Consider the following 70,719-nt stretch of genomic DNA (forward strand, 5'->3'; position numbering starts at 1 on the left):
AGCTGGACAATAGAAAAGGCTGATCGCCGAAGAATTGATGCTTTTGAATTATGGTGCTGGAGGAGACTCTTGAGAGTCCCATGGACTGCAAGAAGATCAAACCTATCCGTTCTTAAGGAAATCAGCCCTGAGTGCTCACTGGAAGGACAGATCGTGAAGCTGAGGCTCCAAGACTTTGGCCACCTCATGAGAAGAGAAGACTTCCTGGAAAAGACCCTGATATTGGGAAAGATGGAGGGCACAAGGAGAAGGGGACGACAGAGGACGAGATGGTGGGACAGTGTTCTCGAAGCTACCAGCATGAGTTTGACCAAACTGCGGGAGGCAGTGGAAGACAGGAGGGACTGGCGTGTTCTGGTCCATGGTGTCACAGAGAGTCAGACATCTTAGCAGACAGACCCACTGACCAACTGTGCCACAGGACACTGAAGATAAGCTAACCTCCATATAAGATTTTGCCAAGCAAATCTGTCTCTGTGGCACAAATCTCCCCTTCTTGCTCCTGCAGTTATTTTCCCCACAGGTTTTCCTCTCTCCCTACAGTTTCCCCACAGCTTTTGGGAAACGTGCAAAAGCTGTTTTATTTGCAGAAGAGAACCAGCAGGCAACGGTAGGCTTGACATTCAGCTCCTATGCAGTGATTCTCCCTTGCAAATCTTCCTCTCTGCATTATGTCAAGCCGCAGACTTGTATTTGAGGGAAGATGCCTTCAAAAAAAGGAATAAAACTTTTTGACAGTTCCATATTTAGCCCAAGTGACTCAAGGCTTAATCCTTCTACATAAGAAGCCCCAAACTTAATCATTTTTTAAACACATCTTCTGTCTTTTGACAGGATGAGGGAGTATGAATCTACCATGCCAGTCCTGATCCTTTTCTTCTTTACGCCAGCATAGCTCCTAAATCAGTGGCTGCTAAACCGCAATCCATTTCCCCAGAGATTTTATTTAATTATTTTATTTCTCGGTATGCTTACACTGTTTGCTTGTAAAAAAAAAAGTGCAAAATGTTTTGCAAAAAAGAATAAGACAAACACAATATCAGTAAAAACAGTTAAAAATGACTATTTTAAAACATTCAAAAAAACGTAAAATCAGTGGTAAATTTTAAAAAAGATTAAAACACACACCAATGTTCTACAATAATGATTTTAGCAGGTGCTGAAAAGTGTACAGCCAAGGAACCAGCCTGCTGTTGAAGGAATGGGTTTCCCAAAACCCAAAACTGACTGTGCAGGCAGTTTGAAACGGGCACCAAAATCCCTATTTTTCCTTAGCTAATATCCATTAACTTGAGCTCTGAGTCAATGTATAAACAAGTGCTCAGAGCCCTCTCCTTTATCAGTTTGTGATGGCAAGGATGTCCTTGGCTGTTCCAGTGGAGTAGGGATGACATGTCTAGGTCTTATTTTATGTCCTGACCACACTGACACACAGACCTAGTCTGGGAACAGCGCCAGAGTGTGTTCTTGGAAATGGTGACCTCTTGCTCCAAGATAAGAGTAGGAACAGGAATACCCTTTAATGGTCAGAAGTACAGGAAGGAAAACCCTTTTATGGTTAAGAGTAACCAGAGCAGGAACATCTGTGATGTCAACCTGCGTGGACAAGCTGACGTGCTTGGAATCCTGGGGAGGGTGGGAGAGGGTGCCTGGAGGATATATATACTGCATGAAATCTCTCATTTCTTTGGACTTACTGTGGACTGACCACACAAATGCCTTTCTGCTGCTCTGGAGAGCAGGAATAAAGAACTCTTTCTCTGAACCAACCCTCGGTGTCATTTGACTTCCTTCCTCCTATCTGGGAGCAACGCAGAGCCCACCAATCGGTAAAGTCTAATAAGGCTACACTGTCAATAGGCAGGGAGTTCCAAAGTGTGGGTGCTGCTAAACTAAAAAAAAGAGAAAACATTCCTTCCAGTAGCACCTTAGAGACCAACTAAGTTTGTTATTGGTATGAGCTTTCGTGTGCATGCACACGTACTGTAATGGTTGTGAGGGGTTACTTGTGCGTAACCTTACTTCAGTTCAGTTAGTTTGCTTGCCCCAACCATGCTTAGGGTCGGAGCTCGCCCTCCGTGACCTGTTAGTCACTTGCAGAATCCGAGAGTGGGCGTCTCTTGAACCTCTTCCAGCATAAAAGCTGTTTGACCCCGAGTCTCCTCCTATGTTCTCTGCGCGGAACGCGTCTGCGCAAGTAAGGGGAAGGCAGGGGCGTCCCAGTGCTCTCTCCACTAGTGTCGGGGGAAGGGTCTTGGAGCCCTGGCACCAATTCCTCCATCTCCCCCCCTTCTCCATGTGTGCTACGCTGAAATCCTTCCCCCCTGCTCGTCCCCTCTCCGGCATCGCTGGGTAGCCCTGCCTCCGTCTCTCGCTCTGATGGCAGCTCCCTGACACGTACCAATAACAAACTTAGTTGGTCTCTAAGGTGCAACTGGAAGGATTTTTTTTTCCCCCGACTACGGCAGACCAACACGGCTACCTACCTGTAACTAAAAAAAAAAAAAAGCAGTTTCTTAAAGATGCGGAGAGAATATTATGTGGCACATGTAACAGTGTCAGTTCTGCCCATCAAACTAGCTGAGGCAGGCAGACCCCAAGATTGTGGTGAAAATAATAGGAGGAAATGCTGGCGAACCTTCGGTTTTCTTTTGAGCTTCCAACACATGCTGAAGAGGCAAGCCACCTCCCAGTTTCATTGCATAAGCAACTTACCTCTTCTGCAATATCAGTGGCTGCAGCGCAGTTGTATAAAAAGCAGAGAATCGTTTCTCAGTTGTGTTACCCCACTACCGCCAGCTATGCTAGACTGGAGCCACTAAGGCACTGTACAGTGATTCAGTTCCAGAAAGGAAGCCAAGCACCCTCCGTCATGGGGACTGGGAGCAACTGTGCCCATTAACAAGGGAACAAGCCAGCTGGAACAGTGAGAGAACTTCAGTACCAAGCGGAAAAATAAGACACCATCTGAAATGGCTCTCTGCAAGCTGGAGGGAACAGAAGCAACTGCGGCCAGGAGCTGAAATGAAAACACTGGGCTATGGGCAAAGTATTAGAATGAAGCAGAACCTGCAGAGGGAAAGCTATCGGTGCAGGAATTGATTGCAAGCAAAGGCTGCAGATGTTGGCACCCAGTCTCTGACAGGATAAAGGGAGACAATTTCTCCAGCCTCCAACCCAGTCCCATTGAATGGAACTGAATAGGAACTCTCCCTGGTCTTTAGAACTGCAGTCCCAATGGCCTTGTGGGAACCTCAATCTCTTCGCCTTTACTGCAGCATAATAATAATTATAATAATTTATTATTTATACCCCGCCCATCTGGCTGGGCTTCCCCAGCCACTCTGGGCGGCTTCCAAAAAACATATTAAAATACTGTACTACATCAAACATTAAAAGCTTCCCTAAACAGGGCTGCCTTCAGATGTCTTCTAAAAGTCTGGTAGTTGTGTTTCTCTTTGACATCTGGTGGGAGGGCGTTCCACAGGGTGGGTGCCACTACCGAGAAGGCCCTCTGCCTGGTTCCCTGTAACTTGGCTTCTCGCAGTGAGGGAACCGCCAGAAGGCTCTCGGCGCTGGACCTCAGTGTCCGGGCAGAACGATGGGGGTGGAGACGCTCCTTCAGATATACTGAACCAAGGCCGTTTAGGGCTTTAAAGGTCAGCACCAACACTTTGATCTGTGATATGGGTACAATAATACTGACCTGACTTACAGGGCTGTTGTAATAGGAACAGAAGGAATGTAAATGCAGAGCTGTGGAAAGCCCAGGCAACGTTAACATTCTCTGCACAGTCTCTGATTCCCTAACCTCTCGGACCTCTGAGGCTTCACTGTCCTCCCATTTCCTTTTTTTTTATAGGATATTTATTAAGATTTTTTTAAAGTATTACAATAGAAATGAAAAAAATATATATAGCAAAAATACAAAATAAAAATAGTTAAAAACACACAGATTTTCCATTGCTAGTTTTCCTTTAGCTTGTTTCCCGGACCTCCTCATACCTCCCTTTTTTGTATCCCACTTCAAATTGTTGGTTCAGCAAATCCTTACCATTAAATTTTTACCTGTTTATAACCCTTTTTTGATATTCTCTTAAAGCATTACAGCTGGAAACCACTTAATTTCTATCCAACATCATTCTAACATTCATTAATTTTACAATATTTCTGTAGATAGTCTTTAAATTTCTTCCAATCTTCTTCCACCTACTCTCTTCCCTGGTCCCGGATTCTGCCAGTCATTTCTGCCAATCCCATATAGTCCATCACCTTCGTCTGCCAATCTTCCAAAGTGGGTAGATCTTGTGTCTTCCAATACTTTGCAATAAGTATTCTTGCTGCTGTTGTGGCATACATAAAAAAGTTCTGTCCTTCTTTGACACCAATTGGCCGACAATGCCCAGGAGAAAGGCCTCTGGTTTCTTCAGAAAGGTATATTTAAATACCTTTTTCATTTCATTATAGATCATTTCCCAGAAAGCCTTCACTGTCCTCCCGTTTCCAAGCATATCTTCACAACAATAAGGCTCATCCGCACTGAGGTTCGATGTGCATTTGGAGCAGCTTCTCTTTTTCTCATTCTTTGTGGCATCCACATACCAATTAGATGTGTTTTGGGCAGTCACTGCGGCAAATCAGCTAATTACAAAATACCGTACCCTGTTTGAGGTGAGGCAACCAGAACAGAAGATTTGCTTCTTTTCGTCTGTCCTGAATCTCCCAGCGTTCAGTCTCCTCTGCTTGCATTAAAAGGCAAGGCAACCCCCTCCCAGCCCTTTTGGATTCAGATGCTTTACACACACACACACACACACACACACACACACACACACACACTGCTCATTCACAGTGGTGGCGGTTTCGCTGAGAAGCATACCGGGAGGAGTGCTGAAGCAATGAAGTCACATCAGTTCCCAGCAAAGCCTGAGAGTTCTGCACTGTTTGAGATGGAAAGCAAAGAGAAGCCCTTTTCTGTGGCCCAAGCAAATGTTTTCTGTAAGTGAGAAACATAAAGAGACACTTGACCGCATCATTTCCTTTCCCGACAAGTCCATTGACTGTATCGTCCAGTGCCGGCAAACAATGGAGAATGGGGTCCATAGAAGGGTGCCACAAAGGACTGTTGTTTGCACACAAAGACACACCCACCCACCCCACGAGATAGACAGTGCACTGCAAGTATATGCAGAATAGCAGGGGGAAAGGCTCATCTTAGACACTGTAACTGCAAAATAAAATGTAAATTGCAATAAATGGGAGATCTTCCATACAAACCTGACTCTCATCCTAATAAAGGTAAAAGTAAAAGGACCCCTGACAGTTAAGTCCAGTCGCGAACGACTCTGGGGTTGCGGCGCTCATCTCGCTTTACTGGCCAAGGGATCCGGCGTTTATCTGCAAACAGTTTTTCTGGGTCATGTGGCCAGCATGACTAAGCCGCTTCTGGTGAAGCCAGAGCAGCGCACGGAAACGCTGTTTACCTTCCCGCCAGAGCGGTACTTATTTATTTACTTGCACTTTGATGTGCTTTCAAACTGCTAGGTGGGCAGGAGCTGGGACTGAACAACAGGAGCTCATCCCATCACGGGGCCTCGAACCGCCGACCTTCCAATCGGCAAGTCCAAGCAGCACAGTGGTTTAGACCACAGAGCCAAGGGACATGTACCCCTATAACAATTTAGCCTACATATTCACAGTATCGTGTAGCCCCTAACACGGCCCTGTATGACAGACCGGTATTATTATTAGCCCCATATTGTAGATGGGAAGACTGAGGCTCAACTAAGGCCTCCTAGTGAGTTTGCAGCAAAGGTGCCTGGCAAACTGGGGACTTTCCAGTTTATAGTTCAGTCTCTTGGCTCTTTTTATTTAGATGATGCTTTCTGGGTGTTTTGCACTGCATTCCCTCCATCCTCAGGCAGCCCATCTGCTTGGTAAGGTTGATTCAGGGCTTGCCCACGTTTGAGCATCATTTGCCTGTTCATCCATGCCTTGAAATTGGGAGTACGGCAGACCAAACCTGCACATGCTTGCATTTGTGTATGAGGACCAACTTCTGTCTTTTCCTGGTCATACCAGGAGGCATTCCTCTTTTGTGGGACGCCGGTGGCGCTATGGGTTAAACCACAGAGCCTAGGACTTGCCGATCAGAAGGTCGGCGGTTCGAATCCCCGCGACGGGGTGAGCTCCCGTTGCTCGGTCCCTGCTCCTGCCAACCTAGCAGTTCGAAAGCACGTCAAAGTGCAAGTAGATAAATAGGTACCACTCTGGCGGGAAGGTAAACGGCATTTCCGTGCGCTGCTCTGGTTCATCAGAAGCGGCTTAGTCCTGCTGGCCACATGACCTGGAAGCTGTACGCCGGCTCCCTCGGCCAATAAAGCGAGATGAGCGCCGCAACCCCAGAGTCGTCCACGACTGGACCTAATGGTCAGGGGTCCCTTTACCTTTACCTTTTACTGCAGCCCACACCTGCACATGCTTGCATTTGTGTCCAGGAGGCATTCCTCTTTTTGCGGGGGGGCGGGGGCGGGGGCGGTCACTGCTTTCTAATCTGCCGATTCTATTGCACCCATAAAACACCAGCAGGGAATGCACTTTGTTTTCACAAAACCAAAAATGTGCAAAGACACCCAGCCTGGTAATTGTAAATGTGCTTGTGCAGTGTGCAGTGGCATAGCGTGGGTTGTCAGCACCCGGGGCAAGGCAAGTAATTTGCACCCCCTAACCCGTGGATTTGCGCCCCCTAACCCTAACCCTCAGATGTTGTGCCCGGTGCGGCCAGCCCCCCCTGCACCCCCCACGCTACGCCACTGGCAGTGTGTGAGGGGAAGGGCCATATCTCAGATACGTCCCAGGTCCAATCCCTCTCCAGCGAGGACACTGGGGCTTCCAGCCACTGGTATTCAGAAGCGTTGCTGCTTATGACGCTTGAAGTAGAATTTAGCCTCCATCAGTCATGGTTAGTAGTCATTGGCAGAGCATCCTCTGGCACAGAGCATCCTGGTTTATTGCAGATGCATGAAGGGCAAAACTGTCAAGGTTCGGCTCCACGGTCCTGCTTTCAATTTTGAGGATTCACACTAGGAAAGATTCACTGCGCATTCTCTGGGATTAGGGCTTAAATCCTAGTTTCTGGTGCTGAGCCATGGGTCAGATCAAGCTCGGTCCGTAAACCTCAACGCAATGAGAAATCGGGTAATCTGGTGAGGATCGCTCACCCCGCGGAACGCCCGCGCCCCAGCCAATCAGAAGCTGCCCGCTCACAATCGGATTCCGCATTGTGCGCGGAACTCTCCGCGGGGCGCGTTCTAGTAAGCGAGGCGCTTCTGCTGCAAGCGGAGGGGGAGGCGGGCGAAAGCAGGGGACGCTGCTCTCATTTTCTGCCCTTTGGAAGATCAGCATTTTGCCTTTCGTTGGCCGGCCTCTCTGAAAGGAAGGTAGAGGAGTCCGCCGTCGCGCAAGTTGCGCGGCGGTTCGAAGAAGAAGACGCTTGCGAGATCCTGTCCCGCAGAAGAAGGGAGGCAGCGCTGCGGCTGCTGCCCGGAGGAAAGTGAGGCTTCTACTTAGCCCAGGCTCCGTTATTCCCCTTCCTTCTCTCCCTGTGGCTTGTTCAAATAATTGTTGTCAATCACATCTGAGCCCTCTTTCTCCATCAAGCCTCTCCTAATTTCCCCCCTATTTATGTGATTGATATTCACGGTTCTTTCAAAAGCATCCTAACTAAGGTCCCTGCCCCCAGAAGTTTACAGTTTCTATGCTGCAAAATAAGCAGGCGGGAGGGTGGATCCAAGGGGTCAGTGCAATTGAAATGGGAGACGCATTTATTATTATTATTATTATTATTATTATTAATTTACAGGTATTGCATTTGCTGTATATCCCACTTTTTTCTTCCAGGAGCTCAGGGTGGCACACATGGTTCTGCCCCTCCTCATTTTTTCTATTAAAAAAACAAATTTATTTGTTTTATTAAAAAATAAATTTATTTGTTTTATTTTAAAAAACAACAAATTTATTTGTTTGATTTTTCAGATTAAATTTTATAATCGCATATCTCTCTGCTGGATTTCCCTCCTCCTATTGTTAATCATATCCCCCTGCATCTTTTATGATAATCCAAATCTTTTACATCTCCTTTATGTCCAAAATTCACCATTAAACTACAAATGTTATTCCAACCCTACTAACAATTATTTATTTATTTCTATACCGCTTTGCATTTTTAATAAAAATCTCAAAGCGGTTTACAGCATATTAAACCTCTTCGTTAGGGCTGGTGAGTCTGGGCCTCGCCCACTAGGCCCAGGTGGATTTTAGCTGTTTACAATGGTTTTTAGAATAAATTAGAAATTTCCCCCATTCCTAATTAAAATTTTGGTTTTCCCGATTTCTGGTTCTTCCAGTCATTTTAGCGCTTTTCAGCATAATAAATCCACTTCATCTGCCATTCTCCTCACCCTCCTCATTTAATCCCCACATCCTAGGTTAGGCTGAGAGGCAGGAACTGACCCCCTCACCCTGATCATCAAGTGAGCTTCATTTGAACCCTGGTTTCTCCCAGGTCCTAGCCCAACACTCTAACCACTGCACCACACTGGCATGAGACTCCAACAGTGCTTGGAAGTGTGTGGGCAGTACCTGATGTAAAGGTAAAGGGTAAAGGGACCCCTGACCATTAGGTCCAGTCGTGGCCAACTCTGGGGTTGTGGCGCTCATCTCGCTTTATTGGCCAAGGGAGCCGGTGTACAGCTTCTGGGTCATGTGGCCAGCATGACTAAGCCGCTTCTGGTGAACCAGAGCAGCGCACGGAAATGCCGTTTACCTTCCTGCCGGAGTGGTACCTATTTATCTACTTGCACTTTGACGTGCTTTCGAACTGCTAGGTGGGCAGGAGCAGGGACCGAGCAACGGGAGCTCACCCCATCGCGGGGATTCGAACCGCCAACCTTCTGATCGGCAAGTCCTAGGCTCTGTGGCTTAACCCACAATGCCACCCGAGTTCAGGTGTAAATAGACTAAATGACACACACACCCCGCCCTGCCCTCACCTGCTCCCAAATTCTGGGCTTGGCAAACGTTAGTCAACCTTGCAACTCCTTCATGCCAAGACCTAACGAAATGTCTAGACTGACCCGCTTGGAATGGGTCCGTTTCCACAGAAATTTCAAGAAGGTTTGTGCCCCCACCAGTACGTGCTCTCTTGTCATTTCTATGGAAACCCAAGTCCTGAATGGGTTGGACAAAGCTGAGCCATCTGTTGCACCCCCTCATTATAGAAGGAGAACAGGCTCTGTGATGCCATCAGGCTAATGTTCTCCCGTTAAGCTCAGAGAGCCATCTGGGGTGATTTCGCCTTAAGGGAAGCAGAGGAAAGGGGGCGAGGACCAAATTTGCCAGTACGATGGAGCAATTGCTGGTGGGATCTCGCTTCCGAATGTACATTTGCTGTTCTTTTCAGGGCACGGGTCTTCCTTCAAGAAACATATTACCTTCGCTTTGCTTGACGGAGGCGACTGACATCAACAGGAGAGAGAATGAAGGCATTGACTAAAATGGCGACTGGAACTACCCTGGTAACTGCTCTGGAATGACTCTTGAAGACATCTTGTGTTTAATTACACGGCACATTTATTGATGGGCCCAGGTTGTCACCAACATCTTACACTATATTGAAAAGATGACATTGGTACCAGTGGTTTTTTTCCTCTTTCACTGAGGCCGTTTCCACATGTGGGTTTCGTTTTGTTTTTACTCATAATTGCTGGTCTGGGCTGTGGTTACACGCCTGACACACAATTTCAGATCAGGCAACTTCAGGTTCCAACTCTTAAATGGATTGGTTGCCTTGGGATGCAGGGCCTTTTTTGTCGTAGCCCCAGAGCTCTGAAACTCTCTTCCAAAGGATGTCAGCTGGTTTCCCTCTCTGACAGCAGAAAGGATGGTTCTCCACTGTTGCTGCTGATGTTTTAAAACTGCCCAAATGGGAAGATGCTTTCTTTCTCTGCTGGGATTTTGGAAGCTGGGGCCGGGGAGCCGGACGCTTGTGGGATTCCCAATAGGGCAGGGCACCTGCTATGCTTCAGCCCCATCAAATGGCTTTTGTTGGTGGGAGATATATAGGAATCATCATCATCATCATTTATTATTTATATTCCACCCATCTGGCTGGGTTTCCCCAGCCACTCTGGGCGGCTTCCAGCAAAACACTAAAATACAATAACCTATTAAACATTAAAAGCTTCCCTGAACAGGACTGCCTTCAGATGACTTCTAAAAGTTTGGTAGTTATTTTTCTCTTTGACATCTGGTGGGAGGGCGTTCCACAGGGTGGGTGCCACTACCGAGAAGGCCCTCTGCCTGGTTCCCTGCAACCTTGCTTCTCGCAGGGAGGCAACCGCCAGAAGGCCCTCGGCGCTGGACCTCAGTGTCCGGGCAGAACGATGGGGGAGGAGACGCTCCTTCAGATATACTGGACCGAGGCCGTTCAGGGCTTTAAAGGTCAGCACCAACACTTTGAATTGTGCTCGGAAACTGGGAGCCAGTGTAGGTCTTTCAAGTCGAGTGTTATATGGTCCCGGTGACCACTCCCAGTCACCGGTCTAGCTGCCACATTCTGGATTAGTTGTAGTTTCCGGGTCACCTTCAAAGGTAGCCCCACGTAGAGCGCATTGCAGTAGTCCAAGCGGGAGATAACTAGAGCATGCACCACTCTGGCGAGACAGTCTGTGGGCAGGTAGGGTCTCAGCCTGCGTACCAGATGGAGCTGATAAACAGCTGCCATGGACACAGAATTGACCTGTGCCTCCATGGACAGGGAGGTTTGAGCCTTTTGAGCTTAAACAGACCCCACTCCCCCCTCTTTTCCCCTTCCCTCCTGATCTGCCCTGATCCGCAGCGCCGGAAACAATCCCGCTCCAGGAGCGAGAACTCTGACTACACTGAGAAGGAGAAAGAGATGATGGCTGAGATTGAGCTGAGGAAGCTGCAGCAACAGTTTCGGATCATGGTGGAGAATAGGAAGTCTTTTGGGATCAAGACTCAACGGCAGTTGTTCCAGCAGGAGTAAGTGGGGCAGAGTTTTGCGAGGAGGTGGACATATGAAGGGACGGCCACAGGGACCAGAGGTGGGGAAGCTCAGGCACAGGGGCCAAATGTGGCCCCCGGGTCTCCCTATTTGGCCCTCGGAACTATCCCCAGGAGTATAGCCCTTGCTTTTCAAAGGCAAAGGTGCCAAATCCGTGGGGGTTTTTTGCCCTGACCCCCACCTGTCCTGGCTCCCATCTGACGAAGGACATGGAATTACATCACGGTTTCTGCCAGAAGCTTTAATGACCGCTGCAGATGCACTATTGACAAAAAAAAAAAATCTCTCCTATAGAAAAACTACGGAAACAAAAGGTAAAGGTAAAGGGACCCCTGACCATTTGGTCCTGTCGTGACTGACTCTGGGGTTGCGGCGCTCATCTCGCTTTATTGGCCGAGGGAGCCGGCGTACAGCTTCTGGGTCATGTGACTAAGCCGCTTAGAGCAGCACACGGAAGCGCCGTTTAGCTTCCCGCTGGAGTGGTACCTATTTATCTACTTGCACTTTGACGTGCTTTTGAACTGCTAGGTTGGCAGGAACAGGGACTGAGCAACGGGAGCTCACCCCATCGCGAGGATTCAAACCGCTAACCTTCTGATCAGCAAGTCCTAGGCTCTGTGGTTTAACCCACAGCGCCACCAGCGTCCCACTATGGAAACATTAAGAAGACATTTAACACAAATCCTAAAGAAAAAGCAATCTCAGCATAGTGGCGGCTCATTTTCCCAACAACTCCTTGGGAACTCGCCTCCTTCTTCCCCATAGTGCACATTCCTTAACCACCATTCTGCACCCATTCTGTTTGGGGCTGAAGGAAGGTCTGTGGTACATATTGCCATGTTGACTTAGATCAACATCAAAAGCCCCAGACCCCTTTTCCGGACCAGACCCCCTCTTTCAGATACCCACTGGCATTAAGACGATAGCCTCCCACTATGGATTGGTTCCAGCGTCCAGTATTTGAGGTGCACTGTTCCTGTACATGGAGGCTCTGCTTTCGTTCCTGATGGCCATTGGCTGCCACTGTTTATGGATCCACCCCATCTCCTTTTAAAGCCATGTAGGTTAACTCCACCCCCCTTGCACATGCATCCCGTTGTGCGGAGAAGTATTACCAAACGCATGGCTCAGTTGTGAGCCTCTGTTGGTGCATCTGTGCAGTGTTTGATGTGAGGATGCACACTCTTAACCTCTTTCCGTCCTTTGCCGCAGGAGGCAAATCCACGCCTTGAAACAAGAGCACGACGAGATCAATTTACTTCTGAGCCTCACCAAGTCGCCTCGGAACCTTTTCATCGACGACCGCAACTGCATGGAGCTTAAATTCCTTTTGCAGACCAAGGATGAGTACGACGCCCTCATCAGAGCCACCAAGGCCTTGATCTCGGAACTGGATGACAAGGTGCATGGTGGGAAATGTCGGGAGGGGTGTGAGGTCTGGTGCGCACACCCTGAAATTGGCTTGTATTTTTGGCTTTCTAGTTTGCTGCAAGCAGAAAGCCTAGAGTCATAGTATTATAAAGGTAAAGGGACCCCTGACCATTAGGTCCAGTCGTGGCCGACTCTGGGGTTGCGGCGCTCATCTCACTTTACTGGCCGAGGGAGCCGGCGTACAGCTTCCGGGTCATGTGGCCAGCATGACTAAGCCGCTTCTGGCGAACCAGAGCAGCGCACAGAAACGCCGTTTACCTTCCCGCCGGAGCTGTACCTATTTATCTACTTGCACTTTGACATGCCAGAAGCAGTTTACAGAGCCAGAGTCGGTCACGACTGGACCTAATGGTCAGGGGCCCCTTTACCTTTACCTTAAGTTGGATTTAGAACAGTAAGAAAAGAGAATAAGATAGTTAATAGTTGGAAATTATTTTAGATTAAGAATGATATTGGAGAGCTGTTACATGCAGATAGAATGAAATTCAGAAGGGAGGGATCTGAGGAAGTCAATTAGCAATGTAAGAGAAATTGGGTTTTTAAGGGATATGTGTTTAAATTTCCATCATTTTTTGTTTTTCTTGTTTAGTACTGTATTGTGTTTTCTTTTGTGTGTTTTCTTTTCTTTTTTCTATGTTATATTTATTATACATAATTGTGGAATTTTTTTTGGAAAAAATAAAAACAGATCGGAACAGCAGCAGCAACATTTGACGTGTCTGTATAGACTTGTCTAAACAGAAATGATGGGGGGGGGGAGGCACCAAAAAGTGGGTGTCTATGGGGTGAAGCGACCTCGTGGGTAAACTGGTGCCCCAGCTATTCATATATAGGTCTTCATGGATCTCTTTTGTTTCAGATAACAGAACTGGAGAACAAGATTAAGAAACAGAAAATGCTTGTCATCAAAATGAGGCAGGAGTATGATGGCAGGTGGTTGCAGAAGCAGATTCAGCTCTTGGACAACCGACTCAATCATGTGAGCTGTGGCCCCTCCGCCTCCGCCGGTCCAGACCCCCCTCCTGAGTCCCACACCTTCTGCCTCTGCTGAGAACCAGAGTCTGCCTCCTTGTGCAGGTGGCAATGAAATAATCTCACCCCCTGCGAAAAACCAACATTATAAACCCAGTTAAAAGCAGAGGGAACTGTTTATATTCTGCTCCCAAGCTTCAGGGGAGCATCCTGCAACACACACACACACACACACACACACACACACACACACACACACACTGTGTTGGTCCAGTGGGTTACCCGAGAGGCAAGGTCCAAGTCCGGTCTGTGGTCAAAGGTGCACCGTGGAGGCTGTAGTAACTGAAACTGGGTGCAGGGCAGGGAGTTGGGTGAAGTCAGGAACAGGCTTGCAAGCAGGGAGCCAGGGCAAGTCAGGAGCTCAGGCAGGAAAGCAGGACAGGGTTCAGACAGGAACTAGCAACCAACAATGTTGCTCCCGCAAGTTGGGACTGGGGCTGGCCAGCTTTTATCTGCCCTGAGGAATAGGGCGGCCCCAATCCTCTGGTGACTCGCCTCTCCTGGCCTGGAGGCGAACACTCCTCCTGCGGGAACTTAGTTCCCTCCGCCTCTCTTCCCTGAGCCTCTGCAGCTCAGGAGAGGCTGGAGGGTTACCGGACCCAGAGGCAACCTCAGCTTCCTCTGACGGGGCTGAGAGTGGAGCACCTGCAGGCAATGGGTCCTCCATCACCTCAGGAGCCAGAGCAGACTCAGCTGATGCCTGCACCTGAGGACCCAGCGCAGGTGAGGACCCTTCAGGCTCATGCCCCAGCCCTGGCTCACGTTTTGTAGAAGGACCCATTTATTTATTTTTAAGGGGGGGAATCCCAAGGAGGAGAAAATGTTGTACAATATCCCCAGAAGATCTCAGTGGCACAGGATGCTGAGATTGGAGAGAAAAACCGGGTGGGAGGGATGGGGGACCTCATACTCAGGGGCCAAATGTGGCCCTCCAACGTCCTCTCTGGCCCTCATGTCTCCCCCCAAGCCACATTCCCTCTCTGCAGGTCACAATTCTCGCTACCTCTGCTCCACATCTTCCTGGGATGTGCCCTCGAATTCCAGCCAAAGTAAACGTATTAAAAAACAACACCCAATCTAAAATCATGACTATTACTCTAGACGGCACAGACTTATGCCGGGGTGGTTCAGCAAATCTTTGCAGGAAGAAGGTTTTGCAGTTTGGGACAGTAATAATAATAATAATAATTTTTTATTTATACCCCGCCCATCTGACTGGGTTTCCCAAACTCTGGGCGGCTTCCAACAAAACACTAAAATACAATAACCTATTAAACATTAAAAGCTTCCCTGAATAGTGATGCCTTCAGATGTCTTCTAAAAGTCTGGTAGTTATTTTTCTCTTTGACATCTGGTGGGAGGGCGTTCCGCAGGGCGGGTGCCACTACCGATAAGGCCCTCTGCCTGGTTCCCTGTAACTTGGCTTCTTGCAGCGAGGGAACTGCCAGAAGGCCCTCGGAGCTGGACTTCAGCGTCCAGGCAGAACGATGGAGGTGGAGACGCTCCTTCAGGTAGGGCTTTAAAGGTCAGCACCAACACTTTGAATTGTGCTCGGAAACATACTGGGAGTCAGTGTAGGTCTTTCAAGACCGGTGTTACATGGTCTCGGCGGCCGCTCCCAGTCACCAGTCTAGCTCCCGCATTCTGGATTAGTTGTAGTTTCCGGGTCACCTTCAAAGGTAGCCCCACATAGAGAGCATTGCAGTAGTCCAAGCGAGAGATAACCAGAGCATGCACCACTCTGGCGAGACAGTCTGCGGGCAGGTAGAGTCTTAGCCTGCGTACCAGATGGAGCTGGTAAACAGCTGTCCTGGACACAGAATTGACCTGCACCTCCATGGACAGCTGTGAGTCCAGAATGACTCCCAGGCTGCGCGCCTGGTCCTTCAGGGGCACAGTTACCCCATTCAGGACCAGGGAGTCCTCCACACCCACCCACCCCCTGTCCCCCCAAAACAGTATTTCTGGATTCAACCCCTTCCTCATTTTGCTCTTTCCAGGTGACGGTTTATTTTGACACCATCTTGATCACCAATGCCAAACTCCGCGAGGAGATAGAGAACCTCCAGTGCCGGAAGTCTGTCTTCGATAACATCTACTCCCGGCTTCACAAACAGCTAGAGCAGCAGAGGAAGACGATGGACTTGTCTATTGAGCAATCAACGCAAGCCTATGAGCAAAGGTGACAGCAGCCGGTCCCAGGTTCAAATCCTGCCAGGTTCAAATCCTGGGATCCGCCCCGCCCCCCACCTGAAACCCTGTAGAGATGCTACCAGTCGTTATTGTTGTTTAGTCGTTTAGTCGTGTCCGCCTCTTTGTGACCCCATGGACCAGAGCACGCCAGGCCCTCCTGTCTTCCACTGCCTCCCGCAGTTTGGTCAAACTCATGCTGGTAGCTTCGAGAACACTGTCCCACCATCTCGTCCTCTGTCGTCCCCTTCTCCTTGTGCCCTCCATCTTTCCCAACATCAGGGTCTTTTCCAGGGAGTCTTCTCTTCTCATGAGGTGGCCAAAGTCTTGGAGCCTCAGCTTCAGGATCTGTCCTTCCAGTGACCACTCAGGGCTGATTTCCTTCAGAATGGAGAGGTTTGATCTTCTTGCAGTCCATGGGACTCTCAAGAGTCTCCTCCAGCACCATAATTCAAAAACTAGTCAATGTAGACAACACTGAACCAGATGGGTTAGTGGTGTGACTGTTTAAAGCAGCATCCCTGTGTTCCTTTCCTATTTATGAACATGCGTTTTCCTGCATTGCAGGGGGTTGGACTAGATGAGCTTTGGGGACACCTTTGTGATTCTATGATTTCCCCGTCACCACCACTTCTGCCCGCTTCTAGGGTGGAGGCCCTTGCCAGGATCTCTGCGATGAAGGAGCGGCGCTGCAAGGACATTGCACAGTTCAACATTGAGTTTCGGGAGCTGGAGCGGATCTACAACCACGAGACCAAGCTGAAGGCTTTCATGCTCATCAAGTTGGTTGACCGCTCAGAATTTGAGGAGCAGGCCAAAAAGGAAGAAGGTACTATGCGTTGTTGTAAACAAAAATCTGCCCTTTTTCCCTTTATGGGGTATCCAAGAGCCCATATGGAGTCCTTACGTAGGTTCCCTATTGGTAGGAGAAAATAACAGAGGCCAACCAGAGAATATTGAGAAGCAAAGCAGCTAGTAAGCCTGATCTTTATTGATTTGTTGCCACAGGGTCCTCACTTACTACATGCAGGAGGGAGGAGGAACCCAGGACAACGGTGTGCAAGCCGTTCTAAAGACTTTTGAAATTGCCCACCCTGTAGCTCAAGACCACCCCAAAAAACATCATATATACATCACAGAAGGAGGCGGTCTACAACAGAAATCCTGTTTGCCAGGATACCTGTTAATGGTCACTGATCGCTTTACCTGGGCAGCCTGGCCATTCTTTTGTGATGGTTAATACTTTTAGTTCCTGAATCCAGGTCATGGGCTCACCTTACACAAATACGTCCTTCAGACAAGATTTGTAAGCAAAAAGACAAAGGGAAGGTTTTCCCCATTTCCTCCCTCCTTGCAGATAAATATATTGAGAATAGATTTTGAAGTTTCTGCTGTTAGGGTCTGCTTTGTACATTTTAGCCAGTTGCTCAGCCTTTGGGCCCCTGAATGTGTGAAGCAGAACACACTTGCTGCTGAAAGCGAGAGGACGGATCCTGTGGGTGGTATTCAGTCACAGTGCAGTCATGAAACTGGCTCATATCCCGGCCTGTTTGGTTGCTTGACACCACAGCTTCCATGACTTTAAATTTCAGCTCTTTAATTGCTGCCTTTTAGTGGGTTGAGCAATTGATGATGATAATAATAATAATAATAATAATAATAATAATAATAATAATAATAAATTATTTACCGTATTTTTCGCTCTATAAGACACACCAGACCTCAAGATACACCTAGTTTTTGGAGGAGGAAAACAAGAAAAAAAATATTCTGAATCTCAGAAGCCAGAACAGCAAGAGGGATCACTGCACAGTGAAAGCAGCAATCCCTCTTGCTGTTCTGGCTTCTGGGATAGCTGTGCAGCCTGCATTCGCTCCATAAGACGCACACACATTTCCCTTTACTTTTTAGGAGGGAAAAAGTGAGTCATAGAGCAAAAAATATGGTATATCCCGCCCTCCCCAGCCGAAGCTGGGCTCAGAGCGGCCAACAACAGTAAAATAATACAGCATTCTAAAATCAATTCATTATAAAATCAGTTCAAATCAAATTGATGGCAACCATTGGGCTAGAGTTCTGTGAGGATTACCAAAGGAGGGGGGTCAGACTGTGCCTTGGCCAAAGGCCTGGTGGAACAGCTCTGTCTTGCAGGCCCTGCGGAAAGATGTCAAGTCCCGCAGGGCCCTAGTCTCTTGTGATATGACAGAGCGTTCCACCAGATCGGAGCCACACCCGAAAAAGCCCTGGCTCTGGTTGAGGCCAGCCTAACCTCACTGTGGCCCGGAACCTTCAAGATGTTTTTGTTTGAAGACCGTAAGGTCCTCTGTGGGACATACCAGGAGAGGCGGTCCCGTAGGTACAAGGGTCCTAGGCCATATAAGGCTTTAAAAGTTAAAACCAGGACCTTAAACCTGATCCTGTACTCCACCAGGAGCCAGTGCAGCTGGTATAGCACTGGGTGAATGTGATCCTGCAGTGATGTTTTTTCATGAGTGTTGTGAGTCAGTGGGAGCGAGTTAACCGGCTTGATGCCCAAGTCTCCTGCGCTTCTTGGGGTCCCGGATCCAACAAGGGTCAAAAATCAAATGGAGGATTCCGCTGTTGAGTTACCCAGGCAAAGGGCACAAGAACCACCTAAGTATGGTCCTTTGTATAACGAAGGAAGTAGCTTTGTGCCACAGGGCAAATGGGTGGGTCCCCTCCTTCACCTGGCTGGTGGTGAGAAAGACCAAGACAAAGAGTGTGTGTGATCTGAGCCAGAAAAGTTAGAAGCCAGAGAGTGAGAGCCATGCTTGATTTCTGTTTAAATCCAGGGCTGTGGCTATGGGAGAAGCAAGACCTTCTTGGGGTGTTAATGCTATGAACTCCTCTATCTTAGGCTCAGGTTGTATATACGTGTAAATAAACCATAGTCTCTGCTGTCCGACATTCTGCAAGGAAACACGAACCTGCCAGGAATGACCCAGCTCCCAGTGAAGGTTAGCAGCCAACTGCAGAAAGCAGCCAGGAACAGGGAGACTTAGATGTTCGGCAGAGGAGAGCCGGCAGCCCTTGATGGGTGAGCTGATAAGGTAGTAGCTGAGAGCAGGCTAGAACACAGCCAGAGCACGCAGGAAGCACATATAGGAGAGAATAGATTCAGAGCCAGCCTCTCAGGGAGAGGGTGGAGCTGATCCACTCAGTCCAAAGAGTCGGTGAATGGGAGGGCTGCTAGACAGGAAGCAAAACAAGAGACGTGAGAGTCGTAAGTTCAATATCTTCTGTAGCTCCCGGAAGCAATCTTCAGAAGGGTCCACTTGAGTAATGATGCCGGAGGCTTTGTTAGAGCTGTCCAGAGTTATCTGTTTGTCTTGGCAATCAATCCTCCTTTTTAATTATCTACACTTACTGTGTTATCAACCTGGGAACTCCTGACAGAACCCTGGGTAAGTGCCTGGAACCCCCTGGAGTCTTGCACCCCTCGGAGACTGAGGTGGCAAGAGACAATTTTATGAACCCTCCCCCTTGAATCCCTTCCAGCTCTCAAGGCCAAGAAGCGAGCCAAGACCAAGGGGGAGAGCTTTGAGAGTTACGAGGTTGCCTACATGCGACTGCTGAAGCTGACGGAAAACGGGGACATTGACCTGCTGGTGGAGGATTTCATTGAGAAGGAGGAGAAGAACTTTGCCTACTTCAGCTACGTCACCGAACTGAACAATGACATGGAGAGGCTGCAGAAGAGGATCGAAGACATCCAGGTCTCCTCTCTGCCCTCCCCCCCCTTCCTACGCCCTTCACTTGTCCCTGGTCTTCTGGCCCTGGCTCCCCAGGCTGGGCTCTGGGCTGCTGATCCTGCAGCAAGTGGGCTGTGTAATATTATTATTATTATTATTATTATTATTATTATTATTATTATTATTATTATTATTAATATCCTGCCCTCCCCAGCCGAAGCCGGGCTCAGGGCGGCTAACAACAATAAAATAGTACAACATTCTAAAATCATTTCATTCTAAAATTAATTCAACTCAAATTGATGGCAACCATTAGGCTGTGAAGTTCTGTGAAGATAGCCAAAGGAGGGAGTCAGGCTGTGCCCTGGCCAAAGGCCTGGTGGAACAGCTCTGTCTTGCAGGCCCTGCGGAAAGATGTCAGGTCCCGCAGGGCCCTAGTCTCTTGTGACAGAGTGTTCCACCAGGTTGGAGCCACAGCCGAAAAAGCCCTGGCTCTAGTTGAGGCCAGCCTAACCTCTCTGTGGCCTGGGACCTTCAGGATGTTTTTGTTTGAAGACCGTAAGTTCCTCTGTGGGAAATACCAGGACAGGCGGTCCCGTAGGTAAGAAGGTCCTAACCCGTATAGGGCTTTAAAGGTTAAAACCAGCACCTTAAACCTGATCCTATACTCCACCGGGAGCCAGCGCTCCTGGTGACTCCTGGATGGAAATAGCTTGGCCACAGCTGTCCATGCCCTGGTAACCACACAGTGCTGCAATCCCCTTGGTTTGGTATGGAGGCTACAGCTGGCACAGAACATGGCAGTCAAACGCCCACCAGCATGCAACACATTGCATGGGGGATCTGGCACTGACTGCCAGTTTGCTACCAGGCCACAGTCAAGGTGCTGGTACTGCCATCTAAGGCCCTGCGCAGCTCAGAACCAGGTTGCTTAATAATAATAATAATAATAATAATAATAATAATAATAATTTATTATTTATACCCCGCCCATCTGGCTGAGTTTGTTAAAAACAATACAGCATTAAATGTTAAAAACTTCCCTAAACAGGGCTGCCTTCAGATGTCTTTTAAAAAGAAGATAGCCGCTTATTTCCTTCACATCTGGTGGGAGGGCGTTCCACAGGGCGGGTGCCACTACCGAGAAGGCCCTCTGCCTGGTTCCCTGTAACCTCACTTCTCGCAATGAGGGAACTGCCAGAAGGCCCTCGGAGCTGGACCTCAGTGTCCGGGCTGAATGATGGGGGTGAAGACGCTCCTTCAGGTATACAGGACCGAGGCCGTTTAGGGCTTTCAAGGTCAGCACCAACACTTTGAATTGTGCTCGGAAACATACTGGGAGCCAATGCAGATCTCTCAGGACCGGTGTTATGTGGTCCCGGCGGCCACTCACAGTCACCATCCTTGTACAGTCATGCCTCGGGTTTCAGAAGCTTCAGGTTGGTTTTTTTCGGATGCGCCGAAACCCGGAAGTTACTTCCGGGTTTTGGCGGTTGCGCAAGCGCAGAAGCGCTAGATTGCACATTGCGCATGCGCGGAAACGCCAAATCGCAACCTGCACTTGTGCAGACGCAGTGCGGCGGGTTGCGAACGTGTCTCCCGCATGGATCACGTTCGCAACCTGAGCATCCACTGTACTTCCCAGGAAGCAGTCAAGGACATTTTTGTTCCAACTGGATTTCCCAGCTAGATAAGAGGGTCTACAAGTCTCTACCTGTTAGGGTTGTTGTTTTGCTTCAAGCCAGTGTTTCCCAGACTTGGGTCGCCAGCTGTTTTCAGACTACAACTCCTATCATCCCTAGGAAGCAGGTCAGGGATGATGGGAGTTGTAGTCTTAAAAACAGCTGGAGACCTAAATTTGGGAAACACTGTTTTAAACATAATTTTTTTGTGTGTTTTTAACTATTTTATGTGTAAATTGCCTTGAGATGGTGGCTTGGGAGGTGATTATCAAATCAATTGCAATAATAAATAAGTAAGTAAGTAAGTAAGTAAGTAAGTAAGTAAGTGTGAGAGAGAAACATTTCGGTAGTTAAAATTGTCTCATTGCTGCCACCATGTAGCCAATGAAGGGACTACAAGATGGCTAATATGTTGGGAGATTGCTAGTTACCGTATTTTTTGCTCTATAAGACTCACTTTTTCCCTCCTAAAAAGTAAGGGGAAATGTGTGTGCGTCTTATGGAGCGAATGCAGGCTGCGCAGCTATCCCAGAAGCCAGAACAGCAAGAGGGATTGCTGCTTTCACTGCGCAGCGATCCCTCCTGCTGTTCTGGCTTCTGAGATTCAGAATATTTTGTTTCTTGTTTTCCTCCTCCAGAAACTAGGTGCGTCTTGTGGTCTGGTGCGTCTTATAGAGCGAAAAATACGGTAAACCCCTCTACCACCACCACCTACTCTTTTGGTTGGAAGCTGGACCAAACCACATGATGTACGCTCTCAAAATGCATTCACCAACACCCACCCACGAATCCTGGAATGCATACCAGATTCCTTCTTTAAAAAGAGGCTGCAACATTGACAGCTACAGGAACAAGAACAGAATTCTCTGATTAATCCATCCATTAAAATATTTTATCTTGTTATTTCCATTTGCTTATACATATTCATGCAAAGGATGAAAGGGAGAAATAAAACAAATAAATAAAAACTATAAGCATGCAAAGGAGTAAAATATTTTACTCTGATTAATCATCAGCTATGCTATATTAGCATTAATAGCCATGGAAATTAATGGACCTACAGTCCTTAATAATTATACAACCTAGGCAGGGGGCACCAACTCTTTGGGGCCCCTGCGTGCATAAGTGGATATCTATTGGCGACAGACGGTTTCTTCTTTCAAGACTAGTATTGCACTCAGGTGGCACATAATTCCAACTTTTCTTTACCTATTAGTTTTCACATTTTATGTGATCTTTCAGACGAAGTGAGATCGAGGACTCAGCTATACAGCTGCAAATAAAACGTGTGTTGTAAGGTGCATTATACAAATGCGACACTAGATGGTGATGATGAGCTGTGGCAAATTCAATATATTTTTCAAAAAGTTTCTTTAAAAAAAGTACTTTCACAATTTTTAAAATATGTGCCTAGATTCCACCCTACTTCTGGAAATCTAGCGCGGTTGGAGCGACACCCATAGGATAAAGGGAGGAGCTACGTATGTTGCTCCACCCACTTTTGCCCCTGGCCCCGCCCACCAGCTGCATGTGGGCCCCCGGAAACTTACCAATGAGAAAATATGGCCCTCACAATTTTTTGGGGGGAAAGGTTCTGGACTCTCTGCCTGAGCCCCTTTGTGCCCTTGTGTGTTCTGTAGAATGAAATCAGCAAGCTGAAATCCGAGCACAAGAAGGCGGAAGACATCATTCACAGCAACATGAAAGAAGTGGAGGTAAATGGGGCACATCTACATGGGGGGCTGACCTGGGGGGTCCCGTCGCTGTGGGGAAAGGCTGCAATGTTTGGGACTTTCAAGTCCCATAGCTCAAAGGCAGCGTGTCAGCGTGTCCCGGGTTCAATGCCCAGTGGCATCTCCCGGGAGGGGTTGAGAGCTGCTGTCAGTGCAATCAGTGCCAGATTTACATATAAGCTAAACAAGCTATAGCTTAGGGCCCCACTCTCTTGGGGGCCTGGGGCGCGGGTGGCGCTGTGGGTTAAACCACAGAACCTAGGACTTGCTGATCAGAAGGTCGGCAGTTCGAATCCCCACGACGGGGTGAGCTCCCGTTGCTGGGTCCCAGCTCCTGCCAACCTAGCAGTTCGAAAGCATGTCAAGGTGCAAGTAGATAAATAGGTACCGCTCCGGCAGGAAGGTAAATGGCATTTCCATGCGCTGCTCTGGTTCGCCAGAAGCGGGTTAGTTATGCTGGCCACATGACCCGGAAGCTGTACGCCGGCTCCCTCAGCCAATAAAGTGAGATGAGCACCGCAACCCCAGAATTGGCCACGACTGGACCTAGTGGTCAGGGGTCCCTTCACCTTTACCCCTGACCGTTAGGTCCAGTCACAGACAACTCTGGGGTTGCGCGTTCATCTTGCTCTATAGGCCGAGGGAGCTGGCGTTTGTCCGCAGACAGCTTCTGGGTCATGTGGCCAGCATGACTAAGCCGCTTCTGGAGAACCAGAGCAGCGCATGGAAACACTGTTTACCTTCCCACCGGAATGGTACCTATTTATCTACTTGCACTTGACGTGCTTTCAAACTGCTGGTTGGCAGGAGCAGGGACCGAACAACGGGAGCTCAACCTTAAAAGGGAACAGGCATGACTGTTGTGTGTCACATGCCTGTTTACTTCCAGCACAGTCTAGGAACCTCCGTTTGTATATAGCATTTGTATTGCTGCTGTTTTGCTGGACACGAAGGGAAGCAGACATGTTTTTTCCTTTGTTCCTGCTGCTGAATAAAATGCTGCAATATACTGCTTACACATGGCTCTGTCCGCCTATTCTGCTGTGAGAAGATTTACACACTCTGCTGATTGAGCGTGCACGGGTCTCTAAACGTATCTGAGGCTCGTGTCGCTGATTCATGCTGTTCCAAGGGAGACTCGTGATCCTCCAGCTGCCGGCCATTGGCTGGAGCCAACTGGGGCCTTGCCTAATGCCCCTGTCTCTCCGGCAGTATCCCAATAGCCCTGATGTTATGTACTGAGTTGAATAGGATCTAAAAGGCAGCAGTCTGATTGGTCCTGGAACAATAGGGTCCAGAATGCAGCAGTCTGATTGGTCCACAGGAGCCACCCAATCCAGCTCCAGGTGGAAGTGAATCCGCAACCTGATTGGCCTATAGGTGAATCCCGGAATTAGCCAATCACGTGGGGCCCATTGTGTAAATAATGTACGGTATATAAAGCAGACATTCTGGGGGAATTTCCATTCTTCCTCACCACTATGAGCTGAATAAAGAGCATGAAATCCACTCTCGTCTCCGAGTATATTTCACCTCTCCTTTGGCCCGCAGGAAAAGCTGCAGAAGACCACGGAAGATGCCAACCTGTACGAGTACAAGCTGAAAGAGAACAGCAAGATCCTGGACCAGCTGAAGCAGGCGGTGGACTTCCTGTTCAAGGAAACTGGCTGCGATGCCACCAAGATCAGGGAGCACCTGGGCGAGACGGGGGAGATCACAGATCAGAACCTGATGCAGTATTTCAGTGAGTGACGGGGCCCTGTTGTTGTTGTGCTGTTGTTTAGTCGTGTCCAACTCTTCGTGACCCCCTGGACCAGAGTACGCCAGGCACTCCTGTCTTCCACTGCCTCCTGCAGTTTGGTCAAACTCATGCTGGTAGCTTCGAGAACACTGTCCCACCATCTCGTCCTCTGTTGTCCCCTTCTCCTTGTGCCCTCCATCTTTCCCAACATCAGGGTCTTTTCCAGGGAGTCTTCTCTTCTCATGAGGTGGCCAAAGTACTGGAGCCTCAGCTTCAGGATCTGTCCTTCCAGTGAGACTCAGGGCTGATTTCCTTCAGAATGGAGAGGTTTGATCTTCTTGCAGTCCATGGGACTCTCAAGAGTCTCCTCCAGCACCAGAATTCAAAAGCATCAATTCTTTGGCGATCAGTCTTCTTTATGGTCCAGCTCTCACTTCCATACATCACTACTGGGAAAACCATAGCTTTAACTATACAGACCTTTGTTGGGAAAGTGATGTCTCTGCTTTTTAAGATGCTGTCTAGATTTGTCATTTGTCATTCTCCCAAGAAGCAGGCGTCTTCTAATTTCGTGACTGCTGTCACCATCTGCTGTGATCATGGAGCCCAAGAAAGTAAAATCTCTCACTGCCTCCATTTCTTCCCCTTCTATTTGCCAGGAAGTGATGGGCCCAGTGGCCATGATCTTAGTTTTTTTGATGTTGAGCTTCAGACCATATTTAGACTATATCCAGACCATATCCAGACGGGGCCCTAGACCAGGCCCATCTCTTGGGTTGCTTCTGCAATGGACCCAGATGCACACCAGACACCAAAAAGCATCACGGGGCTGGCAACACCTCTGCAGAGTTGCAGGCACAGGAGCTTTCCCTGGAGATGCCACTAGGATTTGAACCTGGGACTGTCTGCCTGCAAGGGAGGCACTCTGCCACTGAGCTATGGCCATATCCCTGCAAATCTCCATTGGGCAAGAACAACCCACATTGCTGGAATCCATTGCCCAGTAGCTTCAGCAGGCAGCAGGGTTGGTTGCTAGAAATAATGGGAGTTTTAGTCTAGCAAGATGCTTGAAGCTCTCTGGCTTGCTGGGGGAGCAAGGAGCTCTTTGCATTCTGTTTCTGGAGGGCCCAGGATGCTCTTGCAAGATCTTGCAGGGCTGTTGGGAATATCCCAGACCTGGTGCTTGGAGAGGACCTTGCGTCCCAAGAAAGGTGGAGAGCTTGAAAGGTTTTTATGGACCAGGAAACCCATCCCAAAAAGAGCGTTTAAGCTCTCTGCCTTGCTTGCATTTAATTTGTGGGATTTCAGCCCTTCAAGCAGCCTTCAACCATGTATGGTTAGAATGGCACAAGTTAAATGTGTGTTAAGTTAAATGCGTTACAGGTAGGTAGCCGTGTTGGTCTGCTGTAGTCGAAACAAAATAAAATAAATAAAAGTAGCACCTTAGAGACCAACTAAGTTAGTTATTGGTATGAGCTTTCATGTGCATGCAATGCGTGTTAAGTAATCTTACAATTGCCACATTGGCCTCACTTTTTCCCCAAATTCCGACTGCGAAAAGTTAAAGTGTGGCTTATATTTGCGACCTTATGGTATGCAGCCAGGAGCAGCGAGGAAGGGAGCGACTTATATTTGGGTATTTTTTCTCCCCCCCGCCCATCAATTTTAAAGGTGCTGCTTGTATTCGGGTGCGGCTTATATTCAGGCCAATACGGTACAATCATAATAGTGGGTGCATTGCAAGAAGCAATTGCAAGAAGCAATGCAGATCTACTTGTGTTGCCTTTCAGCTTGATCTACTTTTCCCTGTGCACAGGCGCAGGCAAATGATTCGTGGGCAACTTAAGCTGTGTTTACTGTGAAGTCCCATTGTACAACACAGAGACTGCATGCCATTCTCTTGAAGCAACTTGTGATTTTCAGTGCTCCTACATGCTTAGCTTTGGGAAAGACAGTGGTTAAAAAGACCCCCTTGCATGCAGATTCTGTAGCTCCAGGACACTGGCGACTGTGGAAACTGTGGGATGTGATCCATGAGAGACAGTCAAGTACAACATTCCTTGTAATGCTAGAGAAAACATGCGAGGGAATGTTTGGTCCAGCCAGTCAAAACTTCCTGTTCCTCCTGGCTGGAGCATCCTTCCTTTTGCATGTGATAGAAGGTGGGTGTGACCTAACCTGTCCAGGTGACAAAAGGACGAGTCACGCAGCACACCTCTCTCTTTTTGACTTCCTTCTTATTTTGACCAGCTTTTAGCTAGGACTGCTCTGCTAGCTTTCAGCTAGCAGAAGCACTGGGATTATTCCCCCATATGGGGTAGATCCACATGTACATATTGGTAACTAAGTCTGCCTTCAGGGATCCAACTGTGAACTGATGTGAGTAAACTTCTTTTGTTGACTTAAAATAAGATTGCTGTGTCTTTATTCTTTTAAGAGGGATTCAAGGGAACTTACCAGGAACGTACAATTTAATCTGAGACAGGTTGAATTGTATAATAGTGAGAGGCTCACACAAGCCTGCAACCAGTTATCTGCTGTGCATCTGAAAAGGGGGAATGTAACTCTGCTACATAAAGGAACTTGCTAGCGCAAGTTAGGAAGGATATTAATAAACAATATATCCTCTCCTGCCACTCTGAACATTCCCACAGAAACAGCAAGGGGTCTTTGACCCCTAGTGACCTCCAGCCAATACGGCGCCGCTCCTGAAGTACACCACTTGTCTCCTTCCTGCAGGCATCGTGGAGAAGAAAAGCAACGACCTCTTGCTGATCGAATCTTTCCTGCGTTACAAGGAGCTGGAGGGGGAGCTGGATTCGGTCCCCATGCTGAACCCCTTTTTGGGCGGCTCCGCCTTCCTGAAGAAACTGGAGACCATTAAGATTGCACCACCTTCTCTCAGCGTTGATCCCTTCGCAGAGACGCTGGAGCCCTGTAAGTAACTGTGGCTCTGATGCAGAGGACAGTGAGACAAAATGTTTCTAGATGCTCTCAATATATGCAGCAGGCCTGCAGCCAGGGGTGAAACGAGGCTCTATTTCACCTGGGTCAAAGACCCAGTTTGGTACCAAACCACCCCACACATTTGTGTACACACACACACACACACAGAGGCCGGCAGCCCTCTGGAGGCTTCACCCGGGGCAAAAAACCTGGCTAGGTCCCCCATAGCTACGACTCTGCCTGCAGCTTACATGTGATTTACTTGCACAATTGCAGCTCTGCAGGGGGGGGGGGGGACACAAATAACAATAACAATAATTTTTTTATTTATACCCCACCTGTCTGGCTGGGTTTATCCAGCCACTCTGAGTGGCTCCCAACAGAATATTAAAAATAGAATCAAACATTAAAAAATTCCCTAAACAGGGCATCCTTCAGATGTCTTCTAAAAGTCAGATAGTTGTTTATCTCTTTGACATCTGATGGGAGGGCGTTCCACAGGGCAGGTGCCACCACCGAGAAGGCCCTCTGCCTGGTTCCCTGTAACCTCGCTTCTCTCAGGGAGGGAACTGCCGGAAGGCCCTCAGAGCTGGATCTCGGTGTTTGGGCTGAACAATGGGGGTGGAGACGCTCCTTCAGGTATATTGGGCTGAGGCCGTTTAGCGCTTTAAAGGTCAGCACCAACACTTTGAATTGTGCTTGGAAAATGTACTGGGAGCCAATGTAGGTCTTTCAGGACCGGCTTATATGGTCTCGGGGGCCGCTCCCAGTCATCAGTCTCGCTGCCGCATTCTGGATTAGTTGCAGTTTCTGGGTCACCATCAAAGGTAGCCCGACATAGAGCACATTGCAGTAGTCCAAGCAGGAGATAACTAGAGCATGCACCACTCTGGCGAGACAGTCTGTGGGCAGGTAGAGTCTTAGCCTGCGTACCAGATGGAGCTGGTAAACAGCTGCCCTGGATACAGAATTAACCTGCACTTCCATGGACAGCTGTGAGTCCAAAATGACTCCCAGGCTGTGCACCTGGTCCTTCAGGGGCACAGTTGCCCTATTCAGGACCAGGGAGTCCTCCACACTCTCCCTCCTCCTGTCCCCCCAAAACAGTACTTCTGTCTTGTCCGGATTCAACCTCAATCTGTTAGCCACCATCCATCTTCCAACTGCCTCCAGACACTCACACAGGGCCTTCACCACCTTCACTGATTCTGATTTGAAAGAGAGGTAGAGCTGGGTATCATCCGCATACTGATGAACATCCAGCCTAACCCTCCTGATGATCTCTCCCAGTGGCTTCATATAGATGTTAAAAAGCATGGGGGAGAGGACGGAACCCTGAGACACCCCACAAGTGAGGGCCCAGGGTTCTGAACACTCATCCTCCATCACCACTTTCTGGACATGGCCCAGGAGGAAGGAGTGGAACCACTTCCAGCTCCCAGCTCCTCTAGATGGTCCAGAAGTATGTTATGGTTGATGGTATCAAAGGCCACTAAGAGAGCCAGCAGAACTAGGAAACAGCTTTCACCTTCATCCCTAGCCCACTGGGGATCATCGGCCAGCGCAACCAAGCAAACAAATGCAGAACTGGGTAGGGGAGAATGGACAGTGGGAAGGGGCCATCCAAGATCTCACGTGACCGTCCCAGAACCCTGTGAGCAAGGAGCTTAAAAAGCTCTTTCTTTGCGGGGGTTTCCCATTACTGAAAGAGTTTCCAAGCCCTCCATTTTGTTTACTGGGCTCTGGGAAGAAGAAGAAGAAGAGTTTGGATTTGATATCCCGCCTTTCACTCCCCTTCAGGAGTCTCAAAGCGGCTAACATTCTCCTTTCCCTTCCTCCCCCACAACAAACACTCTGTGAGGTGAGTGGGGCTGAGAGACTTCAGAGAAGTGTGACTGGCCCAAGGTCACCCAGCAGCTGCATGTGGAGGAGCGGAGACGCGAACCCGGTTCCCCAGATTACAAGTCCACTGCTCTCAACCACTACACCACACTGGCTCTCTGGGAGGCTCGTGTGGCATTCCACAGCCTTCCAGAAGCCTTCCAGAGTCTGGTGAGGAAGGGATAGTCTCCATGATGCTTCTGAACACCAGCGCATCTCCTGCTGCCAGCTGGCCTCCACTGCCACCAGTCATGTTTAGCAGAGGGGGAACTGAAATGCTAGTGAGAGGTTGGCCAACCAGCAGATCATTTTCTGATCTTTTCCAAGGAAGACCCAAGTTTATGACAAGCTGAGCAAGGGGACGAGGGGGTCTTACTGGTCAAGCACGCTTGATCCTGGGCGGAGGGTAAGGAGGAGCAGGTGGCCAGGCTCAAATTCTGTTTTGTTGCAAGCTGTGATTAAAAACCAAGGCTAATGTTGCGGATTCCACCTCTAAGCTGCAACCCCTTAAATTTCCCAACAGTGGAGGGTCCTCTGGACCACAGCACCCTGCGGGCCATGATCCTGGAGAACCTGGAGAGGGAGAAGATGAAATCGATTAAAACCTCGGTGGAGAGAATGGAGGCCAGCCGAGAAAAAAAGAAGTATTCCACCATACCCTAAGAGGAGGCAGGCAGGCAGCCCGGCCAGGAAGCCAAGGGATTCTCAGCCCAGTCATAGACTATGTATGTCTCTCTGTGTGTGTATATATATATATTTATATTTTTAAAAATACAAAATGGGATGGAGTACCAAAATGGGCTCTCTTTTGTAAACATAAAAGGTTATTAATAAAGGACACAATTTGACTTTTGCATTTCTACAGTCTGCAATGTTCTAACCTTTGCAATGTTTTATTTTTACTATTGGGACGTGGGTGGCGCTGTGGGTTAAACCACAGAGCCTAGGGCTTGCTTATCAGAAGGTCAGTGGTTTGAATCCCCATGACAGGGTAAGCTCCTGTTGCTCGGTCCCAGCTCCTGCCAACCAAGCAGTTTGAAAGCACGTCAAAGTGCAAGTAGATAAATAGGTACCGCTCCGGCGGGAAGGTAAACAGTGTTTCCCTGCGCTGCTCTGGTTCACCAGAAGTGGCTTAGTCATGCTGGCCACATGACCCGGAAGCTGTACGCCGGCTCCCTCGGCCAATAAAGCGAGATGAGCACCGCAACCCCAGAGTCGGCCACGACTGGACCTAATGGTCAGGGGTCCTTTACCTTTACTTTTACTATCAAATATTTCTCTCCATCTACTGGCTGAATATGGTGGTGGGCATCTGTCTGCTCCTGTTTGCAGCATAGGAGCAGAACCATACATGTACCCACATATTTCTTTAAAGCTTTAAAAAAAATCCTTTACACAAAGTTTGCTTTGAGAGAGATGTGCTGCCGCACATTTGAGTGAACTCAGCCCCTGGAGGGGAGGGGGAGTTTTCCCCTCTAGAAATACGTGAATAGAGCTGTCCACCTTGACCTTGATGCGCCTGTAAGGCATATTGATTTTTCTTTTTTCTTTTCAATGCTTGGCTTTGGCTGGGTCCATTAGCCAGGGAAAACCCAGGGATCTATCCGAGCATCTCTTTGTTTCTTCCAATGACATTAGTGAAGCTAGGAGGATCAGGATGGGGCTGGGCTAGCCAATGGGAAGATCCTGGCAGCACTCAGAGGGGAAATGTTATGTACTGAGTTAGATAGGATCCAAAATGCAGCAGTCTGATTGGTCCTAGAACAATAGGATCCAGAATGCAGCAGCCTGATTGGTCCTAGAACAATAGCATTCAGAATGCAGCAGCCTGATTGGTCCTAGAACAATAGCATTCAGAATGCAGCAGTCTGATTGGTCCTAGAACAATAGGATCCAGAATGCAGCAGCCTGATTGGTCCTAGAACAATAGCATTCAGAATGCAGCAGTCTGATTGGTCCTAGAACAATAGGATCCAGAATGCAGCAGCCTGATTGGTCCTAGAACAATAGGATCCAGAATGCAGCAGTCTGATTGGTCCGCAGGAGCCACCCATCCAACTCCAGGTGGAAGTGAATCTGCAACCTGATTGGCCTACAGGAGAATCCCGGAATTAACCAATCACATGGGTCCCATTCTGTAAATAATGTATATAAAGCAGACATTCTGGGGGAATTTCCATTCCTCACTAGTATGAGCTGAATAAAGAGCATGAAATCCACTCTCGATTCCGAGTATGAGTATATTTCAGGAAATGTACCTTAGGCAGAGACAGGGAACCTGTGGCCCTCCAACTGTTGGTGGACCCCAACTCCCAACAGTTCAGGCCAATGGGGTGAATGGTCAGGCATGATGGGAGTGGTAGTCAAACCACATCTAGAGGAACACAGGTCTCCTGTCTCTACTTCCTGCCTGACTCCATCCCCACTTCCTGCCTCAACTCTATCAATCTGAGCTCCTCCCATAAACCACATCGCTACCCATTTCTTATTTATAATAATAATAATAATAATTTATTATTTGTACCCCACCCATCTGGCTGGGTTTCCCCAGCCACTCTGGGCAGCTTCCACAGAGACAAAAAATACACTAAAATTTCACACATTAAAAACTTCCCTGAACAGGGATGCCTTAATTTGTCTTCTGAATGTCAGGTAGTTGTTTTTCTCTTTGACATATGGTGGGAGGGCGTTCCACAGGGCGGGCGCCACTACCGAGAAGGCCCTCTGCCTGGTTCCCTGTAGCTTTGCTTCTCGCAGTGAGGGAGCTGCCAGAAGGCCCTCGGAGCTGGACCTCAGTGTCTGGGCAGAATGATGGGGGTGGAGACACTCCTTCAGGTATACTGGATCGCAATGGAAGAACTAAGTCGCATGAGCATTATTTTGGTGGCATTTGCAAAACAAATCAGGCTGCAGCATCTACCCGCTCTCCCTACTACGCAGGTGAAAGGTGGTGCCCTCCCCAATGGGGAACCTCCACCCCTCCAAATGCTGGGTTCATGGGATCATGCCATAGGTGGTTCTGGATTCCAGACCATCTGGAGGGGGTCAAAGATGACATGTGTCCACAAAGCATTGTGGGGCTGAAGACCAGGCTGCCCTGATGTTTAGCCAAGCTCAGAGTCTGGGACCAAGTTGAGAAAGCCAGGCAGGTGGCCCCCATGAACAGAGGGAGGAGGGCCACCCCTGACCACTGGTCTTGCCAGCTAGGGATGATGGGAGTTGTAGTCCAAAGGCAGCCGGAGACCCAAGTTTGGGAAGCACTGCTCTTGCTGAAGCAAGGATGGGGAACAGCTGTGGCCCTCCAGATGTTGTCGGACTCACAGCTTCCAGCAGCCCTAGCGAGAATGTCCAGTGGCTGGTAGGGTGGGAGCAACATCTGGAGGGGTCCTGTCAGGGGCTCCTTGGGGGCAGGAGGCATGAGGGGAGGACGAATTCTTGTTGCTGAGAACCAGACACCCCATTTGTAGGGGGCATTGGGTGTCCCCACCCAGGCAGAGTGTGTGGAGCGGAGCCGTAGGGGGACAGAGTCCCAGAAACGTGCCCTGTTTCACTTTTCACAGCTTGGCCGGAGGGACCCGCCAACCATTTGGACGTCTTCGTAGTTTCCATTTGGTTTTCGAGCCTCTTGCCTCGCTCCTCATATACCTTGGAATTGTGGCTTCTGGACCTTGAACAAAAACCTGTTCCTTGCTGTCCATTAAGAGTCGCTGCTGTTGTGTGTGTGTGTGTGTGTGTGTGTGTGTGTGTGTGTGCGTGTGTCTGTGTGTGGCGGGTGCCCGGCCTTCCCCATCCTTGAGTGAAATGCTCTCATAAGAACACCAGAGGGCAGCACTGTCCAACGATCTGATTCTGAGTGCTGTAAACCAGCTAGGACTGTTTTAGTCGTACAGTGGTACCTCGAGTTAAGAACGTAATTCGTTCTGGAGGTCTGTTCTTAACCTGAAGCACCACTTTAGCTAATGGGGCCTCCTGCTGCCGCCGCACCACCGGAGCACGATTTCTGTTCTCATCCTGAAGCAAAGTTCTTAACCCGAGGTACTGTTTCTGGGTTAGCGGAGTCCGTAACCTGAAGCATCTGTAACCTGAGGTACCACTGTACAGTCATACCTCAGGTTACAGATGCTTCAGGTTGTGTTTTTTTGGGTTATGGACCCACCGAAACCTGGAAGTACCAGAACGGGTTACTTCTGGGTTTTGGTGGTCGCACATGCGCCAAAGTTCTAAATCATGCTTTGTGCATGCGCAGAAGCACCGAATCACACCCCGCACGTGCGCTGCTGCAGTTTGCAAACTTGCATCCCACATGGATCATGTTCGCAACCTGAGCATCCACTGTACTCTGCCCTTCTTGGCAATTAAGCCTAACTGAGAAACAAAACAAGTTTTAGGACACCTGGGACATTAAGGCACAGGTGGGGAGCTGTCAGCTGATGGACACACAGGTGTGGTTTGGGGGAAATGATGCCATGAGCCAGCTGGTGAGCCCAGACTGGTCCACAAGCTGGAGGCTTCCTATCACCAGACAGATGGGGCTTGCTCCCATGAGTGCTGGCCCTATTGCATTGGGGGAGACAGCCCCCAACCCCTGCAAAATTACCATCTGGGAAAATGTCCCCCTGCAGGAGGAACTGCAGATTCAAGGCACCCAGCGTACTCTGTTGGGTCCTTTCCACCACCCTTCAGATCCATCAAAACCATCCAAAGCCCCAAGATACTGGTGAAAGCCCAGACCTAAAGCTATCATTCCCACGTGGCAGTTTGAGGTCTCCCTTCCTTGAGTCCTCCTTGGGATGAGGAAGACATGTGCTGTGGACCAGAACCCTCCCAGTTCTCCCAGGGAAGGATGGGCCAGCATGGGTGGAGAGGAGTATAAAAGCTCTAGGACTGATGCAACACCTTGTCTAACTCAGGTCCCTCTAACTGTAGCTGATCCATGGAATGGTTCCTCAGCCTTGATGGAGCAGTGGTGTCAGAAGTGGGATATGTGCCTGTTTGCAGCTTAGGTGCTGGCTCCTGCATGAGTCCATTCTCCCCTCCCAGGTTTTGCAAAGCCAGCTGTTATTCATGTAGGAACTTGTGGTGTCAGGTGTGCGTGCAGGAGCCGGGCCCTGTGGCCAACAGGACTCTGCAGGACTGGGCCCCAGTGGCGTAGCGTGGGGGGTGCAGGGGGGGCCCGGCTGCACTGGGCGCAACATCTGGGGGTTAGGGTTAGGGGGCGCAAATCCACGGGTTAGGGGGCGCAAATTACTTGCCTTGCCCCGGGTGCTGACAACCCACGCTACGCCACTGCTGGGGCCTTCCTAAGTTTGTTCTGAAGAGTCAAGGCGTGGCCACACAGGTGAGGCCAATTGGTAACTCACAGCACCTGGTGGCAAGAGCCAGGAAGGGATATAAGGTCAGCATTTTCCCTTCGGCTCTTTGCCACAGCAACACACTCCCTGCTTTGCTGCGTTTGGTTCCTTGACTCCTTGCTTCTTGATCTTCGGACCCTTGACTTCATGACTCCCTGCTTCTTGTTCCTCGGACCCTTGGCTTCTTGACCCCTGGTTCTCTGACCCTCGGACTCTTGGCTTCCTCACTCCTGGCTTCTGGACTCCCATTCCTACTCCCAACCCCCGGTCCCGACGTCCCCAGCTGGGACTTTGATCGCCCGTGAACTGGATCGTGACACATGGACTCGGTGAATAATTCAACACAAATACAATTTTGGAAATGTTTCTCAAGTCACGAATGAATTCTTTCACACAAAGAAGACGGACAAGGGACTGGGAACACCAAGAAGACAAGAACTATCAGGAAGCCTGTGAACCTCCCAGTTTTCACGGTGAGGAACAAACAGAGTTGTGAGGAAAAGGAAGCCCCACTGGGTACCATTCCAGGCCCGTAGAAAGTGTACTCTCCCAGCCTTCAGTCTTTTTCCTCTCCGTGAGTGATGATATGGACGAGGTTCTTATAGTCCAGGTTGCCGGTCACGTCGGGAGGGAAGGCTGCAAACATTTGGTCTATCTGCGGGAAAGAAGCAGGCAGGGAAAAGTTCTCTGGAGGTTCATTTTATCCAACGTTGCACCGGTTATACCTGGAATTGCAGTCCTCTAACTGCTTTGACTGATGCTCAAGCAGCACAACCCTATGCACATTTATTTAGAAGTAAGCAAGCCCTGTAAGGATGGTGCAGTGAGTTAAACCACAGAGTCTAGGACTTGCCGATCAGAAGGTCGGCGGTTCGAATCCCCACGACGGGGTGAGCTCCCGTTGCTGGGTCCCAGCTCCTGCCCACCTAGCAGTTCGAAATCATCTCAAAGTGCAAGTAGATAAATAGGTACCGCTCCAGCGGGAAGGTAAACAGTGTTTCCTTGCACTGCTCTGGTTTGCCAGAAGCGGCTTAGTCATGCTGGCCACATGACCCGGAAGCTGTATGCTGGCTCCCTCGGCCAGTAACGCGAGATGAGTGCCACAACTCCAGAGTCGGCCACGACTGGACCTAATGGTCAGGGGTCCCTTTACCTTTTAAGCCCCTTAAGATGGGTGCTCAGTGGGACTTACACCCAACCAAGTGTGCATAGAGGATTGCACTCTTAATCAACCCAAGCTCTAGCCTGCAATCTTATGCACAGTTGCCTGGGAATAACTTACACTGAAATCAATAGGCCTTATATCTCAGTAGGCATGCATAAGACTGCCAGCCAATTAGCAACAGGGCAACCCTGTGCCTGTTTCCTTGGAAGTAAGTCCTTCTGTGTTGTCAATCTGTTTAGACAGGAAGTCTTATTATCCTTATCGTTAGTCCTGGGGGGGTTAGTGTAAAAATACTGCTGAATACTTGCCGGTGCCCTGCCAGCAGAAAAGCAACATTACTAAGCCAAAAATATTTTATATGAATATATGAAGAGGGTGCTGGATCAGGCCAATGGCCTGCACCTAGGCCAGCATCCTGTTCCATACGTATGGGGCTGCTGAGATGAGAGCACAGAGTGAGAGCACAGTCCTCTCGCTTGCTCTCACAATACTACAATTCCCAGGGTTCCCTGGAGGAAAGCAGAGAGAGACCCCTTGGTCCATTTAGCTCAGGATTGTCCACACTGTTGGGTAGGAAGTCTCCAAGCAGTGGCGTAGCGTGGGGGGTGCAGGGGGGCCGGCCACACCGGCCGCACCGGCCGCAACATCTGGGGGAGTGCACTCGCACTCGCAGCTCTCTGCCCCTACCTGGCTCGCTCACTCTCTCTCACTGCAGTGCTGGCTGTGCGAATCCGATCTGAGCCGCCGGGTCGCCGCCCACTGTGGAAGGGGTGGGTGCCAGGCGTGCGGTGCGGAGAGAGAGCGAGGGACTATCTGGGGGAGGGACAGTGCAGCGGCCGCCCAGCGCAGCGCTGAGAGCGGGAGAGAACCACACCAGACCAGACCAGGCAGCAGCAAGAAGAAGCTGGCAGCGGCGGCAGGTTAGGGGTTAGGGGGTGCAAATTACTTGCCTTGCCCCAGGTTAGGGGGCACAAATTACTTGCCTTGCCCCGGGTGCTGACAACCCACGCTATGCCGCTGCTCCAAGGTCTCAGACAGGAGACTTTTCCAGCCTACCTGGAGTTGCTGGGAATTGATCCTAGGATCATTTGCTAGCAACGAATGTGCTCTGCAGCTTAGATATGGCCCGTCCCTAAAAATAAAGGGAGCTGCTCTACGTTCTTGACGCAGGGTGGAATTAAGTAAGCTGGAAGGTGTGCAGAGGAGGGCAACCAAGATGTTCAAATGTCTAGAAACCAAGCCTTATGAGGAACGGTTGAAGGAGTTGGGGGTGTTTAGCCTGGAAAAGAGGAGATATAATAGCCATCTTCAAATATCTGAGGGGCTGTCACATGAAAGGAGCACCCAAACCAATAGCTTCAAGTTATAAGAACTTTCTGACAGTAAGAGCTGTCTGACAGTAGAACGGACTCCCTGGGAAGGTAGTGGACTTCTTGGAGGTTTTTAAGCAGAGGTTGGATGGCCCTGGGTCAGGGATGCTTTAGTTGAGATTTGAATCATTGCAGGAGGTTGGGCTAGGCAGGGAATGGCCTAGTTGGCCCAAGGGGGTGCAAAAAATGCACTTCACTCAGTGTGACGGCCTGGGATTCGGACTCGGATGCTGAACCTGAGGGGTCCTAGCCTGCACAGGATTCCCCGCCTCCAGAACCAGCTGAGCCGGGGCTGGGGCCTGAGCCCGAAGGGTCCTCACCTGTGCTGGGTCCTCAGGTGCAGGCATCAGCTGAGTCTGCTCTGGCTCCTGAGGTGATGGAGGACCCATTGCCTGCAGGTGCTCCACTCTCAGCCCCGTCAGAGGAAGCTGAGGTTGCCTCTGGGTCCGGTGACCCTCCAGCCTCTCCTGAGCTGCAGAGGCTCAGGGTAGAGAGGTGGAGGGAACTAAGTTCCCGCAGGAGGAGTGCTCGCCTCCAGGCCAGGAGAGACGAGTCACCAGAGGATCGGGGCCGCCCTATGCCTCGGGGCAGATAAAAGCCAGCCAGCCCCAGTCCCAAGTTGCGGGAGCAACATTGTTCCTGCCTGAACCCTGTCCTGCTTTCCTGCCTGAGCTCCTGACCCACCCTGTCTCCCTTCTTCCTTGCCTGTTCCTGACGTCACCCGACTCCCTGCCCTGCACCCAGCTTCAGCTACTACTGACTGCCTCCACATTGCACCTTTGACCACGGACCGGACTTGGACCTCGCCTCTTGGGTAACCCACAGGACCAGCACACTCTGGCTCGGACTGGATATGAGTCCACCTGCTTGTTTCTGCACGGCTTTGGGTGGCCAGGCAAGGACACAGGTTCCTCTGGGCACCTTGGCAGAGGAACGCAAGGGGCAGGGGCACTGATACAGCTCCTTACCAAAGGCGCAAGGGAGTCTATGTATGCCCCTGGCTTGACTAGATGACCCTCAGGGTCCTCTACAGCTCTACAATTCAATTATTCTAGGAGCATAGGAGGCAGAGCAGTGGTCTCAGTATTGCATATCGTGATGGACAGCAGTGGTCCAAGGTCCAGTTTCCCCCAGTTTTACATGCGGAAGCATAGCTGTCAACTTACAGATTTGAAAATCAGGGACCAGCAGCCTCGAAAATAAGGGATCAGCAGACAAAATAAGGGATTTTCCGGGCACAGGTATGTTCAACTTCTGAGCCCCTCCGAGCCAAAGGCAGAAAGTCCAGCCAGCAGCCAAATGAAGCCTCATCAATAAGGGACAGCAGCGGGACATGGCGCTGGGATAAGGGACTGTCCCGCCAAATAAGGGACACTTGACAGCTATGCAGAAGCCAGGCACTGAATGCCAGGCTGTTCCTCTTCTGTTTCTGAGCTCCTGCCCTCCCACTTAGCCCATTCAATGCCTGCCAGTGCCCAAAGCCTCCTCTTACCTCCTCCTTCGAAAACCGTTCTCCTTGCGTCATCAGCATCTCCTTGATGCTGCAATACAAAGCAGGGGACAGATGGAGGACCACGAGGGAGCAAAACCCCAGAGCAAAATGACAAGGAAAGCTTTGAGAGGAGCAGAGGCTGCAGGCGCTTAATTGAAGGGCCTGAGAGACAGATGGCCCTCATATCTCATAATCAAAGGCTGAAACAGGAAAGGATTCACCGCAAAGCTTCCAAAATCAGCACCAACATCATTTCGGCTAGCATCCTGTTCTCACAGTGGCCACCCGGATGCCCCAGTGGGAAACTCACAAGCAGGTTGCAAGCGTGGGAGCAATTCTCCCTTCCTGTGGCTTCTAGAAACTGGTATTCAGAAGATTTACTGCTCTGGCTGTGGATACAGAGCGTAGGCACCATGGCTTGTAGCTGTCGATAGCCTTTTCCTCCATGAAATTGTCCACCCGCCCCCCTTTAAAGTCATCCAAACTGGTGGTGATCCCTGCCTCATGTGGTAGGGAGTTCCACAGGTACTTACTAGTTCGCCTTCAGGCCTTTGCCTTCTGGATCGAACACTTTGAAAGCGTTCAGAATAGTCTCTTCTGGATCCGCACCTGAAAATGACAGAAAAGAGATCTGGAAAGTGAAATACTTATGGGAGGCTGGCCTGTTCTTTCCATCACTGTGGGGGGAGGGTGTTCTTGGATTGCTGGGGGTTGGACTAGATGACCCTTGGGGTCCCTTCCAATAATAATAATTGTTAAATATAATTAATTATACCCCGCCCATCTGGCTGAGTTTCCCCAGCCACTCTGGGCGGCTTCAAATCGGGTGTTAAAAACAATATAGCATTAAATATTTAAAACTTCCCTAAACAGGGCTGCCTTCAGATGTCTTTTAAAGATAAGATAGCTGCTTACTTCCTTCACATCTGAAGGGAGGGCGTTCCACAGGGTGGGCACCTCTACCGAGAAGGCCCTCTGTCTGGTTCCCTGTAACCTCACTTCTCGCAATGAGGGAACTGCCAGAAGGCCCTTGGCACTGGACCTCAGTGTCTGGGCTGAATGATGGGGGTGGAGACGCTCCTTCAGGTATACAGGACCAAGGCCGTTTAGGGCTTTAAAGGTCAGCACCAACACTTTGAATTGTGCTCAGAAATGTACTGGGAGCCAATGCAGGTCTCTCAGGACCAGTGTTATGTGGTCCCAGTCACCAGTCTAGCTGCCACATTCTGGATTAATTGCAGTTTCCAGCTCACCTTCAAAGGTAGCCCCACATAGAGCACATTGCAGTAGTCCAAGCAGGAGATAACCAGAGCATGCACCACTCTGGCGAGACAGTCCACAGGCAGGTAGGGTCTCAGCCTGTGTACCTGATAGACAGCCGCCCTGGACACAGAATTAACCTGCACCTCCATGGGCAGTTGTGGGTCCAAAATGACTCCCAGGCTACACACCTGGTCCTTCAGGGGTACAGTTACCCCATTCAGGACCAGGGAGTCCCCCCCACACACCCCTGTCCCCCCAAAACAGTACTTCTGTCCTGTCAGGATTCAACCTCAATCTGTTAGCCACCATCCATCCTCCAACCGCCTCCAGGCAATCACAACTCTATGATTCTATGTGTGTGGCAAGGTGGTTGGAGCAGGCAGTGAGGCAATGCCAAGAACCTCTTCCCAGAAGGCATGGTGGGGGGACACCTTCTACCCCCGCCTCCAATCTCACCTTTAAGTTTTTCTCCAAACATGGTGAGGAACACTGTGAAATTGATAGGCCCAGGAGCTTCCTTGACCATGTCGTCCAGTTCTTCATTCTTCACATTCAAGCGTCCTGAGGAAGGAGGGAAGCACGACAGAGTAGAACAGGCATCCCCAAACTTCAGCCCTCCAGATGTTTTAGACTACAATTCCCATCATCCCTCACCACTGGTCCTGTTAGCCAGGCATCATGGGAGTTGTAGGCCAAAACATCTGGAGGGCCACAGGTTGAGGATGCCTGGAGTAGAAGAACTCTAGGGGAGATTTGTCAACGATCCATTCAAATATCGAACTAATAATAATAATAATTTATTATTTATATGCCACCCACCTGGCTGGGCTTCCCCAGCCACTCTGGGTGGCTTCCAACAAAATATTAAAATACCATAATACATCAAACATTAAAAGCTTCCCTAAACAGGGCTGGCTTCAGATGTCTTCTAAAAGTTTGGTAGTTGTTCTTCTCTTTGACATCTGGTGGGAGGGCGTTCCACAGGGAGGGCACCACTACCGAGAAGGCCCTCTGCCTGGTTCCCTGTAACTTGGCTTCTCGCGGTGAGGGAGCCGCCAGAAGGCCCTCGGCGCTGGACCTCAGTGTCCGGGTAGAACGATGGGGGTGGAGATGCTCCTTCAGGTATACTGAACAGAGGCCGTTTAGGAATTATCACATTAAGGCTGTGCAACAGGAGCAGGCAGCTTGGTGCCTTCTGGGGACCTGTAACTTCCACCAGCCCTAGTCAGCAGAGCCAACAGCCATGGGTGACAGGTGTTTTAGTTCGTAAAGAGAGCACCGTGTTGGCCACACCAGATTGAGAGGCCCACCACCAAACCTTTGGCAACCGACCAACTGCATCCAGTGGCCCACCATATGGCTGTTTTGTTACCTGGAACTGCAAAAAATTAGGGTTGCTGGGCACACAGCAGGCCACTATAAATAGTTCACAGGGCTCATGAGAGGCAGTGTGGTGTAGTGGTTACAATGCTAGACTGGGATCTAGGGTTCCAACAAGCGTTCAAATCCATGAAACCTATTGGAACTCGCCTTGGGCCAGTTTCTGCCTCCCAGTCTCACCTCCCTCACAGGTTTGTTGTGGAGGTTAAATGAGCAGGAGGAGATCCACAATGAGCTCCTTGGAGGAACAGGTGAGATATAAATGCAGGGAATGAATGAATGAATGAATGAATGAATGCAGACTGGTTTGGGCTTGATGGGTCACAAGTCCTGCTGAACTTTCAGAAAGATCCCAGATCTTTGAACAGCAAATGATTCAGATTTCTGCATGTTTGGTTTTTCAGACTTTGTGGGAAGTGACATTCTGAATTTAAGTTGGTGGACCTGGCAAAGAATTTTAGTTGGGTGGTGAGAGGAGAGAAAATGTTGGCAATTTAAATAGGCCTTTTCGTTGAAAAAAAAATCCATGCATGCTGTATGTATGTCTATTTATTGAAAATGCTTCTAGGCTGCTCTTTGGGGTTGTCTTTTTAATCCAACTTGAGTCCTATTCAAAGCAGACCCACTGAAATTAATGAACCCAAGACGCCCAATCTTCTCTATGCATTTAAAGCAAAATCACAACACAGGCGTGGTCTCCCCTAAAGAATTCTGGGAGATGTAGTTTGTGAAGGGTGCTGAGTGTAGTTAGTAGGGCACCCTATCCCCCTCCCAGAACTACAATTCCCAGAGTTCCCTAGGAAGAGGAATACACTGTCTGGGAATTGTAGTCTCTTTAAAGTGGTATGATACTGCTTTAAATGTATACAGTGCAGATGGGGCCTAACTCAGGTTCATTAATTTCAGTGGGTCTACTCTGCGTAGGACCAGCAATGAATGCAACCTTTCCCCCCCCCGCCCCCTTTTTATACAAAGATACCAGGTTGCTATACAAAGGTATAGAAAAGCAAAACAGACAAATCCTCTGTAATACAGTTATGGATAATACATCATCATAATAAATAAAAACACTAGAGTCAGTTTTAAAAGCAGACAGAGCAGGCTAGATACAAAACCATAAAAATATAAGGTTTGTCCTGGTTCTGCTTACTAGCTTTTGGGTGTTTTATAGGGTTTCTTTGCTTACCTAATGCGGCGAACGTATCTCTCAGGTCTGCTTTGTCAATGAACCCATCGCGGTTCTGATCCATGATGGTGAAGGCCTAAATGAGGGATATCAGGGCACAGTTGTGATACCTGACCACACTGCAAGGTCATGCTAGATGCAGAAATTGCTTTCCTGAGAATCTTGGCATTATTATTAGGGGAAATTACATCCGCAAATGTGTGCATGAGGAGAAATTCACACTAAAATGGTGGTGAATTTTCACGAGGGCTTTAAAATAAATGCATTGCCAGATGGTACACAACACCAGTGCAGTTAGGGAAAATGTACAAAACTAGTTCAAATATATGTTGGAAGTGTAAGGAAAAGGAGGGGACATTTTGGAAGACACAAGATCTACCCACCTTGGAAGAATGGCAGATGAAAGTGATAGACTATATGGAATTGGCGGAAATGACTGGCAGAATCCGAGACCAGGGAGAAGAGTTGGTGGAAGAAGATTGGAAGAAATTTAAAGACTATTTGCAGAAACACTGTAAAATTAATGAATGTTAAAATGATGTAGGATTGAAATGAGATGGCTTTAGTAACAAAGTTTAAAGAATATGTAAAAAAGGATTGATAATTAGATGAAAATATGAAGCTCAATATGTTAAGACATATAATTAAGATAAAAACAAAGAGGGTAAGGATTTGCTGAATTAACCATGTAAACTGGAATACAAAAAGGGAGGCGTGAGGAGGTCAGGAAAATATGTAAACAAAACCTAAGACATGAAAATATTGATTTGTTTTTAATTGTGCTTTTTTACTTATCATTTATTTTTTTATGCATTTTGTATTTTTCATTTGTATTCTTGTATTTTTTCTATTTTTTTTCTTTTTATTCTTTATTTTGTAACTTTTGTCTGTTTATAAAATCTTAATAAATATCTTATATATATAAAAAGGAGGGGACATTTTATCATATGTGGTGGGATTGTAAGGTAATTTAAAAAATTTGGGAAATGATATACAATGAATTGAAGAAAATGTTCTATTTAACATTTGTTAAAAAAACCTGAAGCATTGTTATTAGGGATTGTAGGGAAAGATCTGCCAAAAAAGCTGAAAAACATCTTCATGTATGCGACAACGGCGGCGAGAGTTTTAATAGCACAAGGATGGAAGACTGAAGAAACCCCCAACTAAAGAATCATGGCAAGAAAAATTGATGGATTATGCAGAACTGGCAAAACTGATATACAAGCTACGGGACAAGGATAACTGTGACTTTAAAGATGAATGGGAACCCTTTACAAAGTATTTGAAGACACAACAAAGCGAACTGGACTCCTTGGCTGGCTTTGAATAAACATTCACAAACTTTTTATTGATAATAATCAGCTAAATAGTTTGAGGTTCTATACAACTGTGTAACATGCAGAAAACAGCATTTTTAGAGAAATCAAAGACTGGAACTGAGGGAAGTCGGGGAGTGGGGGTGGGTGGGTTCTATGGGGGGGGAGGGAAAATGGGGGTGGAATAAGGATGATATGTTTCTGGACAATATGTTTTGTTTTACTTTTGAATAAAAAAGTTATTTAAAAATAATAAGAATAAAATAAAATAAATGCACTGCAAAATGCTGCGGGAATGTGGTCACTGCAAATTGGGAAACTGATTGGGTTGTGTGTCCCCCCCCTACTTCAATGCCTCCCCCTCCCCACACCCAGGCTCCCGGGCTCTACCTGGGAGCAAACCCAGAAATCTGTTCTGCAGAACCGAACAAAAATAGGATGGGGGACTGGGACGGAGTGAAAATCAACCCAGAGTATGCACCACCTGCTGGTGTTTTGCCATGCGTTGAAATTGGCAGGAGTCTTGTATTCCAGCATTTAAGCTCTGGTATTGTGAACAGGTTCCACGGCTGAGACCAGGCTTCCCATTTAAGCCCCTTTTAATTGGTTTCTAGAACCTTTAGTCTCTGAGAATGTGGACTCACCCAGGACTTGGCATGGAATTCTGTGCTTAAAATAAATGAGTAAAAGAATTGGCCTGGCCTGCCCTCAAGGCTCCCTGCGGCCGGCTGATTTGGTATAGCAAATGAACACCTGCAAAGAGGTGCTGCTTTTATTACAGGTGTGGAACAGAGACTGAGAGATAAGCCAAAGGCTCTTCAGGGGAGTTTGTGGAGAGTGAGATTTGAATGTGGAGCTGCCTCTTTGACTCAGTGCACAGCCAGCTTGGACTGCTTTCTCAGAATGATCTAGGAAACTAACAAAATTTTGTTAGGTAAAAATTGGAAACTACAAGATTGGCAGATGAAGATGATGGAATTTTTGGAGCTGGCCGACCTAACCGGAAGAACCCGTGATCAGAAGGAGGAGGAGTACCAAGATGAATGGAAGAAATTTAAGGACTATTTAAATAAATATGTTAAGTTAATCTAAGTAGAACTACTTGTGAGTAACTGATTGGCCTAGGAGATAACTATGTTAAATTACATCATACTATGGATTGAAGTCAATATGGAAAGGACGAAAGATGTTAAATGACTAAGTAATTATTATTGGAAAATAGCGTTGGAAAACTGCTACAATGAATAATTTGGAAACTCAACTAGTGGGATTTGAGGAAGTCATATAACAATGGTACAAAAGTGGATATCTAACAGTTAAGATAAATGTTTGTTTGCTTGTCTTTTTTCTCTTTAATGTAATGTTTTCTTTTTTCTTTTTATTGTTGTTATATAAATTTGGAAACTCGATAATTTTTTTTTGAAAAAACAAACAAAACCAGAATGATTTAGGAAGATTTTGGGTGCAACTCTCCCCCGAAAGGCGACGTTCCCCCATCCCTGTCTTGACGTACCTCCTTGAATTCCTGGATCTGAGCCTGCTCAAACATGGAAAAGACATTGGAGTTGGCGCCTTCGGATCGCTTCTTGGCTTTCTTGGGAGACTTCGAGAGAAGCAAGGGGGAGAATAGTTATTCACGGGTGCCCCCTTAAGCCTCGGGGCTGCATCAAGGTTGCAGCAGAGGTGGGGAGCAGAAGGAAGGTGCTCCACCTGCACAGCTAAAAAGCCAGCAGATTTTATCATTTATTTATATTATTCCATAGAATCAGAGCCGTCTTTCCCATAGGGCTTAGTGGGGCATTGTGCCAGGGCGCCGGCCTCTCAGGGGCGCCCCAGTGAATGGGGGAGCTGCGCGGCTTTGCTGGCGGCCTCCCCTTTTCCTGCATGCCCGCCAGTTGCGCCCCGACAACCATAAGGATTGCTCTCCCACAGTGGCATGAGGGAGAGTAGCGCCCCCGATGGCTGGCACTGTGCAGCTACGGTCGCCCCAACACTATCCGTGGTAATTTGGGGGCGCTGGGCGGATATTTGCACCCCAGCGCCGCATCTGCTAAAGACGACCTGCATAGAATCACAGAACTATAGACTTGCAAAGGGACTCCCAGGATCGTTATTACTATTAGGTAAAGGTAAAGGTACCCCTGCCCGTACGGGCCAGTCGTGACCGACTCTGGGGTTGCGCGCCCATCTCGCTTAAGAGGCCAGGGGCCAGCGCTGTCCGGAGACACTTCCGGGTCACGTGGCCAGCGTGACGAAGCTGCTCTGGCGAGCCTGCACCAGTGCAGCACACGGAAACGCCGTTTACCTTCCCTCTATAAAGCGGTACTTATTTATCTACTTGCACTTAAGAGTGCTTTCGAACTGCTAGGTGGGCAGGAGCTGGGACCGAACGACAGGAGCTCACCCCATCGCGGGGATTCGAACCGCCGATCATACCATCAGCAAGTCCTAGGCGCTGAGGTTTTACCCATAGCGCCACCCACGTCCCTCGTTATTACTATAAGTAATTGATTATTTATGCTGTTGCTGTTTGATGCCCAGGTGGCTTCTAAGCAATTTGCCAAACACAAAAACCAGTTGCACCACACTGTTAAAATATGGAACAATTGGAAAAAAAGAGAGTAGCTAAAATACAGAACAAACCAATTCTATTAAAACATTAACCAATAAACATTTACCTATATATGTCCAATATCATGAAGGTGGCGGACTCTCCTCTATTGGAGTTTTTAAATCAGAGGTCTGTCAGGGATTCTTTAGCTGTGATTCCTGCATGGCAGGGGGGTTGGACTAGATGACCCTTGGGTGCCTACCTGCTCCACAATTATATGATTCTATGAAAAGAGGCCATCAAACAAGAGGCCTTTTAAAGCATCCTGTTAAATTGTTTGTACCCCACTCTTCATTATTCACACAATCCCAGAGGGAGGGCTTATTCCCACTTAATTTTGTGTTTTCCAGGCATTGCCCACACTTTAAAACCCCATGTCCGACTGCTGCTCTTTCTCTGACTGAGCTTTCTCCCTGAAAACCCGCTCTTTCCTGCTGAATTGGCACAAACAGCAACCTGCAGAAAACCCGAATTGCCATTTGTTGCGCTTCCGCTTTAAAGGGTGGGTTTTTGCAGGGAAAGCTCAAGGCAAAAGCACAGTTCAGTGTGAATAACTTTTAAAACACAACAAATATTTCACTTAAATATAAAACCAGACCGTATACTAACAGCTTAACTGCATCCGCCGAGTGAGGGGCAACGCGTTCTGGTAGCCTCCTCTCCCGGTTCATCTTAGCTGGTTTTACAGGTGAGTGTGAACCTTGGGAAATTCCTAAGTAAAGGTTTTTAGAACCACTATTCTGTGGACTTCACCAGAGGGCAATGTATGCTTATCTAACAAATAGACAAGATATGGAATGCAAGGTTGCACATTTCCTTCTCTTCTTTAGCGTTTGTGTTGCGTCATTTTATACTACGAGCCTTCTACAATTTATAAGCTACCTTGGAAGCCTTTTTGTGACTTAGAAGCATGACACACAAACCCCAATAAATAAATCTGCCTTTGAGGTCAGTCCACCCCAGTATTCTCTACAGCAACTCAGGGAATTGCCTTGTGAAGAATTGAACCCTGAGTCTGTCTAGCGCAGTGCTGCCTACATCAACTGGCAGAAGTTTCAGCTCATGGTCTCCAAGATCTCGGTCAGGGTCTTTCTCAGTTGCCCGTGGGCATGCTGGGGACTCAGGCTGGCACTGTTTTCGAGCCGGGCACCTAGGGAAATGGCCAAATCCTCTCGGGTAGCCTTCGTCCTCGAAGTTCGTTGCCAGAACCACAACTTGCTGAAATAGTCAATTCCACAGCCTCACTATGAATTTCAGGCACATCCAACAACAGGTTGATTGTGATCTACCGGTAGATCACTGCACGTCTGTGGCAGATCACCGGTAGATCACTGACTCCTCCCAAAGAAGCTAAACAACTTTGACCTGAACCGCAAAAAAATGGGCTTTCCTTCCTAAAAAAGGCTCAACAACTCTGAACAGAACCCCCCAAAATGGGGTAGATCACTGCCAGTTTTTAACTCCATGAGTAGATCGCAGTCTCTTGGGAGTTGGCCACCCCTGAATTATATGAAGGACTTTCCTTTGGTTCTGTCCTGAACCCCAAACCATTCAGCTTTAATTGGATGCGGCTGGGTGGGGAGAATACATAAGATGCTGTCTTAGACTGAGTTTGACCACTGGTCCGTCCCACCCAATCTTGTCTACACGGATTGGCAGCAGCTCTCCAGGTTTCCAGGTTCCAGGTTTCCAAGTGGCCCTTTCATAGGAGACACACCTTTTATAGGAGACACGTTTTAGATTGTAGGTGGACTCTTCTGTTTTTAAGCTTTTATGGGAAGAGGGGTTGTCTTTTTGTTATAATCATTTTCCGGATTTAAATTGTATCTATACATCATGTGCTTTTAATGATATTCTCACTTGGGGTTCGCTGCCCTGGAATCTTTGGGCAAGCAAGGAATATTTCAAGTATACAAACGAACCAGTTAAAGAACCTGCGTTCCCACTAACTTGTGGGATAATTTGCATGCTTCCAAAACCTCAGAGAACAGTCATGAACTGCTGTAAAACTTCTCAGCCTCCTCTGATTCAAATCAGCTCCCCCAATTCATGTAGGCTGCGGTCCTTACCCCACTTACCTGGAAGTAAGCCCCACTGAATTCATTGGAGACATGTAAAGGAATGTGCTGTGAATCTAGCCTTGAACATCCTTGTGAAGGGGAAACTGATCCATTGCCCAGATTCACCTGTTAAGCAGCTCTTCTACACCTGAGATCAATAACCAGCCTGCTTTCCCAATATTTTCTGGGACCTTTTCTCATTCCATCCTCTGCGCTCTGTCCCAAATATCCCCTCTCTGACCCTCTTACTTACCATGTCTCAGACCAAACTGTGCAGCCCACAGTCCCGTTCCAAGAGGAATCTTTCAGCTGGTGCCCCCTGCACTCCGGCTGCGGAGACAATAAATAGAGCCCATCCCAGATTAAAAATAAACCCATCTCCACTTTTGGCTGTGGCAGGTGAGTTAGTCCCCCTTTCTCTCTCCAACCCCCCCCCCCCATCTCCTTTCTCTCTTCTTAAATAACAGCTCATTGTCATGCGGTGACATGTGAGATGGACAACGGCCTCCAAGGTTAGAGGCATGCCGGGCGCCCTGACAGTTTCTCCATTTAAGACGTCGACGCAAGTCCTGCTCAGTGGCTGAATAATAGCTGGACACCTGCGTGTGTCAGTTTCTCCTGGGTGTGCAGCTGGAGGGGCAGCAGAAGTGTGTGTGTGTGTGTGTGTGTTAAATGGCACACCAAGCAGAATTACCAGCCGGCAGCGATGCATTTTGTGTCTGTGTGTGCATATCAGCCTTCAACAAACTTGGGGGCCTCCAGCTGTTTGGAGTTATGAATCCCTGGCGCAGCTATATAATGGGAGTTGTACAGTGGTACCTCAACTTACAGACACTTCAGGTTACATATGCTTCAGGTTACAGGCTCCGCTAACACAGAAATAGTACTTCGGGTTAAGAACTTTCCTTCAGGATGAGAACAGAAATCGTGTGGTGGCGGTGTGGTGGCAGAGGGAGGCCCCATTAGCTAAAGTGGTGCTTCAGGTTAAGAACAGTTTCAGGTTAAGAACGGACCTCCAGAACGAATTAAGTTCTTAACCCGAGGTACCACTGAAGTCCAAAATGGCTGGAGGGCACGAGGCTGGCAAAAACTGGTGAGTGTATGTGTGTAAAAATGCAATTCCCATTGTTGTTGCTGTTAGCATTTTTGTCAATTTCCTTCTAAGCCACCATCTCAAGGCGTTTTATGCGCAAGAGAATAAAAAACAGTTAAAGGGACAGCAAACACATTGAAGACAAGACAAAAACCCTGATAAGTGGACAGCCACGGCGGGGACCCATTTCACCAGCTGGAAAAGTCTGTCGGGACAAAAAGGCCTTCAGCCACTCCTGGAAAGTGTCTGTTGTTACCTCAACAGGAATGCCTCTCCACAGAACAGAGGGAGCCACACTGAAAGCCCTGCTCTAACCACTCTTGAGCACTCCATCAGAGCAAATGGCTTTTCCGTGCATAGATGTGTAAGGGATAAGGAGGTCCCTCAAGTTGGGCACGCTCTAGAGCAGTGTTTCCCAACCTTGGGTCACCAGCTGCTTTTGGACTACAACTCCCATCATCCCTAGCTAGCAATACCAGTGGTCAGGGATGGTGGGGAATGTATTCCGAAAACAGCTAGAGACCAAAGGTTGGGAAACACTGCTCTAGAGCAAGATTTCTCAACGTCCACGCTGTGGGGCAGTTTTCCTCTGTTTATACAAGATGCTGGGGCCCTTTCTGCGTGGGAGAGAGACCTTTCAGCTGACCCCGCCCTGACAGTCTTTGTGTTTATATTTTTAGCTTTTTACGCTGCCCCAGAGCATCTCCTTGCCTGGGGCCAGGAGCAGAGAGATACTTAGACAAGGGGGAAGGGGGCTGAAGGTGACACCCACAATACCCTGTCTTTGTCCTTGCTTGCAGCTGTCTTACTTGCACAGGATGAAAATGAATGATGAAGGTGGCAGCAGCTGCTGTTTTGGATGTGCTTCTGCACCACCCCTCCCCGAACTACATGGGAGAGTTGGAATCCAGTCTTCCAGGAAGGGGAGTCCTTCTCAGTCCCCAATACAGAGCCTCCTATTTCTTCAGCCCTTCTTCAGTCTGTCTTTGCCCATGTGGACTCCCGCTCTCCCCATGCCTGACCAGTTGACCGTTGGCCATTGGGAACCCTGTGGGAGTTGACATCCAGCAACATCTAGAAGGCCGGAAGTTCCACATGTCTGATATATATATATGGGTAAAAAAACCAAAACAAAACATGATACCAAACAAGACACATATAACAAAGCTTCACTATGAATTTAATTCTGGTGCTGCGTAAAACCCAAACAATCGTGAAGATGTAGAAAAAGCGAAATGGAAGGCCATGAAAGGTAATGTTTAGATTTTAGGTTTAGGTATAATGGAATACAGTTCCAGTCCATAATGGACGATGGATATCTAGGGTGGGAAGGACTGCTCCCTGTTGTCTCAAAACAAAAGTGACAAACAAAAACCAAAGTAACTGAGGATTGTTGAATTTAACTCCTCCAAGTTGTCTGTTTTGCTCTGTCTCTTTTTCTGTAACTGTCAACTGCTCCCATCTTGTTCCACCATCCTTTTCGAGTGAAATGGGAATATCTCCAGTGGTTGGCCAACTCTAGGGTTGCCATGTTTCAAAAAGTGAAAATCTGGACACAAAAGTTGTTGAACTTATTTCTGGTGGCAGCTATTTCTGCCCGGACACAGTATTCTGGCTAAGAAAAGCCGTGTGTAAGTTCCAGTGGGGGGTGAGGTTAGAGGGGAAAGTGGGTGGAGCAATATTGTTGTTGTTGTTTAGTCCGACTCTTCATGACCCCATGGATGAGAGCAGGCCAGGCACTCCTGTCTTCCACTGCCTCCCGCAGTTTGGTCAGACTCATGTTTGTAGCTTCGAGAACACTGTCCAAAGTGTTCCTTTCATATCTCCAATTTTCTTGAACAGATCTCTGGTTTTTCACATTCTATTGTTTTCCTCTATTTCTTTGCATTGTTCGTTTAAGAAGGCCTTCTTGTCTCTCCTTGCTATTCTTTGGAAATCTGCATTCACTATCTCCCTCGCATTTTGCTGGCCTATTTGTAAGGCCTCGTTGGACAGCCACTTTGCTGTCTTGCATTTCCTTTTCATTGGGGTGGTTTTAGTTGCTGCCTCTTGTATAATGTTACGAGCCTCCATCCATAGTTCTTCAGGCACTCTGTCCACCAAATCTAAATCCTTAAACTTGTTCCTCACTTCCACTGTGTATTCATAAGGGATTTGACTTAGATTGTATCTTACCGGCCCAGTGGTTTTTCCTACTTTCTTCAGTTTAAGCTTGAATTTTGCTATAAGAAGCTGATGATCTGAGCCACAGTCAGCTCCAGGTCTTGTTTTTGCTGACTGTATAGAGCTTCTCCATCTTTGGCTGCAGAGAATATAATCAATCTGATTTCGATGCTGCCCATCTGGTGATGTCCATGTGTAGAGTCCTCTCTTGTGTTGTTGGAAAAGCGTGTTTGTGATGACCAGGTTGTTCTCTTGGCAGAACTCTATTAGCCTTTGCCCTGCTTCGTTTTGAACTCCAAGGCCAAACTTGCCTTGGAGCAATATTACCTATTCCATCTCAGGCCAAAGCATTTGAGGAGACCACAGAGCAGGGCCAGTGAGAGCAGGGGCACTGTTGTAATATACAGTTACCGACTCACATTTGCATGCACGAAAGGGTTAACCTGAGCCCTGAGCTCAAGTTGCTCATGAGGGTGTGGCTTAGCAGGCTCTCAGCAGGCTTTGCCCCACCCCTTTTTCTTTTCTCTTCCTGCTTCCGGAAACAAGCAAAGCAAGGAGCCAGGGGGCCAATGACTCCCAGTTGCAAGAAAAACCAAGTGAACTCAACGAGTCTCTCCAAAAGGGAGATTTTACAGACTCCATCTTCGCTAACCCAAAGATTGCATGATCTTTTTTGTAAGGAAACAAAGTACTTGTGTGTGCACTGATGAGTTAACAACTCTTAGGGAGTATTTGTCAATGCTGTTTTGAGGGGGGCAAATTGGGTGTAAAGGCACCCCCAGCCCCTGCCCTGGCACATGCTCAGAAAGAAAACAAATGTTCAGGGTTGGGGATTTTTTGTAACAGAAATAAATGTTCAATCTGACCTCTTTTGGAGCACAGTGAATATCCTTCCTGGCAGCTGCCTCTCACTCGCATCGCCTTTGTTCTGGATTCCTCCCTAGTTGGATGTTAATTCGCAGGGCTTTAAAGGCCTAGCAAGCTATCCTAGATATCCTGGGATGGAGATGGAGCTAAACTAAGCACCCAACACCAGGAGGGAAGGAGCAATTCAGAAGAGATGAAAGGAAGCCACGGGGCGCTCCAGGTGGCTAGGACAAGGCTCCTTCCGCTGATGCCCTTTTTCAGGTAAGATTCAGTTGCATCCTGTTGTAAACAAAAATTGCTCTTTTCCCTTATGGGGTATCCAAGAGCCCATATAGAGTCCTTACATAGGTTCCCTATTGGTAGGAGAAAATAACAGAGGCCAACCAGAGAATATTGAGAAGCAAAGCAGCTAGTAAGCTTGATCTTTATTGATCTGTTGCAACAGGGTGCTCCCCTCACCCGCAGGGGAGAGGAGGAACCCAGAACTATGGCGCGTAAGGCCTTATAAAGACTTTTGAAATCGCCACCCTGTAGATCAAGACCACCCCCAGAAACATCATACATACATCACAGAAGGGGTGTAACCTAAGACCACCAACCCCCAGATACATCATACCTACATCACAGAAAAGGCGGTCTAAAACAGAAATTTGAATGTTGTTTTTCTCCTGTCATTGTTTATCTCCTGTCTGGCAGGTTACTTGATTGGATTTCCTGGGGAGCCTGGCCAGTCTTTTGTAGTGATAAATACTTAGTTCCTGGGCCAGGTCACAGGCTCACACCCTATTCAAACACAGACATACCCTTAAGACAGGATTTGTGAAGGAAAAGACAGTGGGGAGGCTTTTCCACTTTGACCTTGCAGAGAAAACATTTGCTCAGTTTAGGAATCAAAATGGCTTCAGGTCGGTCTTCCTGTGCTGATCGATGTACGTGCTTGGTTGGTACACTTATGAACATTACCATATATCTAAGACCTCAAAATTCCTATCACAATCCCAGAACACTGGGCTTATCCACACCGCTACTCCCTCCTGGAGGAAACTGATCTATAGCACTCAAGTGGAGCAAACGGCAATTAGGGGTTTCTCTGGATTGACCTTTGCTGATTTGGTACCAGGAAGCAGTGGGGCATGGAGAAAACCACTTGTACCCTTACTTTTTGGGTGTGGATGAGCCCTTAGACCAGGCATGGCCAAACTTGGCCCTCCAGATGTTTTGGGACTACAACTCCCATCATCCCTAGCTAACAGGACCAGCAGTCAGGGATGATGGGAATTGTAGTCCCAAAACATCTGGAGGGCTGAGTTTGGCCATGCCTGCCTTAGACTGTGCATTTAACGAGGATTATAGGAATATAGGAAACTGCAGGATAGAGCTCTTGAGCATCCTATGAAGCTGAATGGTGGTATCATTTTTGCAATATAGTCTTATATATTCCTTAAATAATTTCCATTCTCCATATACTTTTTGATTTCATCCTAGCAGAACTGAATGATACTTGTGTACAATAAATAAATAAATGGAATAAACATCTCAGAGGAATATATGGAAAAAGTTGTAAAATAAACTGCGCGATAAAATGAATAGAAAAAGTATAATGAGAACGATTGGAAGTTTTTTATAGAAGACTTTATTGGATTGTTAGAGACTTCAGAATGCAGACCAGAATGGAAAAAAATCCAGGCAGCAATATTTTAAAACAAAAGTTTTATTGACTTTGGTTTATTTGTCAGACAAGCAAAGCAAAGTGGGTACATTCAGCAAAAATGAGAGAATGCCCCCCGTCAGTCAGATGCAGACAATGTTTATGCTCTAAGGCAAAGCAACGGTTCAGCCCCCCTTTCAACCTCCCCAGACATCCTCCTTTATGCATATTCATTGAAGCTCAACCAATTAAAGAATTGATGGTGGCCCTTCGGTTCCAAGCTGCATTATCCACTAGGTGGCGCTGCGAGCTTATAAACCTCTTGACCTATTTACAATTCCTAGTAAAACCACATTGGCCATCTGTGTTCTCACCATTAGTCTTGTGGTGGGCTACATCTTCCTGTTGTTCGCTCTATTCTCGGTGTGTTTACTGGAATTGGGTCAACGGCTAGAGCAGGTGTGAAGTGCTCTGACCACATTTGCTGCATTTACAAAAATGCTGTGTGCAGGCAGAGGAGAGAAATAGCTTTTAGCTTTTAGCTTGCTTCTTATAAAATGGCTTCAGTCTGGCTCTCCAAAGTGGACCCAGGTGGACCCTTGGTCCTCACTCCTTCAGGATAAGACATGATGTTGTATAAAGATTTGGTGTTTTTTTAATTGACATTTTCTTGCTACTGTTAAACTCTTGTTTATCCTTCTTTTTCTTCTTCTTTTTTCTGCTTAATTCTGTTGTACTTACCTTTATTGTATGACTGTATTTTAAATTAATACAGATGTTATAAAAAGAAGAAAAGAAGCTGAATGTTGGAACATTCAGGGCGGGGAAAAGGAAGCCCAAAACCTGCCCCTGCAGGAGGCAGTGATGACTCCCAACTTGGATGGCTTTAAAAGAGGCTTGGGCAAATTCATGGAGGAGGAGAGGGCTATGGATGGCAACTATAATGCTCTGCTTCCCTGCTCAGAGGCAGGAAGACCAGTTGCTGTGTTATGTACTGAGTTGAATAGGATCCAAAATGCAGCAGCCTGATTGGTCCTAGAACAATAGGATCCAAAATGCAGCAGCCTGATTGGTCCTAGAACAATAGGGTCCAGAATGCAGCAGTCTGATTGGTCCTAGAACAATAGTGTGATGGCCTGGGAATCTGATTCGGAGGCTGAACCGGAGGAATCCCAGCCTGCACAGGAGTCCCCGCCTCCAGAGCCGGCTGAACTGGGGCAGGGCCTTGATTCTGAAGTGCCTGCACCTGTGCCGGATCCTCAGGAGCAGGCACCAGGTGAATCCACTTTGGCTCCAGAGGTGGTTGAGGACTCAGTGCCTACAGGTGAGTCTCCCCCTGGGTCCAGTAACCCTTCAGCCTCTCCTGAACTGCAGAGGCTCAGGACAGAGAGGCGAAGGGAACTGGTTTCTCCCAGGAGGAGTGCTCGCCTTAAGGCCACGAGAGGTGGGTCTCCTGGGGGCCGGGACCACCCCTGGCCTCAGAGAAGATAAAGGCCAGTCAGCCGGGTCCCAGGTTGAAGGAGCAACGTCGTTGATGAGCTGTTTTGGCCAGCATCCAGTCCTGTTCCCCCAGAGTTCCTGTCCTTGCCCGGCTTCCCGCTGTGGACCCCACTTTGCCTTCGGAGGACTGTCTGCCAACCCTCAACTCAGGTCCTGGACCTCGCCCCATGGTAACCTCCCCCCCTGGACCAGCACAAATAGGATTCAGAATGCAGCAGTGTGATTGGTCCTAGAACAATAGGGTCCAGAATGCAGAAGTCTGATTGGTCCTAGAACAATAGGATTCAGAATGCAGCAGTCTGATTGGTCCTAGAACAATAGGGTCCAGAATGCAGCAGCCTGATTGGTCCTAGAACAATAGGATCCAAAATGCAGCAGTCTGATTGGTCCTAGAACAATAGGATCCAGAATGCAGCAGTCTGATTGGTCCACAGGAGCCACCCAATCCAGCTCCAGGTGGAAGTGAATCCACAACCTGATTGGCCTACAGGAGAATCCCGGAATTAGCCAATCACGTGCGGCCCATTGTGTAAATAATGTATATAAAGCAGATATTTTGGGGGAACTTTCATTCCTCACTACTATGAGCTGAATAAAGAGCATGAAATCCACACTCGACTCCGAGTATATTTCATGCTGGAACCCACAGGAGAGAGGGCTCTTGTGTCCCTGCTTGCAGGTTTCCCTTTGGGGCGTCTGGCTGGCGACTCTGAGAAGAGGACGCTGACTAGATGGGCCAGGGGCCTGATCCGCAGCAAGGCTCCCCTGATGTTCTCCTAGGAAGTGTCACCTTCCCAGTCGGAAAAACAAGAGGGAGCATGAACAAAAGGGGGAGAGAGACTATGCGAGTTATTCTGGGGTGAGAGCCAAGGCATTTTGAAAGGGATTTAAATAGACGGCAGGCCAAGCCTGTTGGACAAAGAGAGACGGGATAAGAATAAACTCCTGGACTCGAGCTGAACCTTGCAGTTGGTTCAGCCGCCTTGCCTTGCTCCCCGGCTGGGGGACTTGAGGGAGGGGGGTGCTGTTCCACAATGTCCCGTTGTCCACTGAAAGCGCCCTTGGGCCAAGTCTGACCCCTGGCCCATCGAGCTCAGTGTTTGGGCTGGGCCCGGGGGTAACCCGTGAAACGCGGTCCAGGGCCGGTCCAGAATCTGAAGGTTCCGCTGGGAGTCAGTCCGACAGGGCCAAGGCAGGAAACCAGGCAAGGACAGGTGCAGGATCTAGCATACAGCAATGTTGCTCCCGCAACCTGGGGCAGGGTCCAGCAGCCTTTTATCTCTGTTGCGGTAACAGCCGGTCCTGATCCCCCAGCGACTCACCTCCCTGTTTCGCCCGGAGGCGAGCACTCCTCCTGCGAGTACTCAGGTCTCTCCTTCTCTCAGACCTCAGTCTCTGCAGATCGGGAGACGTCAGTGGGTTACTAGACCCAGAGGCCGCCTCAGCCTCTCCTGACCCAACTGGTAGTGGAGCAGCTGTAAGTGATTACCTAGCTGGAGGCAACGAAGTAATCCCCGCATCTGGAGCCAGGGCAGGCTCAGGCCCCTGACTCAGCCCAGCTGGTGCTTGTTACAGGGGAACCTGTGCAGACTGGGGCTCTTCAGGATCAGGCCCCAGACTTGGTTCAGATGATGCCTGAGGCAAAGGATCCGGTGCGGACTGCGTCTCCTCTGGTTCCGAGTCCGAGCCTGAGTCCCAGATCATCACAGTGTTGTCCAAACAGACTAGCAGCTGTTCTCCAGGGTTTTCAAGATGAGGGAATTCGAACCTTCTGCATGCAGATGTTTGGCTGCTGAATTATGGCTCTCGCATATTCAGTTAAACACCTAAGGTTCGGATACAGCCACTCTCACCCCTGAACTGTCCCCAGCAGATGCTTCTGAAGAACTGACTGTGTTTTCAGGCAGGGGCCCCTCCCAGTTGTCACCCCAGGGTACCTGGGGACAGAATCTGGGACTTTCCCTATGCAAAGCAGAGGTCCTAGCACCCATGCTCTTCTAAAGATAGCTGCTTCACCGCTGCTGCCAATATACCCCTGCAATTTATTCATATTTATAACCCTAACAAGCAGCAAAAGGTCACAGCATATCAGCAATGCCTTGCAGGAACTCCCCTGGATCAGGTCCATAGCTCAGCCTCTCGACTTTTGATTAGGTGACTGCTTGGCCGATTTATGCGGCTTGATTTCCTTTGTTTGTTTGTTCCTTTGATTAATTATTTCTGTTGGATTAGGTCAGGGGTCAGCAACCTTTTTCAGCATTGGGCCGGTCCACCGTCCCTCAGACCATGTGGGGGGCCGGACTATATTTTGAAAAAATAATAATGAACGAATTCCTATGCCCCACAAATAACCCAGAGATGCATTTTAAATAAAAGCACACATTCTGCTCATGTAAAAACATGCTGATTCCCGGACTGTCCATGGGCTGGATTAAGAAGGTGATTGGGCCGCATCCAGCCCACGGGCCTTAGGTTGCCTACCCCTGGATTAGGTGGTGACTTTATTCCGAATTGCAAAGTGCAGCAGTTTTCTTTTCAAGAAGAGTGGGGCGAAAGACACCCGCCCACACCCCAATATTGCACGCAAAAGTATTTTATTTTGCTTCATGTCCAGATTGCTGGAACCTTCAGCAACTGGGGCTTCCGGACGAGTTATGTCGAGTAGAAATAGAAAGGAACCGTGTGCATATGTGTGTGTCTTAAGGCATTCCTGTAAATGCAAGTTATGCTGCTGGTTAAAAAATAAAGAGAGAGAAGACAAGATTGGGTTTTCATTGCCCTCTTGTGGTCAGACTTGGCAGTAGCACCAAAGCTCTTGGGAAAGGAAGACCCGTTGCCATCTCACCACTACTGTCTAAATAACAGTACTGTAGTAATAATAACACATGTTTGACTTGGGCAATTTGTGAATCATTGATTCTCCTGCAATTTGCATTAACTGAATTTTCTCTGGCCTGTTGGAAGATACTGTTACACACACCTCCCCAAGGGTACCTGAGCTTACCCAGGATTCAGTTTCCGTGGTATGAATACCAAGGAAGAGACTGCGGTGTCTTTAATAACAACAACAACAACAACAACAATTTTTATTTATACCCCACCCTCCCCAGCCAAGGCCGGGCTAACAATCAATAATAAAAACAAACTGAATGAATACAACTTAAAAATTAAAATACAACATTAAAATATTGAAACCTCATCGCAGGAGGAGAAAGGAAAAGAAAAAAGAAAAAGGGGGAGGGAATCAAATTGGCTCCAAGCCAAAGGCCAGGCAGAACAACTCTGTCTTACAGGCCCTGCGGAAAGAGATCAGATCCTGCAGGGCCCTGGTCTCATGAGACAGAGCGTTCCACCAGGCTGGAGCCACTGTTGAGAAGGCCCTGGCTCTGGTTGAGGCTAATCTAACTTCCTTAGGGCCCGGGACCACTAGGGTGTTGCTGTTTATGGACCTTGAGGCTCTCCGTGGGGCATACCAGGAGAGGCGGTCCCGTAGATACGAGGGTCCTAGGCCGTGAGCATATGGCATTGTTCACACATATCTACAACCTGAGCAGAGGATGGAGGGGTTCGCAGCATTAACGCCCCTGACAGAATTTGTTTCCCCATTAGGGATCCAGCCATAGCTTTGGGTTCAGTACGGAGCTCATACAAAAATGCAAGGTGTGTTCACATTACAGACTTGAAATGCAAGGAGACCCTTTCACTCCGCTCCATTCCAAGCTAGATCAGAGAGGGGGCAGGTGGGAATGACTCCACCTGGCTTCCATCCAGGTTTGGTTTTCTTGTCCCTGAACCCCTCCTGGGATTCCTACAGCTGCCCCCAAATGTTCACAGCACCCTTAGACACAAAGTGAGAATGCCTTACATTTTCTAGCTGGGCTGAAGCTGGTTTGAGAAAAGTGAAACCTGCGTCAAACCGTAGTATTTAACAACATAGGTAAAGGTAAAGGGACCCCTGACCATTAGGTCCAGTTGTGGCTGACTCTGGGGTTGGGGCACTCATCTCGCTTTATTGGCTGAGGGAGCCGGCGTACAGCTTCCGGGTCATGTGGCCAGCAGGACTAAGCCGCTTCTGGCGAACCAGAGCAGCGCACGGAAACGCCGTTTACCTTCCCGCCGGAGCGGTACCTATTGATCTACTTGCACTTTGACGTGCTTTCGAACTGCTAGGTTGGCAGGAGCAGGGACCGAGCAACGGGAGCTCACCCCGTCGCAGGGATTCGAACCACCAACCTTCTGATCGGCAAGCCCTAGGCTCTGTGGCTTAACCCACAGTGCCACCCATGTCCCTCATTTAACGACATAGATTGTGGCTAATATTGTATGGATGCGGCTTCAGAAACTGTCAGTGGGAGCTCAATGGTTTCAGAGTAAGCAGCAATGTGGACAAACCCCCCAAATCAGTCTTCTACACCATAGCCAAATGGCCAGAAGATCCTGCTGGGATCACCCCAGCTGCTCCCCCCCCAAAAAACTCAAATCCCTCTTGTTCCAAAAGTCTGAACTCAATGTGCATAGCATAGGGTCATTTTTACACAATCGATGGAACAATGAATCACTGTTGGCAAGTGAGAAGTGCAACGGAATGTTGTGTCCTGGAGTGCTTCTGTTAAGTGTTCCAGCCAGCCAGCCAGCCACACCCTCCTTCCGGATATTCCATTCCATTCCCCTCTGGCTTTCCATTCCACCCCCCACCACCCCAGAAAAGTCAGTCAGCATTCTCTGGCCACCGAGCATGCTCAGCCCTCATTAACCTGTTTTTCTGTTCCCTACTCTTGGAGGGGTTTGTAGGCTTGCATGTATGTTTTGTTCTTATCATGGAATAGTATAGTTGGAAGGGACCTCGAAGGTCATCTACTACTCCAACCCTGGGAAATGTAGGAATCTCAGCTAGATCATGCCCCACATTGGGTAATGAGCCCCATTGTTGCAGGAATTTATGTATAGGTTGGAGGGAGTGTTTGCCCCTCCAGCAGATATCATGCACATGCAGCCCACTACCAAAATCAGCACAATCACTTTTGTGATTTGTTCCCACAAAACACTTCATCACAGTTTCTTCCTATCTATTCAAAGGGCCTTTGCTGCACGATACCAAATGTAACAATTCACTGATAAGTGTACCTATGTACTGGCTCACTGGGAAAACTTCAGAAATTCATATAGACATGTGAGCTCAGCTACTCAGCAGCCCCTCTGCCTGGGTAATAATTCCTGGCATCCTGATACCAGACAGGTAGCCATTCCAGAAATAACAAACCCAGTTGAAGACAAAAGGGTGTGATTAACTTGGCTGGGAAACAGGGAAATGCAAATATCTTTTTTGTTACACTTGATGGGTGTTTGGTGGAGGGCAAGGGGAACCATGGGGCAGGGTCCAGGATGCTCAGATTACTGCCACCAAACCTCCCCTTTCATGATGTAACCGTGATGTATTAGTGATGTGGTTTGGGGGGGTGTAACATGGGGATTAAAGGTAAAGGTAAAGGTACCCCTGCCCGTACGGGCCAGTCTTGACAGACTCTGGGGTTGTGCGCCCATCTCACTTAAGAGGCATGGGGCCAGTGCTGTCCGGAGACACTTCCGGGTCACGTGGCCAGCGTGACAAAGCTGCATCTGGCGAGCCAGAGCTGCACACGGAAACGCCGTTTACCTTCCCGCTGGTAAGCGGTCCCTATTTATCTACTTGCACCCGGAGGTGCTTTCGAACTGCTAGGTTGGCAGGCGCTGGGACCGAGCAGCGGGAGCGCACCCCGCCGCAGGGATTCGAACCGCCGACCTTTCAATCGGCAAGTCCTAGGCGCTGAGGCTTTAACCCACAGCGCCACCTGCGTCCCTACCAACATGGGGATTAGCAGCTAATAAAGGTTTGGGGACTCTTTTGTTTGGGGCGTTCATCTTGTTCCACCTTGTGGCAGGTGGGAGTCCTGTCACGACAGTCTTCAATAAAGACCAAGCCTACTGGCTGCTGTTTTGCTCTGGTATTCCTGGCTGGTGTCCTTTGTTTTTTGTTCAAGGGAGCCCTCAGATTTCTCCCTTAACACCATGTTGGGCAAAAGACTCCTGCATTGAGGGGGGCTGGACTAGATGAGCCCTTACTTATGCAAACCTAGGAGTTCCTCTGAGCCTACCTTGACATCTTTCCGCAGGGCCTGCAAGACAGAGCTGTTCCGCCTGGCCTTTGGTTTGGACACAATCTGACCCTTATGTTTCCCTCCCCTTATAATCTTGGTCTATGGGCTATTATTAAAATGAGGCTGCATTTTATTTTTTTTATTTTTTTTCAATTTTTTTATTAAGTTTCACAAAATTATACACAAACAAAACACACACACACACAAACATAAATCATATCCTTATTAAAATTACACTTATTGACATTGTTAAGTGACTTCCTCGCTTCCCCTTGGTTGAATTTCCATGCATATCCTTATAACGGCTTTCCAAATCATAATTCTTATAAACTTAGCTTAGTCCATTAACATCCTTATATCTTTTCAATTCGAAATTGTACATGTTAAACATCACTTAACTTATATAAATTCCTAAGCCAATCTGTTGCCTGCAAGCTATTTCCAATTAGTTTAACTTAACAAATTTAGCTAAGTAATCATTAAATTTCTTCCATTCTTCCTGATACTCCTCCTCCTCCTGGTCGCGGACTCTTCCGGTTAGGTCAGCTAGCACCAAAAAAATCCATCATCTTCATCTGCCATTTTTCTATCATTGGTAATTCTTGGGTTTCCCACTTTTTAGCTAACAAAATACGAGCAGCAGTTGTGGCATACAAAAATAATTTAACATCTTTCTTAGGCAATTCCAAACCTGTTATTCCAAGAAAAAAGGCCTCTGGCTTCTTTATAAATGTATATTTCAACATTTTTTTCAGTTCGTTATAAATCTTTTCCCAGAAGTCTTTCACTTTGGGGCAGGTCCGGGTTAAGAACTTAATTCATTCTGGAGGTCCGTTCTTAACCTGAAACTGTTCCTAACCTGAGGTACCACTTTAGCTAATGGGGCTTCCTGCTGCCGCTGCGCCGCCAGAGCACAATTTCTGTTCTCATCCTGAAGCAAAGTTCTTAACCAGAGGTACGATTTCTGGGTTAGTAGAGCCTGTAAATTGAAGCGTCTGTAACCTGAAGTGTCTGTAACTTGAGGTACCACTGTACAGCTATAAGAAGGCTGTGCATAGTAGAGCATATAGATATATGCATACATAAGTTTCTAGACCTCATGGCCCTTGCTTCCCTTCTACCTTCCCTGCCCCTGCTTAAGCCCTCCCAAACTGGCTCTTTTGAAAAACATGACTCATGAAAGTGGACTGGCAAACATGAATGGTAGAATATTTGCGGCTAGCAAAGGTGACGGGAAGAGTTAGAGGCCAAACAAAACAAAAAAGTCCACAAGGAATGGAGAATATTTAAAGAATATTTGAAGAACCATGGTATAAAGGGTAATCTCCTAGCAGACCTAGACTGAACCTTGTAGTATATAAAGGTAATTGACAATTTACATAGAAATATGATAAAAAATAGAAGAAATAATTAACTGTGTGGTAAAAGTTTATTTAACAGATAATGTATGATGATGATGATGATGACAACAACAACAACAACAACAACAATTTATTTATACCCCACCCATCTGGCTGGGTTTCCCCAGCCACTCTGGGTGGCTTCCAACGGAATATTAAAAACAATACAGCATTAAATATTAAAAACTTCCCTAAACAGGGCTGCCTTCAGATGTCTTTTAAAGATAGGATAGCTGCTTATTTCCTTCACATCTGAAGGGAGGGCGCTCCACAGGGCGGGCGCCACTACCGAGAAGGCCCTCTGCCTGGTTCCCTGTAACCTCACTTCTCACAATGAGGGAACCACCAGAAGGCCCTCGGTGCTGGACCTCAGTGTCCAGGCTGAACGATGGAGGTGGAGTTGCTCCTTCAGATATACAGAATGTTTGGAAGTCTTCTTTAAAAGCTCAACTACTTTTTCTTCTTCAATTTATTTTTATTTATTTTTTCTTTACTTTCTTTTTCTCTTTCCCCCTTTTTTCATAAATTGTAGTGCCATGTGCATTGCGAGGTATACAAAGTATCTTTGCTTCAGTTGCCCCATTTTCTTTTTCGTTACAAACAAAAACAGAGAGTGTTATATAAATGTATATTTTTTAAAATAATAAAGATTGAATTGGATAAAAAAGAAAAAAAAGAAAGTGGAGTGAATTATGCTTGACAAAGCAAGGGTAAAAGGTAAAGGGACCCCTGACCATTAGGTCCAGTCGTGGCCGACTCTGGGGTTGTGGCGCTCATCTCGCCTTATTGGCCGAGGGAGCCGGAGTACAGCTTCCGGGTCATGTGGCCAGCATGACTAAGCCACTTCTGGCAAACCAGAGCAGTGCACAGAAACGCCGTTTACCTTCCCGCTGGAGTGGTGCCTATTTATCTACTTGCACTTTGACTTCGTGGTGGGCAGGAGGAGGGACCGAGCAACGGGAGCTCACCCTGTTGCGGGGATTCGAACTGCTGACCTTCTGATCCTAGGCTCTGTGGTTTAACCCACAGCGCCACCCGCTTCCCTTAAAGCAAGGGTATATTTGAATATTTGTTGTTTGCATGTTTTACGCAGATTGCTCCAATGCATTCTGGGTCTGATCCAGACGAGAAGGAAGAGGAAGGATGCTGTGGCTTAGCTTCTTGGTTCGTGGAGGTAGAAGGGATGAATGAGAAAATCCAGCAGGAAGGTGACGCCAAAGGCTTTCAATGAATCTCCGGTGGCTGTTTTCCTCCCCCATCCTCTCTCTTCCAAAGTTCAGCTAAATTAATTGGCCCTGGGTGCAATTACCTTAATTTCCAGCATTAGCTAAAAATCTATAAATGTCAGAAAGTAACATGCGGCTGCCTAATGGGAGTTGTCATGCCAGCCACCGCTGGGTCCCCTCGGCCTTGCGTTTAAACAGCGTGGGGCGCTGAATGCCAAAGAGAACAGAAAGGAAGAATGAGGTACTTCAGGGCTTTGGGAGACCCACACCTCTCCCTCCCGCCAGAACGAGGACAGCTGTATAGAAGCAGGAGGACACAGCGATTTGGGATACTTCCCACAAGTTTTAAAATCCATCTTGTCTGCTGGAGATTTGCCCCACTCTAACCACTGTGCAACACATCCTTCCTTATCCTGTCTGTCAGTTTGGAAGTGAAATGGAGCCATCCAAAAAATAAGGGAGGGGTGGTGGTTGCAGTAGACTCGCCAGGAACACAGGAACGCAGAATTGCAGAATTGCAGAACTGGAAGGGACCAAGGGTGATCTAGTCCAACCCCCTAGTCCAATATACAAGATTGCAAATTTTTTATTATTATTGTTGTTGTTACCAATATTATTATTATTACTATTATTATTATTATTTAATCAATCTTTATTGTTTTAAAATACAATCATACAACGAAGGTAAGTATGTCAGAGTTAAGTACACACAAAAAAAAGAAAACAAGAAAAGGAAAAGAAAAAAAAGGAAATTCATCACATCAAAAAGGGGGGGGAGATTTTTAAAAAAAGAAAAAGTAACAATAAAGAAAGAACCAAATGTTTATATAACATCATATCTTATCCAATAAAGGTTTCTGTGAAAAACTTCCAGTATTCCTCATTATACTTTTTCTATAAGATTGCAAATTAAAAGAAGCTGTTACCGTACTGGCCCGAATATAAGCTGCACCTTTTTTCTTTCTTTTCTAAATTCCAACTGAAAAGTTAAAGTGCGGCTTATATTTGGAGCCAAGCGCCAGCCGCTACCATTCCCCATTCAGCGTGGAAGTGCCGAAAGGCAGGCCTCACCTTCAAATAAGCCTTGAATTTTAAAGGTGTGGCTTATAGTCGGGTCAATACGGTATATAAACCCAACAGCTTTGCTAAGGCGTACAGAACATTTTAGGTGATGGTAGAGGAACACCCCCCCCCCCCGTTTCCAGACAGACACCTCAAGAGGCCAAGGCTACAAGGGTCCTGCCTCAGGTTTACTGCCACAAGCAGTAAAGGTAAAGGGACCCCTGACCATTAGGTCCAGTCGTGGCCGACTCTGGGGTTGTGGCGTTCATCTCGCTTTATTGGCCGAGGGAGCTTCCGGGTCATGTGGCCAGCATGACTAAGCCGCTTCTGGCGAAGCAGAGCAGCGCACAGAAACGCCATTTACCTTCCTGCCGGAGCGGTACCTATTTATCTACTTGTGCTTTCGAACTGCTAGGTTGGCAGGAGCAGGGACCGAGCAACAGGAGCTCACCCCGTTGCAGGGATTCGAACCGCCGACCTTCTGATCGGCAAGTCCTAGGCTCTGTGGTTTAACCCACAGCAAAGAGGGCTATCCTGTCACCTCTTGGGGCTCATCCACACTCCTGCCACTTTCTCCCAAGGAACCTGCTGTTTACTGCTGAATTGGAACAAATGCCGGTAGGGTTTCCTCCAGATTTATCCAGATTGGCCCGATTTAGTGCTAAAGCTTCTCAGCCGAGCGTATCAGAGACTGGCTGCTTGCAGTCTTTGCTTGGCATTGCAATAATCCTTTTGCACCAGCACCTGCCACCTCTTTCCACTCGTCCTGCTTTAAATTTGGTTGGGGCTTTAAAACCCTGGGAAATCAAGACTCCCAGACCTTCCAAGTGTCCCTATTTTCCAGGGACGCCCCTGATTCAGAGAAGCTATTCCGGTTTCTGATTTGATCCTGGAATGTCCCCCTTTTCCTTAGGTAAAGGTAAAGGGACCCCTGACCATTAGGTCCAGTCGCAGACGACTCTAGGGTTGTGGCACTCATCTTACTCTATAGACAGAGGGAGCCGGCGTTTGTCCGCAGACAGCTTCCGGGTCATGTGGCCAGCATGACTAAGCCGCTTCTGGCGAACCAGAGCAGTGCACGGAAATGCCACTTACCTTCCCACTGGAATGGTACCTATTTATCTACTTACACTTGACGTGCTTTCGAACTGCTAGGTTGGCAGGAGCAGGGACTGAGCAACAGGAGCTCACCCCGTCGCGGAGATTCGAACCGCCGACTTTCTGATCAGCAAGTAATAGGCTCTGTGGTTTAACCCACAGCGCCATCCACGTCCCTCACTTTTCCTTAGGATGTCCCTATTTTCATTTGAGAAATGTTGGAGCGTATGGAGTTATTCAATTCCCGAGCTGTCTGAAGGCAATCCTTTATAGGGACTTCTTAATAATAATAATAATAATAATAATAATAATAATGTTTTATTATGTTTTTATATACGTTGGAAGCTGCCCAGATGGCTGGAGCAACCCAGTAAGATGTGTCGGGTATAAATAGTAAAATTATCATTATGGAATGGGGCGTCCTTATTTTCATCAGAGAAATGTTGAATGGTATGGACTCCCCCTCGTCTTTGACACCACCTTTCATGTGGGTTAAATTAACACACAATCAGGCAAGCTAATTAACCTCGCCTGGCTCTCTGGCAGGCAACTGTGCGGCGGAACCCCCCCCCCCTTTGTGGCCCAAGGGGATAAATTGCTTTTGTTCCTTTTTTGTTGTTGTTATCGGCCCTTTGCAGAAAGCGCGAGCCTCTTTCTTCTGCACCTCGCTCAGGCAGAGCAGACCAAACTGGGGGAAAAAGAATTCAGGTTAATCAAATCTTTTCTTCCCTCCTATTTTTTATCAAACGCAAGAGGGGGCTGCCCTATTAATTAGAAGGCCTTTTTTCATGTAAAACATGACGTCCTTCGCAGATAAGGAGAGAAGATACTTGATTCTCCTACCGTTACAAGCGTGTTTCTCTTGTTTAGTTCCACGTCTCCCCATGCTGTGTGGGTGTCCTGATTCGTTTTGAAATTCTGTGGGTTTCTTCACCTTGGCATAAACAGATGCAGATTTCAGTGTGTGTAAAATCCAGGAAGGATTTCTGGATTTACACAGTGTGTAAAACAAACTGTTTCCTAGCATTTGTTGTTGTTGTTTAGTCGTTTAGTCGTGTCCGACTCTTCATGACCCCCTGGACCAGAGCACACCAGGCACTCCTGTCTTCCACTGCCTCCCGCAGTTTGGTCAAACTCATGCTGGTAGCTTTGAGAACACTGCCCAACCATCTCGTCCTCTGTCGCCCCCTTCTCCTTTTGCCCTCAATCTTTCCCAACATCAGGGTCTTTTCCAGGGAGTCTTCTCTTCCCATGAGGTGGCCAAAGTATTGGAGCCTCAGCTTCAGGATCTGTCCTTCCAGTGAGCACTCAGGGCTGATTTCCTTCAGAATGGAGAGGTTGGATCTTCTTGCAGTCCATGGGACTCTCAAGAGTCTCCTCCAGCACCATAACTCAAAGGCATCAATTCTTTGGCGATCAGCCTTCTTGATGGTCCAGCTCTCACTTCCATACATCACTACTGGGAAAACCATGGCTTTTACTATACGGACCTTTGTTGGCAAGGTGATGTCTCTACTTTTTAAGATGCTGTCTAGGTTTGTCATTGCGTTTCCTAGCATAGCAGGTCTAAATCAGGTAGGGAAATGCAAAATGCCTTACTCAAGGCACAGGATTCAAATCCCATGATCCAAAAATGCCCTTCTTAGCATCTCTGGGAGAACTGCTGCTTTTATTTCAAGCTGAGACAGAGACCCAACATTTTACCCACAAGTTCACAATGTGTTGTGTAATAGGGAAGAGAATGACAGAATGGATGCTAGGAAACAGTTTGTTTTGCACACTTTTCCTGCAGTAGATTTAGGTTGCTTCTAGACAACCTCTTTATCGCGCATCCATCCTGACTTGCTTGCACAAAGTTCGCAGGGCAGTAGATGGTCCTTTATTGTACATTCACACTGATTTGTCTGATGGAGATTAAACAACATTCGTAGCAAGTTTTGCCTCACAATTTTCAGTGTGCGTTTCCCAATGACCTCCATTAGAACGAAACTCTGTTTTGGACTGCAGAGGGCGGGGAAGAGTTCATTGCACAACAACCCCAAATTCACTTAATCTCAGAGTCAAAATATTCCTGAACTGATTGGTTCAAAATTGGGAAAGGAGTATGACAAGGCTGTATATTGTCTCCCTGCTTATTCAGAATTCATCATGCGAAAGGCTGGGCTGGATGAATCCCAAGCCGAAATTAAGATGCCAGAAGAAATATCAACAACCTCAGATATCCAGATGACACAACCTTGATGGCAGAAAGTGAGGAGGAATTAAAGAACCTTTTAATGAGGGTGAAAGAGGAGAGTGCAAAATATGGTCTGAAGCTCAACATCAAAAAAATGAAGATCATGGCCACTGATCCCATCACCTCCTGGCAAACAGAAGGGGAAGAAATGGAGGCAGTGAGAGGTTTTACTTTCTTGGGCTCCATGATCACTGCAGATGGTGACAGCAGTCACGAAATTAAAAGATGCCTGCTTCTTGGGAGAAGAGCAATGACAAACCTAGACAGGATCTTAAAAAGCAGAGACGTCACCTTGCCAACAAAGGTCCGTATAGTTAAAGCTATGGTTTTCCCAGTAGTGATGTATGGAAGTGAGAGCTGGATCATAAAGAAGGCTGATTGCTGAATAATGGATGCTTTTGAATTATGGTGCTGGGGGAGACTCTTGAGAGTCCCATGGACTGCAAGAAGATCAAACATTCCTTCAGAATGGAGAGATCAGCCCTGAGTGCTCACTGGAAGGACAGATCCTGAAGCTGAGGCTCCAATACTTTGGCCACCTCATGAGAAGAGAAGACTCCCTGGAAAAGACCCTGATGTTGGGAACGATGGAGGGCGCAAGGAGAAGGGGATGACAGAGGACGAGATGGTTGGACAGTGTTCTCGAGGGGACCAGCATGAGTTTGACCAAACTGCGGGAGGCAGTGGAAGACAGGAGTGCCTGGCGTGCTCTGGTCCAGAGGGTCACGAAGAGGTGGACACGACTAAACGACTAAACAACAACAACAAATGCTAGGAAACAGTTTGTCCTGACAGAGGACAAGAAGATCCAACCTATCCATTCTGAAGGAAATCAGCCCTGAGTGGAAGGACAGATCCTGATGTTGGGAACGATGGAGGGCGCAAGGAGAAGGGGATGACAGAGGACGAGATGGTTGGACAGTGTTCTCGAGGCGACCAGCATGAGTTTGACCCAACTGCGGGAGGCAGTGGAAGACAGGAGTGCCTGGCGTGCTCTGGTCCAGGGGGTCATGAAGAGTCGGACACGACTAAATGACTAAACAACACAACAACATTGTAGGGTTAGAATAGATGTTGCTCATGGTCCCTTCCAACTCTATAATTCTATCAACCTGCGTTTGTTGGTATGTAAGTGAATCACAAAATAGTGACAGTCTGAAAGAGCCCTTTCTAAAATGCATGGCAGAAGTGTCTGCCACAAGAAGCTTACAGTTTAAACATCAACGGTCAGGAAGAGAACCGATGGAGAGGATGAAGCCACTGTGAATCTACTTTTGCACACTGCTACAAACTCAGCTCACTTTAATTGCTGCTGCACTTTCCGTGAAACCTGGGCCTCTGACTGCCATGGGAAGATGATGCCCAGCTCCCTTTGGAAAACTACAGTTCCCAGAATTCTTTGGGTTGCAAAACTGTTGCAATCAAAGTGGGCTGAACCATCTGCTCCTCTTGGTCCTATGGCTTCTGTAACAGGCTAGAAAGTGTCTGCTGTCTTTTGGCATGTGTTTTCCAATTAGAAGACAAACATTATCGTTTGAGTCCCAGATGTGCCTGAAGCTGTCAGTTTCTGGACCACAAGACGATGCTCTTAAAAATCCAGCTGCTGTTTGGTTGCATTTGAAGTTCTTTATTTCTTTCTTGCCTCTGTTACCATCTGGGT

General features: G+C 48.0%; 2 protein-coding genes across 4 annotated transcripts; one reads left to right on the forward strand and one right to left on the reverse strand.

The window, feature by feature from the left end:
* Positions 1–7,298: 7,298 nt before the first annotated feature.
* On the forward strand, positions 7,299–30,283 carry CCDC63 (coiled-coil domain containing 63). 2 transcript variants are annotated; one of them, XM_083753290.1, is made up of 12 exons: positions 7,299–8,651; positions 9,002–9,575; positions 10,898–11,064; positions 12,299–12,488; positions 13,377–13,496; positions 15,550–15,731; positions 16,387–16,568; positions 19,259–19,476; positions 22,775–22,849; positions 24,419–24,611; positions 27,348–27,545; positions 29,959–30,283. In XM_083753290.1, exons 2-12 carry the CDS (start codon positions 9,537–9,539, stop codon positions 30,096–30,098), a joined length of 1,704 nt encoding a protein of 567 aa, XP_083609416.1. In that variant the 5' UTR covers positions 7,299–8,651; positions 9,002–9,536; the 3' UTR covers positions 30,099–30,283. The 2 variants fall into 2 exon arrangements, with proteins under 2 accessions (XP_083609416.1, XP_083609415.1); XM_083753289.1 differs by having other exon boundaries at positions 7,308–7,552; positions 9,461–9,575.
* A 4,851-nt stretch (positions 30,284–35,134) lies between these two features.
* MYL2 (myosin light chain 2) lies at positions 35,135–49,024 on the reverse strand. Of its 2 annotated transcripts, none has more exons than XM_083753473.1 (7): positions 48,886–49,024; positions 45,475–45,564; positions 42,643–42,718; positions 40,533–40,637; positions 39,347–39,422; positions 38,814–38,862; positions 35,135–35,441 (listed from the first exon to the last, which is right to left on the reverse strand). In XM_083753473.1, the coding sequence occupies exons 1-7, from the start codon at positions 48,886–48,888 to the stop codon at positions 35,343–35,345; spliced, it is 498 nt and encodes a 165-aa protein (XP_083609599.1). In that variant the 5' UTR covers positions 48,889–49,024; the 3' UTR covers positions 35,135–35,342. The 2 variants fall into 2 exon arrangements, with proteins under 2 accessions (XP_083609599.1, XP_083609600.1); XM_083753474.1 differs by having other exon boundaries at positions 45,475–46,077; positions 46,460–48,947.
* Positions 49,025–70,719: the final 21,695 nt, after the last annotated feature.

The sequence above is a fragment of the Podarcis gaigeae genome (genome assembly GCF_964106915.1).
Source record: "Podarcis gaigeae genome assembly, chromosome: 8".
NCBI lineage: Eukaryota > Metazoa > Chordata > Lepidosauria > Squamata > Lacertidae > Podarcis > Podarcis gaigeae.

Bases quoted from the DNA above. Each gene is read 5' to 3' on its own strand.
- CCDC63 (XM_083753290.1), top strand. From the start codon at position 9,537: ATGAAGGCATTGACTAAAATGGCGACTGGAACTACCCTG. The intron at 13,497-15,549 runs GTGAGCTGTGGC...TGCTCTTTCCAG, and splicing joins TGGACAACCGACTCAATCAT to GTGACGGTTTATTTTGACAC. The intron at 22,850-24,418 runs GTAAATGGGGCA...TTTGGCCCGCAG, and splicing joins GCAACATGAAAGAAGTGGAG to GAAAAGCTGCAGAAGACCAC.
- MYL2 (XM_083753473.1), bottom strand. The intron at 40,638-42,642 runs GTAAGCAAAGAA...CTCCTTCCTCAG, and splicing joins AGATACGTTCGCCGCATTAG to GACGCTTGAATGTGAAGAAT. The intron at 39,423-40,532 runs GTGAGATTGGAG...TGTCATTTTCAG, and splicing joins GTTTGGAGAAAAACTTAAAG to GTGCGGATCCAGAAGAGACT.